General features: G+C 34.6%; 1 protein-coding gene across 1 annotated transcript; it reads left to right on the top strand.

The window, feature by feature from the left end:
- Window positions 1–19,776: 19,776 nt before the first annotated feature.
- On the top strand, window positions 19,777–51,165 carry LOC144453082 (neuronal acetylcholine receptor subunit beta-3-like). Its single transcript, XM_078144358.1, has 6 exons — window positions 19,777–19,861; window positions 28,341–28,483; window positions 41,838–41,882; window positions 42,466–42,575; window positions 43,372–44,455; window positions 50,994–51,165. The coding sequence occupies exons 1-6, from the start codon at window positions 19,777–19,779 to the stop codon at window positions 51,102–51,104; spliced, it is 1,578 nt and encodes a 525-aa protein (XP_078000484.1). The 3' UTR covers window positions 51,105–51,165.
- Window positions 51,166–52,932: the final 1,767 nt, after the last annotated feature.

The raw sequence follows: 52,932 nt of genomic DNA, 5'->3' as shown, positions 1-52,932 counted from the left end.
TGTGCGGTTCTATCAAGCAGAGACCAGTGAACATTAACATGAAACCCACTGTACTATACCGTACTCTGCTGTACTGTACTGCACTGCACTGTACTGTACTGTGCTGTGCTGTGCTGTGCTGTACTGTACTGTACTGTACTGTACTGTACTGTACTGTACTGTAGACGTACATTTGAATTTTCCCACTATACGATCACTTTAATTTATTATCAATAGCTACCCCACCGTAACCACATCTGTGATCCACCTGAACAGTATTAGTCTCCTGGGTAGAACGAAACAAACTATCACTCATCAATTTCTACATCCCGCGGGAAGACATTGTAATTTATAAATGTATGTCAAAGATGGGAATTTTGTCTGCATCTAAGTCTCATATACTTAAACAACTTATGCATATGTTTAACGCCGGTAGAAATATGTAGTCGAATGTGATGTTTTGCAATGTATAATAATCGGTCAAATGGTAATATTTATGTTTCTGTTTCTCACTGAATTGTCTTTGTTTACAACAGTTCAACCGGTGTGTAATATTCGAAATATAAGCTCACATTTTAGCGTTGAGTGGTAATCAATTTTCAAGTAGAAGCGAAAATAATGATCTATTGGGTTCCTAATACACAATAAACTGATGGATTTTTTAGTATTGACAGGCAGGTGTAAAGTTGACAAAGGGCATACAGATATAAGCTTTTTAATGTCATCGACCTCAAATACGTCCAGCTTAAAAAGCTGCACTAAGCAGCTTCTTCTTTTTTTTCTCTTTTTTAAAAAACTTTTGATAGCTATACTGACTTACTACTAACATTGTACACCCTACACAGTACTGAATCACCTATGGGTAAATGTGTAGTGCAAATATATCCAATCAAATTATTGTGGGGGTTTGGGGTCATCATACCAATGGAACACAAATTCAACGTATACTACTTATAGATAAAGTCTACTACTTATAGATGAAATATACCTCTAACTGACATGCACTATGTCTACGTATTGGTATGTTAAAATTATCAGTGAATATAGTGTTGCACTACATGAAAAGTCCAATTTACACACCTTTACCCAACCTGTGACCCACCTAACCACCATCTCTGTCCAGGGCTAGTACGTGACGCCGTACCACTTTTGACTGTCTACAGCCCCAAGGGGAAAGATCAAGGCGGGTAAATTAAGTCAAAGGTGGAACTTCGTCTCATACTCACCACATTTACACTTTCTCTGCTCAAGATTTACCCCGGTCGAAAGACATGGTCAAATATGATGTTTCGTACTTGTCGAAAAAAGTACATGACATTGTAATATCGCAGTTACAGCTAGTCAGCTTAAAAGGACATATGTTACAGTTTACTCATGTTTTATCGTCACAAGCCATACATGCAGTTAAAAACATAATGCGTTATGTTTTACGATTTTAATATAACAATATACTAGCATTAGTACAACACACATGTTAACCTTGCAACCTTATTTGCTATAACACCCTAAGGGCTTTTAATCAATATGGCACGATAACACATCCTTATAGTTTGTACCTAGTAGAAGCAAAGTATTGTATCGATTGTTTTCTGGAGAAATATTCATTGATTCTGTTTGAATTGGACGATGATTGCGCTGATGATGCGATAGTGAAAGTATACGTTTAAAGGAAAACGCCACTTCAGGACATAAAAGTACTTTGATAAACATTGGGTTCTTGAAAGTCATTTCATGATTTCATATCAGGTAAGTTTTGTGCGATTCCCAAGAAATACCAGACTGTTTTTTTCTATACCCCTAATGTTGTAGACTGGTGCATATGGATCTTAGTGGACTTGCATTTTATTAGCTATACACTGAGTATTCGTGACTTCTAAATGTTTCTTACCTTTAGAAATATACTCATGAATACTCAGTGTGCATCTAATATGTATGTATGTTAAGTCCCATGAGTCAAAGTTGCGTCATCACGAGAACAATAGAGATACATGCAAAACTAACATCACAAACTGCTTGCATCTTTGCGACAATGTATCACTGATTTACGACAGGTTGATGACCGATTCGTTAATGATGAATAACCAGTCAATTTCACAGAGCCTCCTGATCTTCAAGATAAAAAATGACATCAATTCAAATCAGAGTTTGACGCAAAATCAGATTTACCTGCATGTCGTCATTCTTCAGTGACCTCTGGAAAGCAAATTACCTAACACCATATTGGCGTCGAGGTCTTACGTCAAGAATATCCAAAAAAACATAGATTCAAAGTTATCGCACAACATCTTTTTTTGGCTTCGCGCTTTTGATACAGATTTTTACAAAGATTGAATGAAAATAGTTTCCGGCGTTTTCATTAAAAAGAAGCATTGCAATAACAAATTCATATAAATCATTCCGTTATCTTTTACCTGACATATCTTGTCTTAACGATGTTTACATAGTCATATTAAAAATCCAAAGGAAAGGGCAGCGTCCTCAAGCTTTCATAGATCGTTTTGGTAATTAGCTATTTTAGCATGGCATACAGTTTTCAGCCACCGGCTAGTATTTAGCGTACAGAATATAGGCATATACAATATGCATTCAACAATATTGGGTTTTGTTGACTCGCGAGGCTTTTTACTTGTTTATATCAGAGAAGATAAAATTTGTATATATGGCGCGAAAAATAATGATCTAGCTAGAGCGTGAATAATGTTAATTATATTATTATTCTAGCGACGAGTGTTTTGATGCTGTCTACTGTAATTCAAAGATTTGCTACAGCTCAACAAATACTAAAACCAAAATGGTTGTTATTGGATGTGTATGTGTTAATTATGCAAGTTTATTCAAATTATATGTTAATTTCAATGACCTATATAAGAACAGAAACCATTATATTAGCAGTTATTATTAAATATGTACCTGTATTTAATTACACTTGTCAATGTGCGCACGCATACTAATGGTAGAAGTGCAATACCAAAAGATTATTGCATACCTGTACCTGCGTAGGTACTGATGGGTTACCGGTTACTTGCACACATACTTGAGATGTTTTCTGCTTCGCTTTCGCTCGGTACGCTCGCGAAAGTACGTCCGCGGAGAACACTGCAAGCATAAGTGCAAATACCGTGCACACCACAATTGTATTAAGGCACCATGGCGTTCTGTCAGAATATGCGTTAAATTCAAACCTCGTTTTCAAAATGGAATCATACTTGATCCTCTTCCTCTACAAGAACATAATTTCTGAATAATTAAGTGAAATCTACATTAGCTACACTAGATGTAATCTTAAACTAATGGTTATTTTATCTTACAGATAACAATATATGAATCACTGAGTTCTATCAAATGGATGATAATTAGACACTTTCTACGTCATTTAGAGGTCTATTTTATCCACATGTAGCATAGATATAAGTTGAAATCGTGATTTATCTGGATGCTATTTTTTTTATGCGGAAACAAAAGTTAATTAGATTAGATGTATCGCACCATACCATGTGTACTGCGTTTAAATATGTTATACCCATGTGATTCAATACTGTTCAAGTTGCACGGTATTAAGATTAAGTCATTATGCCTACCAATACAGTTGTTGTTTTTTTTTAAAAAGAAACGTTTCAGTTGCAGAATTCTCACACTAAACGAAGGCTTGTAGCTGTTATATAAGGAATAAGATATACTATTCTGCTATTCACACTGAGTTAGTCTGCTCAATACACATGCTACCACAGTAATATACACTGTTATTACATCTGTTACTAATTCATACATTCCTTGATTTCATATTTTGATGCTTAATAATATTCATAAATACGAACTGCTTAACCATATACATATGTTTTGTATGAAGTAAGCTATCATGTAGTATACAAACATTGCAATAACATGACTAATTTTCTTCATATGAGGGAAACAAATATTCCTTACATCTGGAAACATTGTGACTTGAGTTCTTTAGGGGTGAATGATTATTGTGAGCAGATGAACCCAAGTGTGTAATCACTCAATCACCATGTCGGACATTGTGAAGTAACTTGGTTCGCATATGATAAGCTACTTTACATCTGTATATATTTGATATTGATATACAATATCAGGGCTATACAATAATTGACTGTATAAACAGGTGGAAAGAAAATTTTGGACGCAGACTAATCAATACTAGCTGCTGTTACTGATATACTAGAATGTAATATAACGGAGTTAGTGCCACAGGAGTTTAACCAAAACAGTTGTATTTTGAGCAAGAGCAAACACGAATTTTTGGCTGTAAACCCTTATGCCCCTATATGAAATTTATATCGCGTTGTATCCCTCTGTATCTGCCTTTTTCCAGATTATTGTTTGGTGCAATGAGAAAAGAAACAGTAAACTATCCCAAACTGACATCAGAACCTTTGAAGAAAATTTCATTTTTAGAAGATGAAAAACACACATTTTCTTACATCCATTTTGACTCCGAGTAAACTTTAATTCACGTTTCTGTCGTTTAGTTGTCTGTCAGAATAAAGGGTGGATAACGGTTGGCCTTTTCTGAGATCGGAAATCATACTGAAAAAAAAATTAACAGTGAAAAATCACAAAAAATGGCGTTAGACTATGATATACGCAGAAGTCTAGACAGTAACAGTTTGTAATAATATAGTCCTTAAAATTAGTAGAATCATCAACATTAAGATAAGAGAGCAATAAGAAAGCAATAAGAACATTAAGATAAGAAAGCAAAGTACGATCTGCAGAAGAGTATCACATTTGCTAAAAGAAGATATCGTAAGAAGTTGGAAAGTGACCTCACGGCGAACAATTCCAATAACATCTGGCAAGGACTTCAAAAAATAACCAACTATAAAAAAAGATCTCGTGCAGCCGATGCAAGTGACTTGGACTTGCCCAACAAACTTAACACGTTTTACGGTCGGTTTGACGAAAGGAACACCAAACCAGTGCCAACTGTTGACACCTGTCCAGATAGTCCGCCCTTTGTTGTGCAAGAATCAGATGTCAAAAGTCAGTTTAAGCATTTAAATGCTAAAAAGGCTCCAGGACCAGACGGCATTTCACCTCGTCTACTAAAGAACTGCGCGGATCAACTGTCGGGTGTCTGCACAAACATATTCAATTTGTCTCTTGAACTAGGTAAAGTTCCTGAATGCTTCAAAAAATCAGTCGTCATTCCTGTTCGTAAGAAATCGTCCATATCGTGCTTAAATGACTATAGACCTGTAGCATTAACATCTGTTGTTATGAAATCATTCGAACGTTTAATTCTAGCATTTCTGAAAACCATTCTAAGTCCTAGGTTTGATGCACTTCAATTTGCATACCCCCAAAATCGATCTGTTGAAGACGCAGTCTCGCTTGGTCTCCATTTTGCTCTTGAGCACCTTGAAAAGTCAAATAAATATGTTAGGATCCTTTTTGTTGACTATAGTTCAGCTTTTAATACAATTCTCCCATTCAAATTACTAGAGAAACTTCAAGAAATAGGTTTTCCCCAATCCATTAATTTGTGGATTCTCAATTTTCTATTGAGGAATAGATTGAAAAAATCGGCAATAACGTGTCGTCGTCAATTGTCCTTAATACAGGTGCACCGCAAGGGTGTGTTCTGTCCCCACTTCTATATTCATTGTACACATACGATTGTGTTTCCAGTCAACCAAGTACATCAATAATTAAGTTCGCGGATGATACTACTGTGGAAGGTCTTATTGAGAACTCAGACGAAAGTGCGTATCGCTCAGAAAATAACCTTGATCTCCATGTTTCAAAAACAAAAGAAATGATCATTGACTTCCGGAAAAACAAATCCCAGCTAGAACCACTTGCAATGAATGGCAACCCCATAGAAATTGTGAACAGCTTCAAGTTCCTAGGATCTATCATTTCGGACGATTTAAAGTTGGATAAGAATACTGATAACATCCTGAAAAGGGCACAGCAACGTCTTGACTTTCTGAGGCGATTAAAAATGTTCGGAATCAACAAAAGTATAATGGTTCAATTCTATAGAGCAGTTATTGAAAGTTTACTAACTTTTTCGATAACAGTTTGGTTTGGAGCCGCATCCAAAAGTGATAAATTGAAGCTGAACAAGATCGTGGCCACTGCATCGAAAATAATTGGCACAGATTTGCCATGTCTTGAAAATCTCTACCACCAACGAATTGTCCGCAGAGCCTCTCTTATTGCTACTGACAGTACGCATCCCGCAAATAACCGTTTTCAGTTGTTCCCTTCTGGCCGCCGCTATCGATCCTTAAAAGTCAGGTCGGTACGTTTTAGCAACAATTTCTTCCCAAGCGCAGTTCAGTCACTATCATGATAATCTTTTAATTAATTTGCATAGTTTTAACAGTTTTAACAGTTTTACTCTTGTGTCATGTCGGTAGTTTTGGTGTTGTCTTGTATGGATTGTAAATTGTTTGTTCTGAGCGACATCGCAACATTTTCCTAGTGTATTCTTTTTAAATGATGCACAATGGCAATAAATATATTATTATTATTATTATTATTATTATTATTATTATTATTATTATTATTATTATTATTAAGAATATTTCTTTACCAAGCTAAGGTACATACATACATACATACGTACGTACGTACGTACATACGTACATACATACATACGTACGTACGTACGTACGTACATACATACATACATACATACATACATACATACATACATACATACATACATACATACAGACAGACAGACAGGCAGATAGACAGACATACCTACATACACACACATACATACCTACCCACGACGTACGTACGTACGTACGTACATACATACATACATACATACATACATACATACATACATACATACATACATACTTATATGAACACTGTTCTAAAGATTATTTGTAAAAGAGTCAAATGTACATATACATAGTCACTTTAATTTACACATAGCGGAATCAGATTCAATGTATTCCGAGCGAAGGATGAACGGCATCAAGAGTAACGGTTAGGAAGACTTCTCCACTAAATACTTCGCTTACAACTATCACAGCTGTGTCAGCATGCATAACTGTAAATAATAATCAAACGAACAAGGATTACACAGTGCTAGAGTACAAAGTACGTATCATTAGGTCATAGTCGTACGGGACGCTTCCTACACTAATATAAGTCGTTACAACCAATAACACTTTTAAGGTCCATTAATATATACAATAATACCATAATTCTATATAATTCCATGGTTCGGCTTAAAGTATTACATCGTGCTAGGTCCACCGTGTCCTGCTGACATACGAACATGACGGGAATTCTCAAGTAAGTATGCAACGAATCCATATCATTTAATCTGCAACGTTACTACAGTAACTATATCCTGAAAAATTGCCATACTATTGTAAGGTAGCCGTGATGCTCAATATTTCTAAATGAACAAAGATTTTCTGTGGTTAGTGAGCATGACCGTCGTTGTGTTTATTTTACGACTGAATAGAAACTATATATTGCAAATGTGTTACGCACATGTCTTGCGGCATCAAACACATTCGGCATCTTCCGGTTGCCTTCGGGGAATATTGTAAGTGTTGAATATAGTGAAGTCGTGATGTTTATTTCGCGATCGTTCTTTGAAGTCGTACAAGAACAGTTTCTTCCTCAGTGACGTGCTATTAAATAATGTTTGGCATTCAATAGGACTCTACTTGTAATGATGTGTATACTGTTTTATATTTGCAGCTGTCACATTTATTAGTCTCACACGTATTCGAATAAAGTAGCCATATATTGACCAATAGGCATTTAGGTTGGTTGTTAACAAATTATGATTTACAAAAAGGCAAACATGTACATGTACACACACACACACACACACACACATACATACATACATCCATATATTGTATCCACTTGGACAGACTAGACTTGTTTACCAAATTATTTACAAAACATTTATTGTTTATTTAATAACAACAATTGTTGTTGTTAAATTAGAAAAAATAGTGAAGTTGTTGTAATCTTTAAAAATCCATACATAATACCATTTCTCATCCATATGGCAACTTTAATAATGAGTTTATTTCAGTAGCTTAAAAAAGGAATAGTGGGGATAACTTGTCTCACCTTATTACACATTGTTGCCTTGGCCAATACTTTGTAATGTGACACCCATTACTTCTAATAATACTGCAGGCATTCCACGTCTTGTGAAAAGCTAACATTGGTTTGATGAGTTGACTCAATCTACTATAGGTCAAGGGAAAATGTGAATTTGCCAAGTCCTGATCAAATTTAGCCCTGAACATTATTTAAATCTGGTCATCTCCCATTCGTTTTGTGTCGCTTCAGAGTCTAGAATGACGCAATGTGACTATATGCCTACAGCATGGACGTGGAAAATCCCGTGATTAGTTAGTTATTGATCTTGAAACCTGTTTTGTTAGTATTTGACAAGTTTTTATAACTTCAAGGAAGATTAATCAAGGTTTAGTTGTACGCATGTCTTTGATCAAACGAAGTGATATAATGTCATAGTATGTGTTATACCCGGGGCATAGATATTTTATATCAAACACAGAAGGTAGGCAATTTCGTCGTTTATCCATCGAAAACGAAGGTCAACCTAATCAGCTGAGTTGTACCTCCAGTTTCCTTTTGTAAAACGAGTGACACTGATTATAGTAGTACAGGTCGACTCAAAATGAGTACATGGAGTGACGGTTTATAAGTCTTTCCATTCTAGCCGCTGGTGGAGTTTATAACATTTTGGCAACGGAGGGTAATGAATAATGTCATTTGTTTTAGAGTCACGATGTATTTTTCCTGAATATATTAATCAAAATGTAACTGAAAATCATCACTCGGGCTCGGGCATCACTGCTTAGAATTGAGCATATTGAGCCCGTCCATTTGTCAAGTTGCAATATGCAATATTACCCCGCTAAATATGTTTTGTATATATATGGCACAATTTGCTTATCCGGTTTAAAATTGTATACAGCAGAATAGTTAACAACCAAAGTGATATAGTGATATCGGGCACGTTCTGACTGTAATTTTAATTTAATTACTGTCAGAATGGAAACAAAACACGAGTAAGCTTGACGGGAATGTGTAAAACATTATATAATTACCCCGCAACATTTCCATCCATGCTTTTACACCAGATTGTATGACTTTTAGGATGTGTGACATTACTCGTAAATCTGACATTTAGTGAATAGTATTAGCACATCAAAAGATTTGTCCTTATCGACCAACATCACAATGTCAAAGATAAAATGCACGTGTGACACACTTAAATTCATTGACACCCGATGAAATATGGATTAAAATAAATTCACAATTTATCTATTTTTTAAATAACAATGTAAACATAGCAAAACAATCAGTTACAGTATAAACATTGAGCTCAGTATTCCAATGGTGTAACAATTGTAGCACGGGTTCAGAGTATAAATAAAATATTATGACAGATTGATTATCGCTTACACAATACCACCACAGATCAACAGATGTTGCAAACTATTTTTATGCAAATTTGCAATCGATTACATATATTTTTTGGACAAAGGGTTGTACACTTATAATGTAATAGTCTGTATAATGGAAATTTCACTGGCCAGAAAGAGACTAAATAGCCTTGTCGTAAACAACAATAAATCAATCTAACCAATACATTAACATGGTTGGGTTAGACAAATATATCTAAAAATGAAATGTGGACAATAGTGAATGCAAGGATGTATCTATATTGTACATGCATAGTGTGTGTGTGTGTATATATATATATATATATATATATATATATATATATATATATATATATATATATATATTATATATATATATATATATGTGTGTGTGTGTCTGTCTGTGTGTGTGTGTGTGTGTGTGTGTGTGTGTGTGTAACAGTATCAAACAAGATTACACAGGAGCCGTTACAGTGTTTCATTCTGTTGCGATAATCACACGATGATGATCGCAATAGCGTGAACCATTGTGCAACGGCTCTTGTGTATCTTGCTTCATATTGTGCTATTTACACCGTTCTACATACACATCTATCGGGCACTACATACATGTGTGTAACATGTATGTATGTATGTATGTATACATACATACATACATACATACATACATACATACATACATACAGACAGACAGAGACTGACAGACAGGCAGGCAGACAGTCAGTTAGAGAGACACAGAGACGGCAGACAGACAGACAAACAAGCAAACAAACAGACACACCGACAGAAAAAAACAGTATGAATAGACAGAAAGACAAACGGACGATCGACCAGCAGCAAGACAGACATACAGACAAAGAAACAAACAAAGAAACAAACAAACAAACAAACAAACAAACAAACGGACGATGAACAAAACTATAACATCACCCTTTATCGAAGGTAGGATACGAATAACATGTAGATCTTGTACAGGGATAACCAGAAATTACCCAGACAATAGTTTGAATTATGTGAAAAGATCAGATGTTAGTCTTTTCTTTCCATAAAAGCATTTTAAATGCACACATGTCAAGTCAGACGATAAAGATGACAGTGATAAATGATTAGATTTCTACATTTGGTTTAAACACTGGGGGGGGGGGATACATTAATGTAGGTAATTCAATCTACGACTAGTGCTGAAATAGGATGAAATGGCATCATTATTTTAGATTTGTCGGTAATCAGTTATACATTGCATTGCTATATAGCACTTTCGTCGGATAGTTGTTTGATCAAAGCCAAATGTGAGACATTAGTCGACATAAACACGTTACTAAGGTATATATATATAATCGTTGTAAGTGATTCGTACCTTTCAGGTTAAGAATTTAGTATGTATGTATGTATGTATGTATGTATGTATGTATGTATGTATGTATGTATGTATGTATGTATGTATGCATGCATGCTTGCCAGCCTGCCTGCCTGTCTGTAGGCAGGCAGGTAGGTAGATACGTGGTGTACTTTAACCAGCTATTCCAGTACAAATACTATAATTATTTCATCAGAAATATTTAAAGCTCTTTGTTTTTTTAAGCTAATTATGCGATATACATCATCAATGAACAGTATAATTCAATCGAAGAAAAACTAATTAATTCACGATACTTGTTTTGTTCACAATCTCTCCGGAAATAATTAGAATTGTGTACGTTTGTACACTATTAAAGATAAGGTTATTTTTTTCAATTATGCAGGATTTTCACTCAATCTCCTTGTTTTAGACAATGTCCTTGTCAACATCCTCTGTTTGTCAGGCTGCCCGTACGTCTATCTGTCTGCTTCATGCATTACCACTTGTCGGTCTGGCCGCGTTCCTACATGCACATCTTTCGATTTGCCTGCCTTCATGTATTCCCGTCTGTCTGTCTGTCTGTCTGTCTGTCTGTCTGTCTGTCTGTCTGTCTGTCTGTGTGTGTGTCTGTTTGTCTGTCTGTCTGTCTGTCTGTCTGTCTGTCTGTCTGTCTGTCTGTCTGTCTGTCTGTCTGTCTGTCTGTCTGCCTGCTTGTCTGTTTGATATGTCCAAGTGTAAAAACAATCTAAGCCTGAAAATTGTTCACTTACTCCTTTGACATTCATTTTGTTGATGGTGACATTTCGAGGGACCCACTGTAATCATTTAAACCTATCCCCATTTTAGTGTTAACACATCCTCGTTGAGGAAAACATATTCTGTGTAAAATGTATTAATCACATCCACAACGTACGAATTATATGCCAGGCAGGCGATTTTCCCTTTGAAAATCACGATTTAAGTACACCATGCCAGACGTTTGGCGCCATTTGCTGATATTGGTTACCATACAAGACGCTTTGTACACACATGTCAGGATGAAAATGATGAAATGGCGGCATTTATAGCATGTAAGCCGTCTCTAAAATCAAACCAATTACACTTCTTTTATATGGAGAAAAACTGATGAATAACTGAAACTGTTCAGACCATAGGGGTATCGACTTGTGTTACCTAAGACGTACGAAGAATATGCTAATACATGTAAAATTGACGTTATGAGGTCGACTTCTGGGCGATTCTTAGCCTGGCAGTGTGTGTATCTCGTTTGAAACATATTTATCTCACGTTTGCCAAGCAAATATAAAATAGTAATATAGGCATACAAGGTATTTTTCAGAGTGAAATCATACATACATACATACATGCATACATACATGCATACAAACATGCATACATACATACATACATACATACATACATACATACATACATACATACATACATATATACATACATACATACATACATACATACATACATAACATAACATAACATAACATAACATAACATAACATAACATAACATAATATACTATAATATAATATAATATAATATAATATAATATAATATATATATGTATGTATATTTGTGCTAGTGCGTGACTGTGTCTGAGTATTTCTTCAAATATGACAAATGCTTTAAATAGATCATCTGGGAAATTCTAAACTTGTTGTTGTAGTCGGATGGTGTTTGGAACAGGAAGGTTAGCATTAAAGATCATATAATATAATATGGCCGACATCAATAACTTTCAATCATACAGACCGAACAACCAAACGAGTCAGAACCCAATAAATAGGCAAAATGTTCGTAAATAATATTAAATCAGTTTACATCAACTACTACAGAAAGGGCCACTCCACTGACCTCGTCTGACATTTTATTGATTGGTAGCTTATTACTTTTCGTTGGTAAATTCATCAAATCTCGTCAGGTCAATTGCGGTCAATAGTTCCAAAGTAGAAATACGTTTTACTTTGCTATAAAAATATGTGGTTATTCCCACGTTCGCAAATTGAATTTGTGCTTGGTTTGAATGAAGAAAAAATGCCATAAATTGAGTCTAAGATGTATTTATACATTCTTATGTTTCAAATCATGAAGCGGATTTAGGATGACACAGTAATTACCAATTTGTATGTACAATGATACACTTTCACACATCTTCATATTCTTTGTAATTTATTGGGTTACTTGTTTTATTTATGAAACTCCACAAAGTTAAATTAACATAAGTATAACTATCAGGAAAAGTATATTGCAGTCATCAGATGGAGAGGTGCGTGACACTACGCTCAACAGAATAATGCGGAAGGGATTTTATTGTGAAATGAAATAACATTATTAGACATTCAAAAATGAATTCGAAGTCGCAAGTGACGTATAAGTATGTTATTTGCCAAGTACTGTTCCATATCTTGATACTTGGGTCATTTTTCCGGTATAACAGAAAAATGACCTCTCGCAGCAAGATATGGGGCAAATAACATATATACTTTTTTTCTGGAACTATTCTTAAAAAGTACGTTTATTATATACTAAAACATGGTTCTACATGGTTACTTTGCTCTAAGCTTCACTGAATCGTGACTAATTAATTCACCGTGTCTCGTTAGAGGTTTCAGACTACGGGAAAGAGCTCGAGGGTGAACAACCTACAATTACGTCAGGCGCAAAAACCTGCGGTATTCCTATGATCACACAAGGTTACACGTATATATACCATCGACTGCAGCAGGTTACACCCCGGTGTGCTGGTAAATATGTACAATTTATATCCAATCCCGGCGTGATATTATCAAAGAATCTGTTGTAATTTTAACCTATTATTCAAAATACATACACACGATATGTTTTCCTTAATATTACTACCGTAGTCCTGATGGCTATACATTTTTTTCCTAAGGAATCGAGTGTGTTATTTTCTTAAACCCGATAATTCGATAATATCTTAGGGTTGTTTATACTAATATTTTTTATACGCGAATACTTAGAGGATACGGTTACTTCTTTTATTTGTGTTAAGGTAATTGCCGACTAAAATAAATGATTATTAAGAAATCTGACAGAGAAAAAAATACAACGGACAAATGAGATTTGACTTATTAAAACATATATGCTGAAGTTATTATTTTTTCGAGTGAGACCATGCCATATATCATTACATTTTTCATAGACATACGCAATGGAATATTAAATTGGAAATCGCTAAAAGGCTTTCATAAGTAGTTACTTGATATGATCTTAATTTTACCAGACAATTTTGCCTGCGTCATAGTAAAAATTCATATTTTCTGGCTGCTTGTTTCCCTGATAAATTTTATAACTTCAAGGAAGATTAAGAAACTCGCAAGATTTTTACTACTTTTCAAAACAAATGTACCTTGGAAGATCCGGAAAATTACGCACCAGTCTCTACTTTACCTGCAATAGGTAAAGAGTTTGGAAAACAACGTGAATTGATTTTTTAGACAATCATAATATCCCTTTCCACATAATTTTGTACATTTCGAAAGCAAAATCCCGACCCTTAACATTCAGGGCACTCATGATTGCTAATAGTCCATCCATCAATCTAATAGCTAATTGTAGCCACCCATTCTTTTTGATGTTCCATATGTTTCTTGTTTTTGGGTTTCGATATTTTTCTGTATTTTTTGCATACGTATCGTGTATATGTTATGTATTTGTTATATTTTATTAGACTTGCACAAAAAACCATTAAGTGGATGGATGCATTGTCACTAATAGATAAATAAATAAATAAATAAATAAATACATACATACATACATACATACATACATACATACATACATACATACATACATACATAAATGAATAAATAAATAAATAGATAAATAAATGAATAAATACAATAAATAAATACAAGTACTATTATATATCACCATTGCATTCATTAGGGGTTTTTCACCAAAGCAAACGGAGATCTGCTCAAGTGAAACTCTCCATTCCTTGTACTTTTTATATTATAAACACAAATTGGATGTCACTGTCTTTTTTTTCAAGTAAAGGCAATAATCTGTTTATTTTTCCATATATTTAGCGTAGTATTTGCATCCATATTGCATCTGATATGAGTAAACTTGCTATAATTTTAACCACTAAGAGAATTGTATGCTGACCCCCAACCCCTATTTTTCCAAGAACAAAAGCAGCAGCAAATTTTAAAAGATTATTATCACATGACACACACTACTGTAAGCTAAAATTTCCAACGAACATGGCACATTAGAGAACTCAGCTGTATGTTCCCTTGTCTTATAATTGAAGTGACATACACATTTATTAAATCATTTACTTCTGCACGAACAGCCCAACAGGCAGTTCCCCTAGAGCCTAATTACATATATTATGATCATTTGACAAAAATACATATTTCGTAGCCTATGGGCTTGTTGTTATTAGTATTAAATGGTTAAAATGTCTTGTAAATGAAGAAGTAGTTTAATCTTCGATAACCGATCGTTCAGATATTGCCCAAGGACATCAACGGGGTGAGATAGGCCAAATGGAAGAAATAATGTGTTTCCGATAACTCGACTGATCATAGTCTAAGCCTTTGACCCTAAAACATTTTGTTTGCATACCAAAAGATAAAATGCATGGTAGCAACTTACCTATATTTCCCTGTACACCTTCAAGCCTTCGCCTCTAAAGTCATATTCTAGCGAGAAACCATGTCTTTATAGATTACAACTGTCCTCATTTACTACTTTTACACTTCATCAAATTCTCTCGGAAGTATTGTGACCGCCGAGTATCTTATCTTAGGGTCGAAGTAACTCCTTAAGCATTACAGTAAAATAATATAAAATTCCGACCTACCCACCCTATTTTCTTAAGTCATGTTATCGGTAACAAACATAATATTTTATGTTGCCTAATTAAATGTTAAATTGCTGCAAGCTTAATATCGCATCGCCATCACTACGGCATATAATTCACAGCCCTTATTAATTAGTCACTGCCATGACGACATAATTCTCCATAAAAGGATTTCCCTCCTGTATAACTTTAGCTCTGCAATTCAAGGTCGTGTTTCTTCCTGTTGTTATCAAATTTGTGTTTGTAGTCGTGACATTTTACGGCTGAGATGTGACCGTATTACAGAATCAAGTACGTAAATATAACTCATCTTCTTGGCATATTGCCTTTGGGGTTTTAGTGATCTTTTATCAATCTCTTCCATTGAAACATGTACACAGTCTTTAGCTGGCACCTAAACAACTACAAATTTGGAGCATTTCATGTTGAAGATTTGTTGTAAAATGCAGGGAATTGGCCGGTATACTGCTTTACACCTGCACTATCTGTAACCAGGGTAGTATGTTAAATCAAGCAATTCACCAACAATATATTCACTGAAAATTATTAAAATACAAATAAAAATACATTTTACATGTTAAGGGATCTATTTTATCTAAAAGTAGTATTATAGTAATTAAGGTTGAAATCCTGATTCACTGGGGTGCTGACTTGTGGGTGCGGACGTAAAAATCAATTTGATTGGATATATTGCACCATACTTTGCGTACGTACCACTAGAAATATATGTTTACTCACATTTGCAATACAGTACTGGGTCTACAATATTACGATTAAGTTATTATATCTCACAAAAAAGTTTGTTTCAATGGTATTTTCACTTGCAGGTATTACTGCTTTGATAAATAAACACAATACACCATTATTACATATGTAAGGGGGGTATTTGCATAGTTGCGCGCGCATGCTAGTGGAATTTGCACTGCAGTGCAATACAGCAATTGAAAACATTATGACATCAAACCCTTTCAAAATATTCTATAACTGACTTCCAATGTTTTTCTGTATTAGCTTTCAAATTTTAAATTTATCAAAACCCTTTATATGTATTCTACAATCACAATATCCCAATTTTGTATGGTACATTTGTCAGATGAGGACATCTACTTATACATTGATCCAGGGAGATTCATCAACTTGGTTCCATGATATATATAAATGTTACCTCGTCCAAATATTTCGTCTAGACACGATTGATTTCTTAAGTAGAATGAATGTTTTCATCAGGTGTTAATAGCGTCACGTGATTATTGGCCAATCTATAAAGAGACTAGGGATCTGCACAGGAAGTGGTGAGAGGCAATCTATATCCGAAAGGAGAAACCTAGAATGAACCGAAATGTGAAGGGGGGGGGGGGTTGCAGCTGTCACACTCATCATACGATCAGGTCCTTCTTTGCACCATTCAGTTGTGGATTCACTCATTTACATGAACAACGTTTATGAATTTTCATTTAGCTAGACGGGGTACAGAGAGATCTTGAGGTTCGATGTCATTTACACTGAAAGTCTATTCATCCGAAATAGTTAAAGAATATATTATGGAAAACAATAACATTCAGCTTATGTCAATATGTATTATTTCCAATCATACAGAAAATGATATAGTTCATAAAATATATTCAAAAGAAATATAACACTTTGAAATTATTTCCAGAAACAATAACTCAATGCTGCCGACGTCTAGATGTGTTTCACGGCTGACTAAAATATGAGAGGTCGACGCACATAATAACAGATTACACAATCTACGATTACTCCCTTGTGTGTAAGTGATATTTCAAAAGAGTCTTAGTTCTTTTAGTGCAGATTAATTTTTAGTGGAATAAAAACAAAGCTCATTATTCACTCACTGTACTCATGTCATTAGTTCATGAACTTGTTCATTTATAATGACATTGAATCAAGTGTATGATAAATCACCTTTCATCAATGCTTAATTCTTGTGCTCATTCATCACACGGATAATAGGAACAGATGGGAAAATAGAATATAAAGGAGATCCAAATACAACAACATTGTATGCAAGGGATACGACAGTATAAGCTCAAATATTCCATGTGTCACGTGACTGTAACCTTATTCCACAACTCTCACAGTAGTAAGAACAAGAACAACATAATTAAATAAATAAATAATAGCAACTTTTTCTCCATCATCATCATCATCGACTCAAAAATAAAAACAGCAGCAACATCAACATCATCGTCATAATCATGAATATCAACAACAGCAACATGAACATAAACATTATAACATCATCATTATCATCATCATCACCACCACCACCACCACCGTCATCATCATCATCATCATCATCATCATCATCATCATCATCAACAGCAACAACAACAACAACAACAACAACGACGACGACGACGACGACAATAACAACAAAACCAATAAAAACAACATTTTTCACATAATCGATATCCATGATGTAACATTATTTTATACATAAATGCAAGTAATTGGAAAGAAAAGGCATTAATCAAAATTTCATTAGTAACACTAGTATACACCTAAAAAGTGTATACACATTTATAAAACAACACACACACCTAATAACAAGTTATTGCTTTTGAATAATATGTTTGCGTTATTTGATAGTATATTCGTCCAAATCCAGCGGGGTTATTTCCCAAATGTTCAAACATGAATGTGGGGTCCACGTTCAAAACATCTGCCTATGTTTAATTCAAAAACACTCTCACCCTTAGGGATATCGAGTAGCAATCATCTTGTCCATTCCCTTTATTTAGATGGTGTGGAGGTATTCCAATGTTTTCGAATCAGTGGTTACATTTTTCGTGAGAAGGTAACCTATCTGGGCTGAACATACCCGTATACATTTCTATAGGAGTACACCCCTGATCCAAATGCAGACAACGCAATTCCAAGACATACAAAATAGATAATATCTAGATGAAAAATATTGATAATTTATTCATGTAGATGTTAAATCAAAGTAAAGCCTTCTTTCTACGGTTGATGGTTAGAATATTGCACTATGCTCTATTGATTTTACATGAGCACTTTGATCCCCATATTAGACAAACCCAACCTTTAATGTGCTTTGAGCAATAATTTTAGATGAAGCATCTTTCATTTGATATTATCTAACGTATAATATGTTGACCGATTTAACATATGATTGACTGTTTGGCGCCATAAAGATTCCCGTCTATATAAAACATAGGGATATCAGTGTTATATATACTCGTATGTTCTTGATGAGATGTATTAATTACACTCAAATCTACAGAGATATGCATTATAATCTGTTTTTCTTTCATTAATACTTGGTGTTTGACACAAAATACAAACACACACACACACACACGCACACATATACACACACTTGTGCTCGACCACACTCATGTTGATCTCACATTCTTTCATGGGATCGAATTTGATTAGCTATATATGCTGTTGAAACTTTACACAAATACCTACCAATTACCGATCAATATAAACCTTAGCTCATCACCATAGCAACTAGTATGACAGCTGTCGTTTCCATTGAAACACTGACACATAGGTCCATGATTTTTTCTATTTTTTAATTCTTGTTTTTATTTCAAACAAGAACAGCATAAACATTTAGCTAAATAGAATATTGAGTTATTTTTTGTAATAGTTGGAAATAGACGATATAATCAGTCTGTATTGAATAAATGTCATCAGGTACGAAATGAAAATCACTGAAATTTTGCCATGACGTGAGACGTTCTGTGCTAGTATGGATTTTTTCCATAAGGTTGGGTTTCTCTCGGAGGTTCCTTGTTAACGTTGTTTTTTGCTTAATAAGTTACGTTCTACCTTGAATTTACCGCAGCACGTGTACATATCGTTCAGAATACAGTATGAAAACAGAAACCATTTTTTGTTTTTCATTAATGAACACCATTTTGGTGTAATTAGGCACTGGAATGTATGCATTAATTGCCTTAAAAAAACAATCACAGATATCTCCATCGGATACACATGCAATCTGCTCATTCTCCCTTTTGTTTGCTCCACAGGTGCGGTCAAAGTTCATGGCAATGTGTCTATCGTGTGTACGCGTCACTGTAGCTGCACTGCGTTCGTGTCGTATATGCTCCCCTCTTTGATACAAACAACCGTTCTCATGCCGAAATTCTGCCATATTTCGAACCGAAAGAGACAACATGGACTTCCACTTGACAAGTGAAATGATCTGGTTGGCCATCATGACAATTTTCGTCGCTTTTGAACAGCTTATTGCCGGCAATGGTAAGTACAGTTTCCGTTCGTTTAGTTTCGTTCGGCTGCATGGCGTCCTCGTCCGGCGTATGGTCTCCCACGTAACTCGCACGACTTGCTGTATCAATCGATCTCTCATTGTTCAAAACTCACCGTCACTTAAAATACAACGAGCATAGCCAAGGCATTCGCAATGTGAAATATTTTTTTTTAAAATTTCCATTTCTGTAAATTTTGAACGGTATAAACATAACAGTACAGTTTAGGTTCATCAAAATAGCACGGTTCGTTCAACAAGCAAATGTATAACAGCTTGTCTGTAACAATATGGTAAGATGTGTTACAAATGACAATTAATCCAAAAATTGAATTTATCTTCGGTGACATTTTACGAGTTTGGATTCATAAGCAATCAGTTGACAAAATCATAATAACAGCAAATAACCGACTGCCGGAAATGTGGTATTCCATATCCGATGCAAAGTTGCTATTCAGGCTGTCACAGTTAGTCATATAAATCTAAGATCGTGAAAAGTTACTGAATAAAGTAGAATTTTATTAGTTGTACATGACACGTAGACTTGTGTTATCCGTCTGCTGACATTTCCCGCTGCATAAATTATGGCCGCCATCAATGCCATCTCGCGCGTTGTGTGCAGTTTGTATCCACTATGCCTGATTTTGCACCAGATTTCAATTAACACAGCAAACCATTTACACGTAATTTCTAACCCGTTCTCTCCATACACTGTATTCAGCGATTGATATAACCCACAATTTGTAGCTTCTATCAGAACTGCAAATTTTCATCAAAATAAGGGGTTGAAAATAAGGGGATGAAAAAAATATCATGCCTGTTTCTGCCGTATAACCGGAATGTATTATATAGAATTGCAATTAGCTGTGTTCAGACAAATTTGGTCGTTTCAGACAGAGTAATGGAACCTAATGGTATTCTTTGAACAAAATATATCGTTCTTAATGGCGTCTAAATGTGATCTTTAAGACGATCCATCAAGTCACTTAGCTTGAGTCGTATATACCAACACTAACACTGACCCCAAACATTTAAAATGAGATGTCATTAATTTGGAACCTTGGGATAAAACTGATCATGTTTAGCTCAAAAATGTCACATTGTCCTTGTAATTTTATTAAACATTCTTATCTTTAATTCGAATGTTATACTTACCGCGATTAAGAGAAATCACTAAGATCAAAGTATGAACTTCATGTGATTTCTATTAATTTAAACCCATTTCCAATGTCATAATGGTGATATATATCCCGATTTATATCGGAACGGGGCCAATCTACGGCTAATGAACTTGTAGAGACGGATGGAGAACACTCGAGATGTTCACCAGATACTACCTTCATTAGATTACCGTCAAACGGTGATCATGTATATAATATACTTACACGATGCCATGATCTCATTAAATCTATAGTTTGCGTTGCCACATGAAATAGGAAGAAAAAAAACGAATACAAATAATTTTATTCATTTAAAAAACCCAGCAAGGGTAGTGAGATAAGGAGAAGCGTACGGTATCTCCTTGATATTCGATACCTATGTCACTGCCGAAGTCAAGGAAGGACACGTAATTGATCAGGACTATTTAGTCCATAAGTAGAAGGCAGTGCCAAAGTACACACTCAAATGAAGGTCAGAGTCAAATTCATGACGTATGTATATATATTAGTAACACGTTTTCCACTAGCAAAGTTGAGAGTTGAACGTTATTATCAATAACGTAAGCAATGCAGTACACGATGAAAGGTGTAGATAGATAAAAATACATTAAAGCTATGCTCCAGAGAATAATATAGATTAAATCTGTCTAAACGTGGGACGGCGATGCTTGTAATGTAATGTAATCTAATATCTTGTCTTTGAAAAATGGACTAGTACCTATCATGAACCAAAATGTCAGAAAGAATCATGGTCCGTATAGACTTGACCATTTTTTCGCTGTCATTATCTGTAATTTCCCATGGGTAATTTCATCTGATTTTTCTATACGATTATAGACGTCAAATTTCTTGTAGGCCAGTTTGTAATTTACTTTTATAAATTGAAAGGGATTTGTGTATGAGTGTTACTCTATATATCATCCCAACACATGATGTCACACATAACGAGGACTTACAGCTAAAATGAAGTAGGCTTGGTGTTTCACTCGTGGGACATTACGTTTTTTGATATAAAGCTAGATATATTTCAACTGCTGATTAATAACAGAAACACAATAAGCATAGTAGTATCCATTGTCCAACCACATTTAACAGTGATAAGCATTGTTATTCGTTCACAGTGCAGTAAAAACAGGCTGCTAATGAAAACATCACATGGATTTGATTTTAATGGCTGTAATTGTTTATTTTCTAACTGTTTATCAATATTTAGACATGTCTACTTCTACATCCCCACTGAACACGGCAGCTGTGTAATGGTGTGTAATAAATGTCATGTTTTACACGAGTAAAACACCAAGCCGACATCATTTTAGCTGTAAATGGTTAGCATAGTTGTGTTTAGCTATTAAATAAACTCATATTACACAGGATAAATCTGCAGATATTAAAAGTACACGTGAATGACAAATACGACATCTTGTATATGGTTCATTAAAATATACATTAGTGTACAAGCAGAATTAAATTAAAGTTTCGACTATATATATGAACATTTCTATTTACCATGGTAACCAAATCTGAAAATAACTCTTACGTAGTACATTTGTAAAGGTTTTCTGAGTTTCATCAAATGTATTTGTGCACATTTCAAGTTGACCATTCTAAGTATACAACCCTCATGTGATCCACACATCGTTTTCGACCCATACATACTACTACAACAGTTATATTCAGATATGGGTAGCAAAACAAGTTCCATACAAGCACTATGACAAATTCGAAAACTGGTTTCAGAGATTTTTATTTGCAGATTTTTTCCCTAAATCTATTGTATGTCACTGGAAGTCGTCGTTATAGAATCATCTCTATAGCATCATCAACCCTAAAAATTGTACTGTTTACAAAATATATGTGTATGAAAGGTTTCTTTATGGACTACATTTTGCATAATTTTAATCTTTCACTTCACCACTACATAATAAATAATGGAAAGAAAATATATTTTTAGGGATACAATGTTTAAATATACAGGTATCAGAATTCTAAAACGTTATGTTTATGTTATATGTTGTATATAGACAGTTTGAATTCTGACGTAAAAGGAAAAAAAAGCAAGACACCGACAGACGTTAAATTTTCCATTTGGCATTTTGCTTTACATTCACAATAGTAATTTCTGACTTGTCAGATGAGGTAAATCACAGAGCCGTTTCAATTTATTTCCACAGTACATGCATTGAATCCAAAATGGCTGCTAAGTTGAGGTCACCACGGTGTCATGTGTAATAGTCAGTGACTTCATTCTTCATCTAAAGCGTTCAACACTTGTCGGAAGTTTCATTGCTTCGAGAAAATGATTTATATTGTAGAGTATATATACGCGTGCTTTTTCAAGCCAGAAAATTATGAAAATAGCGATATTTTGCTCTCCAGGCATATTTTGTTTGTTGTACGTGGGCTCAAATTCCGTGTTAGTGTATTTGCATTTTGTTTATTTCATTCCTTGTAAAATAACCACGTTTATATCAAATTAAAAGAGTTTCCCGAAAATTCGCCTTGAAAGGTGCAATGAGTTGTAAACCGCACTGCGATTAAAATATGCGATTAAAATAGCTAGTTGTCATTCCAATAGATTGAGTTTTGCAATGGAGGCGGCCGTTCGAAGAGCTTAACAGTGCAGTTTTTACGTTAACTTGTTAAAATTGACGACAACAGAACATATATATGTAGCAAACACTCGAGAATTGACGGCATGAAATGCGTTGGTGAAAATAGCTCTGCACGCTATATGTGTTCCCGAGTTTTCCATTGCAGGGCTTATTTGCATAATGCATTGAGTGTATGAACACTTCTCTCCAAATCTATTCACTCGCGATTTGAATAAGGTTCCAGGCTGACGTTTTGTCATAGCAAATTCATTACGCAAGTCATTATTCACACAGGTTAGTCTCACCTCTTGAGAGTCCCATCGATGTTATATTTTCTAGATTGACATCAAGATATATCACACGTTTAAATATAGTAACCACTCAAGGAGAATCGAACCCACCATTTATGAATACATAGCACTCCATGCAATTGAATAAATGCATTATATCAATTATTTATTCTTTGCTTTGGATTAAAAGTATAAGGAGGAATATATTTTGAGACATTCAGATTTTATATCAAACTGATGAAAAAGGGATACGAGGTTGTGTCATTTCTTAGGAGCGTTTCTGTTGTTGATTTTTTTTTTGAAACCAATATTATTCCCAGCATCGGGTAACATGAATATACACTTTCAGATGAAAAATAGACCACTCTATATCTGTGTGTAATATGTGTTTTGCTACTTGACAACTAGAAGCCTTCCTCACACGAAAATTATAATTAATTGGTAAATATATAAGACCTCTACTGACTTGATTGCCTCCTATTGGAACTGTCTCTATTATATACACAGTATACAGACATCCAGGGACATCACGCAATCAACCAGTCATGCGTGCGATCATTTGTTCAATTATTCCGCTTCTGTATCCCGTTGCAATTATGCCGAAAAGTAAATTCAACGTGCCAGTTATTGCGTGTGTTGAATTCCGCTAATCCTAATTTGATGGTATATCGTTGCTTGATACAACCAAGGTACTCGGTTCAGTGTCTGTAGTATGTAATATGCAATTGGTATACTGTTATCACTGCCAGTGGTCATGTACGTTTTTATTATGTATATTTTCCCTGAGGTTGACTACGGGCTCGTTTGCTTTCTATATTACGGAGAATGTGTATATCCCTTTTAACCTGAAATTGAAATGAGCTTGATTTGCTATGCAATTCATAAGGTATCACCTATAAACTGTTCGTTAAAACGTGTGTATTTTATTTCTTCGTTTTGCTTATCTTAAAGCAGATACAATCTGAATACTACTTGTAAGATTTAGAAAATTGTTGGCCTTTTCGATAACTATACTCTTGAAATGTACATTCAAGTTACTGTGATATATTTACTACATAAAATAAGTTTGGCTGTTTGATTGTGAAGATGGAATTCAAAGTACAAGTGCTAATATCATGGAAGATATACTTTGACAACATGGATGTGGGCATTTGAACCGAGTCTCTCTTTAATAGAGGTCATGAGTTGTGAAGCAAAAAGTAAACAGTATGGCAAATATGAGTTTGAGACAGTCATGGAACAAAGTAACGTACTATTGTGCCCAACAGCACATGGCATTTGTGTCGGGCTTATGGTTGCAATTGACTCATGCAAGGAAGAGATCTAGATAATGCAGTACACAGGCCAAATTTGGCCAATTGATATTTAAGATGAAAGTCAAAGTCGACTTCTCAACTGTGAGTTATTTATATAACAAGATAGCAAAGTATATATATATATATATATATATATATATATATATATATATATATATATATATATATATATATATATTGACTTTCATCTTCGAGGTCACGTGGTCAAACTCTTTATATGAAATATACTCTTAGTGTTCTGCCTGCACCAATGACTTGAATTGTGTGCCTTTTTGAACGGAATGTCACTAATATTCTTGTAAATAATGAAGCTGCTTTGGAGTGTAAAAATGCATAGAAAACTATATTATTTGAAACAGAATGCCTGTTGCCGTTCAGTGAATATAACGGTTGTAAAAGTTAATATTTCTAAGCATGTGTTGATTTTGATTGATACATAAATAGCGGCATCGATCAAGTCAAATTGCATACTGTCCTATTGGTATCTAAGTTGCTACTATGTCAGCATTGTAAAGAGTAATCCGAATGCATTAACACGTATATAATGCACAAAATTGGAATCCTATATTAACGTCTTTATCCTTACAAAACGCCACCGTGCCGGCGATCAATAGCCGTGCTATGTCATCATAAATGCATCCAGCGTATCTATTCAGTAATATTTGCCAATGGAACACAGAGTGTATATCCCTGATAATTAGTTTGTTACTGAATGCTGGGTATTGTATGTTCGATTTTATCACGTGTAAGTGGTTGGAACAGGTAGATTTGATTCGGTCGCTGTGATACAGTTACACCGCACGACTTGGTCGCTGTGATACAGTTACTCCGCACTACTTTTTTAGACTCCCAGTTCTCAATTTTATCAACATTAAAAAATATACTTCATCAATTTAAGGATTGAAGTTCTGAACTAAGTGTTAATAATGAAATATCAACTATACTACTTTTTCATCAATGTCTTTTAGACATTTTGTGATATTGACTTTTTCTTCCACGAAAAGGTATCTTAAATAATTATCTAATTATCAGAAATTGAAAGAAAATCGGCCAAACCATTAGTCAAGAAAAAGCACTTTGTGGATTCGGTCATCGCCTCTTCACAGACAAAATGTGTTTACACGACGTGCATAGAAACCACACACACCCAAACATGCTGCCTCAACATATCAGATTCCTGCAATATTCTTGAATTAGAGTCATATTTACCGTTTCTCAAGAAACACTATCGTATATGCCTGATTACCTTCAATTACTTTGGATAAATAACCACATATGGTCAATATTAAAATATACTAAAATTAGATTCAAAATCGTGTAATCAATCGATCATTATTAACTTTCCAGTAAATATCTGTCTCTGAGTCACTTGATTTTATGTTAAACAGAGAAGGAATCATGTTTTTTAAACATTAAAGTATACTGAAATTGTATTTTTTAGATAATACACCATTCGAAAATAAATCCCATCAAATAGGAAGTTAGAAGTAACTTCATTAGTCTAGTAGTAAGTAAGGTCACGACGTTATTGTGACTAACGTACAGCCGACCTTGCTTAACTTTACCTTAACATTGAATATGTTCCCTTAACTGACAACTGAAGCACGACCACTACAAAAACTGACTTTTAGATGTTATCATGATTTAAGAGATATAATAGGGTATCAGTGAGTCATCTGTTTGAACTATTACATGTTGTATACATCGACTGGTCGACCAGCAGCAGGAATTTAAATAAAAAATTACAATCATGTTCCTTGGAAAAGCCCACTGATGTGCATAACTACAGTCGAAAATGACTGATTATTGTTCTTGTTAATATGTTGATGTTTCAAATAGAACATTCATACGAAAGGAAATATGTATGCTATTCAACGGACACAGGCCAGATCGGGACATTTTTCTGAGATTTTCTCTCCATGTTAAGAATTACACGTTATCATGTTTACCATTATATGTAGTAATCGGGAGACACGTAGCATGACAGTCTGCACAAAGCACAACGCGAATAAATGAGACGAAGATGTGATATGGGTTTTGGGTGCATCCAAAATAGGGAAGTGACCCCATGATCGTAGAAAAATACACATGGATAAACATGTTAATATTTAACTCTTAGTGGATACAACTCGTGCAAAATATGATACAATGTAAGCTGTATGTCAGTATTTAAAATTTATATATAAAGAATTGTGTGAAATTTCCTTTTACCTTCTGAAACAATCGGTTAGTTCAAACTGTCATAATAAAATGACCAAAAGCATAACGACCATTTTGATTCCAAACCCATAATTTCTGTGATTTTTATTGTAAATTACTAAAGGCGAACCACTCTGTGCCAAGGTAGTACAGACTAGCAGTTATTAGAATTCGGAACAACTAAATTATCTTTGAAATGTCGGTCAATAAACCGTTTAAAATGCAGTAATAGGCCCTTTAATCGATATATTTCGCATAATTTTGTTAGTCTTGTCATTCTGAAGAAAGGTTACCTTTTAGTGAGGTGATAGAAGAATCAATCAGTGATCCAAGATTTCAGTTCAAAATGGCAAACTATGACATTAGCTAATATGTCAATAACCCTACAAATATATTCAAACCAAGAAATTTACTATTATCAAAAATTAACCAAACACATATTTTTCACCGTACTTTATGTTTATATCATTCTACAAATGTATCACACATTAAAGTGACCATATGGATAAGGATTGGGTATTTATTTTGGATTTTTAATAAATAAAACTATTTTATCATAGCTTTCTACTTGTGAAATCAACGTGAAACAACAAATTTGTTCACCTTTGCCAAAGTATTCATTACAAATACATACTTAGTCAATGTTGTTTCACATTATTTTTTCAAGTAGGAAGCCATGTTAAACTCTTTTAAGTATACAACAAAATAAATACAAATCCTTATCCATATGGCCCACTTTAACTATCAATTCAACCTGAACCTTTAAATTTCATTATTTTATATTTTCACTTACATCACGACACTATTTAGTCACATATCATTTAGAAACTGTAGTGTTCGCCTAAAGGGCGTTATTATTTTGCTATTTTCTATAAATGCAATACTCATCATAGATCCGCTATTATTTTCCCTGCAGATTTTGTACAGCGAGTGTCGCCTGAGGAGAAATTACACGAAGAATTATTTGCCAATTACTCAAAGGCTGCAAGGCCTGTTGTCAATAGCAACGAGTCGGTGGCGGTTTTCCTTTATTTGACCATAAATCAACTGATTGATGTGGTATGTTTATTTCTTTGTATATTGCCCGGTGCGTTTGGAAGAGACGATGAGGCGAACAAATTTGCTTTAACCGTCAAGTGAAGCATAACAAGAACATGGATTACCAGACTCGTGAACATTTATTTGTGGGAAATAGTGTTTGCACGTCTTACAGGGCATCTCGTCTACAGCAGTTTTACTTTCATGTTACCCTAGATTCAAGGATTTACTAGGATAAATTGACTACGATAAAACTAACCAAACACATATGCATTATTTCCATAAACCCCTAATAGATTTTGAAAACATATATCGTAGGGTTAGGGATATTGCAAGCTAATGCTAAAGGTATTTTTTTTAGAACGTAGGAGGACATGTGATTAATGTTTATGTCAACGCATTAAACTCTTACTCTGATTAACTAACTTTGGTTAAGTCACCATTGGATTGACTTAATATTCATATTTGGGATTAATTATGTTTATACGTAGCACTTCATTATTAGCCCCTTGAACGTGGTACTAATACAATGGGTTTCGCAGACGCAGGCACTTCATTGTAGTACCTATGTAATATCATCAAATACGATTTTTCTGTTAGTATAAATTTGTATTTGCTCTAATATATTTATATATTATTTATATTTGTGTTCTTGTTAACAACATAAACACTTTCATTCCTTAGTCATTGAGGGTATGTACTGTGTCATCTATAAGTCAATGTGTTATTTTAATGCTATTTCCGAGATAATCATTTCTAAAAGTACGAAAGTATGGGATGGACAGAATAATTTCAGTGGATCATCAAGTCAGATAATCCAATAACCCTTAATCATACCCCATACAGTTTTTGAGTTATTATTATTGATTAGTTTTCAACCTTTTATATTTATATCCAGGTTTACAAAACTGATAATGAAAGAAATAAAAGCCAAACAAAACAATATTTATAGAAAAAAATTGCCCATAGAATATTTTTTTCTAAAAGCTGCACAATAGGTAAACAGAATAAAACCTCTTTTTGTTCTGTACGCCGCACCCATATCTATTGCATTGAAAACAACACATAATCACTTAAATTTTCATTCGTTTACCTAGATTTCCAGGGCACAAAAAAACCAGGCCATCATTATTATCATCATGTCGTGCAACTTTTAAAGTAAACAGGCTTCAAATTGTTTCCAGAACGGCCTTGCCCCTTTCCAGTCAATAAATACATGGGAATGATAGTTTTCAACATTGTGGATATCTCACGCTACGTGATGTTCAAGCCAGGGGACGGTTTTACTTTCTATTCAAAACTCAGTCTCCCATGATTATCTAGAGAATTCGAACCTTTTCACGCTTAATACCTCATCTGTCTTCTTTCCTCTTAAATGTCTACCTGTTTTCTATATTTCGACATGTGAGGGAAAGATTCAACTGCAATCGACCGGTAACTTCTCCCATTACGATACACGTTAATTGTCTAAACCACATATCTGCGTATTCGAAATTAGATGAACAAGACTTGATTACACGAGAGTATCCAAAAAACGCAACATGGTTCATTATCAATTACCCAAAGGTTTGTCATGAAAGAAATGAGTTCTATATAGACTTCTGTATATTCAATGTGTACTTTTCTTTTCGAATTGAGATAGATGAACAACCACGTAATCATCAAGAACATATATCGTATTATTTTGCAATGTTCTATCTATCATTGCCATTACAATACTTGGACTATTGTAGATAGATAGATTGAGCGGGGATTAACACTTTACTCTCTGGATCCGCAGAGGATGACCCTTATGACTGTTTCGGATTAGGCTCACACAATCACTTTTTAAAGAGAGGGATTAGCTTAATGCAGATTTTGTGATGGATTTTACAGAGAATTGTATATTGATTATTTCGACCGCTGCTGCATCGATTACAGGTGTGTAATACATCTTTATGTACACCCTAGTCTCAACAATATGGTTAATGAGTCGCTATTCATTCCACGTGTAAAACGTAGTGTCTTTGTAGACACGCATATATACACGGAAGCTTCGAGATTTAGTAAAGGAAATACAATGAGACGTGAAAGCATTTCCTACTGATATGAAGGCTCCCATTGTGGGGGATGAATTGATGGCAGTTATTATATATCTGCATATTCATATCTTATTTTCACCAAAACCTAAACCCCAAATTCACATTTGAATCAGGTCAAAGTGGCCATAACCTACCCCAGTACTTTCTTTATTCAAGGGACACTAAACATAACCTTTCCACAAATTTAAGTGTCAGTCGAGCTTGTAGGTAAATAAAATATAGGATAATGTTTTTTTTCTGATAAGATCTAATTGCCCAACTAAAATAGCAAACATCCATTTCAACAGATTTACAAGAATCTACGACGGATCACTCATGCACCTCCTTTTTTGTTTAATGGCTTATCTCAATATGATGCACAATGAATGTCTACTGGAAAGAGATTCATGTATCGCCAAACGTAATTTTTCCTAGACTGTGAAGTCGTTGAGTAAGATCAAATTGTAAGAGGCATCAATTATTAAAACCGGATCTCATCGCCACACATATCTGCAACATATTTTTCCAAAAGAAATTATGTTATCAGAGAATGTATATATCATTTAAATATACACAGTCCTGAAAAGAATCACGAAAACATTCAACTGTCAGCTCGTCTCGCTTCAGAACACATATACTTATACAGTAAGTGTAAGGAAACCATTACGGTTGATTGATGTCTTTGTTTAAAATGTAGGCTTTTTAAAACCATGGCAACGTCAGGAGATAACAATAATGACATAACACAGCATAACAAATTGTCAAAACTTAAAAAAAAAATTGCAATGATCAATTTGTAGATAATTTGATTTTATGATTCACAGGTATGCCAAACGACAAATGTTATCGTGGATGTAAACAAAACAGATAAAATGGTCCATACTTTTGAAAATTCATAGCCAAGCCAAAAATCACAAAATGTAAAGTTCCTCCATTTCAATCATTTATTCATAAAAAAAGTTCAAAAGGAAAATATGATACATAAGACCTATACTTTACTGTTTTCATTTTAAAAAGTAATGATTTTGCCATTTTGCTTAAATATCAGAGACTCGTTTCTGATTACTTACTGCTGAAATTGACAGTCATGAGATCCAGTTCACAATATAACATTTTGTCTCAGTAGTATCCCATATGCTAAAAAGAAAGACTTTGTTTCGTAAAGTTTCATGTAGTTCGCTAATTCTACCTATAACCTAGCAAAACTCTAATAACTCTCTTAGGTAGTACAAATGTGTTTATATCCATGGAGCTAGGGACACCATTTAAAAACAGAAAAATGCATTTGTTAGCGGTACTTTACAACAAAAAGGAAACATGGCGACCACAGCATTCAGTCACCAGATAAAAGTCACACACGGTTGTTAGGTTTACATAGCACAGGTATCCCTAATTTGCACATTGGATGCAATATCTGGCAACTTTTTCGATTTGAAAATTTTCAGTTGCCCCAAAAGATACCATTTCTACAATGAAGAACTAGTTATTTGCATAGGAAATGTAATGTGATACGTTTCACATATCTACAGGCCAGAAAACGATATTGGATTTGATTATTTTGGTACTTGTTAATATTTAAGTTGTAAAGGTAAAATTAGGATATTTGAATATATATCAAAATATCATGTGTAACATGTCGGTTAATTTCAATATTTCTAATTAAACTAAAAGAAACTTAATGCAATTCGTTATCACGACATTCACATTTGAATTAGCCTGTAATATTACAAAAATGAAGACTATAATAAAAGCTCTTATTATGCATGTTGATATTCAGGTATACGGAACCTGCTAGGTAAATTTGAGCTGAATGACAACCAGTTAGTCATTGTGTTGGTCACGAAACACAAATTAGGACATCCTAGGAAAGTAAATCAAAGAACACATGGCATTTTAACAACATGCATGTATTCAAACATTTGTTCTCGATGAATAGTAGCTAAAATTCACTGAAAGAAATTCTGAGCCTAAAAAATGGAAACCAAGTCTTTGGTAATTTGAATACCATCGGTCAATATTTGAATTAGATGAATGGCTAACTAACCCAATTTTATCTTTAGTATTAAAGTGTTATTTTGCTGTATTTGTTTTCCCTGATACAAAGGCTTTCACTAATTACCAGTATTATCTATTCCTGTCAGCATATTGGCAAATGACGATGTTCCGGGACATGTGACGCTTCTCCAATTATAAAGCTACAGATTACTATCACGGAAACACATGAGTACATATACGCAAAAGTAATTACTTCATGTAAAATGTTGTATTGTAAACAACGCCGGTTGAATGTATTTAAACAAGCAGTGAATAGACTGAAAAAAATGAATAAAACTACCCATGTAGTGCCTCGAACGCCGACACTTTTGAACACCAGAAGCCGATCACAACAAGGTGCAATACAATACTTTGATAGGTAGTCTATACATTTCATGCATGCAATGTTTCTGCAAGTATGCAATTCGAGGGTCTAACAACGAACTTGATGAGTATTTTCTTCAACGATTCATCAAATAGTGATTTAGTTGAAGTAGTGGAACGGATATTGATACCGTTTCTATCTCTTGGAACGAATTGGCGGGACTTCCTCAATTAAAGGTATTGCTGCAAAATTATAAATTCCATTATTATCGGATGAAATGGTATGTTGAATGTAGTCTAGATGCTATTCGTGCCTTCAAGTGTATCACGATATCTCTTTAACCATTCTAGCTCAATGAGAAATCACGAACCAATAGTTGTTCATGCTAATTAGTAAATCCGCATCTATTAGCATGATGTAAACAATGTATAAGTAGCATCCTGAGCAGACAAATATACCATATTTGGACATTATGTAACTGCCCCGATAAACACTAACATTGGATGGAATTCTTTAAGTGATTAACACAGACAGGATGTTGAATACTTAGTGGATGGCTTCGTTTAGCATTTGCAATTTCGCCCCAGGACTTCATTGAACCAGACGTGGGAATTGATTCGAAGCCACGGTTCGACTCTAGACTACGTTGAACATGACAAATGGTGATCCATACGTTGACCTATACAATAAATGACCAAATATAATCACAAGGATAATGTCAGAGTCGTCATGATATATACATGGATAGTATCCACGGATGCTCATGTATACAAGCACATCCGTTATTTCCAAACAATCTCGACCCTATGGGTATAACCTAATTAGGTGCATTCTTTCAATAATTCAAACAAAGCATCACTGTATACAGGTTGAAAGTACCTTGATAAACTTGATGTAACTGGGTAATGAAAGCAAAGCAAGCAACCATCTATTAATTCGGTTGTTACTGCTGAAAAAAGTAATACAATTTACAGTTGTAGTGTTTTTTTTCAAATGACACGCACGGTGATACATACACTGATAAATGATTTCACAAACAATTAATCTTCATCTTTGGAAGACTCGTGTCAAAGGTCAAAGGTCAGCTGAACTTGCAACAATTCCAAGCGAGAACAATGATGAACGATGCGAATAGTACAATCCCTGTTTCAACTAAAACTCGAGAAAGTTGGCAAGTAATCAAAGAATCGGTGCAGGAACTTATTTAGGCGAATATGTTTGTTTAGTTAAAACATTCCTATGTAGTGTAAGATATTTGTTTTTATAAAAGGACATGAAAAGGGCATGATGTTCAAAACCTTGACTGACGGTACAATTACACTAACCTCGCTCCCTAAATGTTTACGGAATGTTAGTGGCCATCTCCATAACCAAATAGTTATAGGCAATCCGCAAAACAAAATCTACTTTTAGAGTAGTTATTTTTTTATACAAAACCTTGGAAAGAGCATGTTGATCAAAACTTCGCCTGATGGTAGAATGTTAATACTAACCGTATCCTTGGTAACTCTAAACGTTTATGGAAAGTCCATTAAAATGTGATGATTTTCAACATACTTAGTGACTTTCGCTGCAACAATGAGTTTTAGGAAATCCAGAAAAAAATATCAACATTTCAACTGTTTCTAGTGAGATTTACATTGTTAGAAATCAATTGCGAACTCGTCTCATAAGACGTGAATGGGTTAAATGTATTGAAAATCAAATATCTGGAACTATTTGAAATTATACAATATACTACAAAATGCATGATTTATGCCACTAATTTCAAAAGGAAAGCTTACAAGGGAAGAAAAAGAGAGCAACGGACGTTCCTTAACTAGAACTTAAATATCGTATATACCGCAGGCGCACTAGTCTAAGCAATACATTTACGAGAACTGAACTCCCATGTGATCAAAACATTGTGACCCACTTTAAACGTAACGAGTATTAGATGTTAAGAATTGAATTTGGGTTTATTTGCTATATTAAAATAACAATTTTAACACCATCTGGATAAAGAAATTCCATCATAGTTGGCTATAAATTCTCAGATGTAACATTTTACTACCGAAATATTCATGTACATTTACATATTGAAAAAAGCCTTTGCCATAGGTTTACTTATATGTCTTACCTCAGGCGCTTCTCAAGTTGTAAAAGTTATGCACTTTCTTTAGTTTTAAAGAATTACTTAAGATGTTCCTATCAAATTTTTATGTCGCTTGGTTCGCTGGGACTTGGGCTTCAAGATGTGTTGTTATCTGAATAGACATGCTCTGTAGTATAAACAGTACGATGTTTGCAAGAAACGCCATGGTTGTATACATAACGCAACATTAATATTGCCACTCAATCAATCAATCAATCAATCAGTGGGACGCGGTTTTAGTGTGAATGTGGGTGTATCTGTGTACATAAGAGATGGGGACGCAGTTGGATACTGAATTTGATCTCATCGTCACAACATAAGAAGTCGTGGTACTAGAAGGATATACCACACGGGTCTCACGCGATTAGCGTTTAACATGACAAATGGTGAAATATGTTGACACCAAAGTTCAGTTCTACCTCACACAAAATCTTCTCAAATACGTGAATAGACGTTTTTGTAAGTGTAAAGTTTCCCCAGGCGAGGCCTGGACATGTTATTTTAGCCTTGTTCGGTGAATGGCTTTTGACCTAGAGCATGTAGTATTCGCACATACCACCCACATACACAGAACAGTGAGACATTCCTTTGACCTGTGACAGGGTTATGTGTCAGTTCATGTTCTTAGTTTACATCTAACCCGACTGTGTTTTATAAGCTATATGAATGTCAACTGGTTCCTCGAAACCACTTGGGATTCAAAATACGTGAGTCACAGTTATTCTCAAGCTGTAAGAATGCCTGTCTTACAGTTATATCTCCTCCAACTTTTTCACGACACACTTTATCACTCCCACCGCCACTAACAAAAATATCATCATCAATCGTCATCATCATCATCATCATCATCATCATCATCATCATCATCATCATCATCATCATCATCATCATCATCATCATCATCATCATCATCATCATTTGTATGGACCCCACTGGAAACAAGTCTTTGACTTTGTGGGTTATCCAAGTAATTCGACAATTTGTACCAGTTTTTATATGTATATCTGTACTTTCGATATTGTTGTTTTACTGAAATAAACTAAACGAAACGAAACTAAATCACCATCATCATCATCATCATCATCATCATCATCATCATCATCATCATCATCATCATCATCATAATTATCGTCGTCGTCGTCGTCGCCGTCGCCGTCAGCAACAGCACCGTTACTACTACTACAACTACTACTACTACTACTACCACCACCACCACCACCTTCATCGTCGCCGTCGTCGTTATTGTCTTCATAAAATATATAGTATCATCCTATTTATATTGGAGTTTGTAGTTATTTGTTATAATCATCCTTAAATTTAATATCACCCAACATTCTTAACACATATGAAGCAATAAATACACATAAATACAAAGATGTAACAAATGGCGCCTACGTCTATTTACGAAGGATCTATGTGTACGACTGGCTCCGAAGTTAAAACATCACATTCATTTATCAAAAAATACAATGTTATAATTAGTCGACCAAGCCACTTAAAAAATAACTATATCCAAATACACAGAAAGTTAACTCCATTCTCTATCACTAGCGTCAAATAGCACAAGTGTAGTTAACATGAATTGACCTGCATGCACTTTTTGCTAGTAAACGAATTTCCGATTTAGAAATTCCTTAAACGTAGCATTTCAATATCAAATCAGGCCTAATGCAATTATAAGTTCAAGGCTAAAGTCTTGGTTCTAAACATATACGATTATAGCTATTTCTATTGATCGGTATAATCTTCTTGTGCACTTATATTGCACATAGGGCATTAAATTCTAGACAATAGCGTCCCTCGTGGGACACAGTCGTCGATAAAAGCACGGATTGTAGTTTTTATTGGATTTTGCAAGAGAACCAGTGGTTACGCTCTCTATGAATTCGAATGTAACGCGATTGTGTGTCCTTGCTTTCATATTGCTTCGTCGTCCGTTTAATCATAATTAAATTACTTCCCGACCGTTTTCAACGTGAATGGTCACCAAAGCATCATCACACTTGCACGCACCATTCGTAAATATATATATAGTCGATTTTTTCAGATTATCAAAGCTGAATTTATTTGCATAAAATAAATGAAGTTGATATTAGAAGATTATTCTACTGGTCCCCCAGTGAATTGCTTTTCATCGTATCTGATAAACCTGGTTTTAACGAAAACGTCTTTTCCACTTAAATTTGACAGGCGAAAACACTTTGCTCATGTCTGACGATAATAAGAACGTAATTCTTTATAAGGAAGAGAATCTGATGAAATAGCCAAGGCCGCCATTCCATACACGTAGTGAATACTAAGGTTTGATGGGGTTTAAATGACCCATTTCTTATGCAGCCACATGTTAAGACTACAACAAATGTACACACAAAACCGTCAGACATGTTATAAAACGCAAATATTAGCGAAAGGTTCTGGATGGTGTTTCATTTTAGAAGATACTTAAGTAAACACACGCAGTATCAAAATCACTATATCACTTTGTGGATGTATTGATATAGTGAGGGTTTCCTTTTGAAATTAATATATGTAAGAGAACTTTGCATATATATTCTAATTTGTAATGTGCTCAGATTCTGTGGCATGTTAATGAGAAGTACTGCAATATGTAAAGTTTTATAAGTCATGCCAATTTCACCAAACTGCAAAAAACATTCATCATGGAAGCTTTGTAATGATGAGTTGAAAACATTGGGTTCGGTATACTTGTTTCCATGGCAACAATTTGTGTAAAGCGTCACCAAAAACTTGAATGTTAAATTGTGCTTACTAAAGCAATGCTAATTAAAGTCATGGCATCGTAAATTCATATCTTGTCGATATGAAAATGCAGAAAAAGAATCCAACTTCTGAATGCCTTCAAGTTAAGCAAATTTTATAAACTTTAAATTTGACGTTTGGTGGGGTTTTATATGGGGACTTTGAAAATAAAGGATACGTCTCCATACACAGTTGCATATTACAGCATAGAGAATGTTTAAGTGGAGGACTGACCGAATACATGTACTTTATTTGTATGAATTTATTTGTTTACTTAGGGAGTTCAAAACATTTCATAGTAAAAATGGAATTAATTAATCTGCTAATTCTCGGAAAGGCAAAAATACATCTTAAGCTATGAAACTCGGAACAGAATGACGTGTGACGAAACAAGAACTTGCTAAAACTGCGCATACAACATTGTATCGTCTGGCTACACACAATTCTTACAAACAGTGCTGAATGTTATCATTTACAATTGGCTCAAGAAAAAATGTTACAACAGAGATATTTGTCAAGCGAGACAAGTATTATACCAGAGAGTCGTGACTGCTAATCGTATTCAACAATCTAATGGCCATGTGTAATGGTTGAAGCGGGGATAATTGAGCCATTGATCAATCTTACCCTGATCGACAGCGTATTCCCGGATGTAATGCTAAAAGTACAGTGACCTGTGGTGTGTGGTACTGTATTGCACAGCAACACCCAATTTACTTTCTAGTAATATTGATGATGTTCACAAAAGATAGACTGAACATTATTTCTGGAGCCACAAACTCGGTAGTAACTCAAATAAAATGTAATCAATTCCGATTTTCAGAGATACGTGTCTTGAATTTGAAATGTATATGTGTTGACTCACAGGAACGGAATATAATCCATTAGGGAAAAGGTATAAGCATTGTTTTCCCCTCCTCTAACTCTCAGCTGGTCATAACTATAATTAGTCCAGTCATTTGCTATAATCCGGGTGGTAAAAGGTGAAATATATAGTTGCAGTCGACGTGTCTCGAAACTTTATGGTGCCTGCGTTGATTGTTGAAAATAGTATAACATAACTCAGTAGAAAACAAGTTACGAGAATAGTTTTCTAATTTTGACAGTTTTCAAATATTTAAAATTTAAACATTAATTTCTTTTATTTTAATCAGTGTCGTAAGTGATAGATTGGATGTAAGGTCAAGGTGCTTATCGAATCCTTAAATTATCGGTGTTGATTGTCAAAACAGTATACTATAATAAACTGGAAAACATATATGAATTACTTTATCATTGGTATAGGATTCAACTGATCATAAGAGTAATCACAATCAGTCATTTGCTTTAATCAGTACGTTAGCATTTGTGTGTAACAGCGTCTATTGAGTCCACACGGATCTGTGTTGATTAACAAACACGGTATACCATAATTTGTAAGGAAAAATATGAGAATCGTTTTCTCGTTGCTACAACCCTCAAATGACCGTAAATGTAATCAGTCCAGTCATTTGCTATAATCAGTGCATTTAAAGATGGAATTTATAGCGGCAATCAAGCGAGAATAGCATGATAAATGACTTGACACGACCCTTTAAATGGCAATTTAAACTCCTAAATTGGCCACTTGCACCTTTAAGTACATGACTATTAAATCGATCGATAATTCATCTAAGCCATCTATTATAAGTGATGAAGCGATTTTTTTCTGATCAATAAATCATGAATATCAATCACTTAATTGGAACTTTAATAATAGTTAAGTGAAGTATTTCTTGAGTGATGACGGAAATATAGATAACATTAATTTTATATTAAATTCACAAATACGAAATAAGTTATTAATTATGAATATTTGGATTGGTGCAAAATTATCTGTATTAAACATTAATTCATTTTTTAGATTTCATAACATATTGATGCTGGTAAGTGTCTAGAAAAGTATCATCAGTAGAACCCCCCTCCCCCATTCCCATTTGTTGAACACTCGTGTACTATAATTTGCAATCTAACACAATATGTGTGCACAATATAAATATATTATTTTACCTAGATTCTACAATCTTTCGCACTTTTTTGTTAATTCTGTCGTAATGGCCTGAAGCTTTAACTTTACTGGAATATTAAGGCTAACAATACCAAGAAATTGATAAAGGAGTTGTTTCATTTTATTAATACTACAGATTCTAGGTCGTCAACCTTTTCAAAATCACATATGAATACGTGCCAACTAACACTGAACACATTATATAGCTAAGTAGAGTCAGACAGTTATAGCCATCGTGAACAACACTTGTTCGTTTCATCATATACCCTTAATAACGTTCATCTGGTCGCCTTGTAGACCGTGACGTAAACGGATTGCAATGCATTGTGGACTTACAGAAATATATAATATCGACAACTTCCCTAGGCTAAATAAAGAAAAAAAAATGGTTAGTATCCGATAACCCTAGTTTAAGCCACCGACCCTAAACATTTTTTACATGCAAAAAGTTAAAATTATGGCAATTTATTTTTATCTCCCTGTAGATTTAGTTTTTCTTTAAATTCACTTTCCAGAGAGCAGCGATGTCAATCAACCTATAGCAGCACAGTTTGCATATTGAGTTTGTCTACTTTCATATTCACATAGTTGTCTTAATTTACTTCTTTTAAACCTCATCAACTGTTACAGAAGTATTGTGACCACGGAGTATTTTGTCATTGGAAGAAGTAATTAAGAACATAAAATTATAAATAAAATAAAATCACGACCTACCTAACCTATTCACTGAGGCCATTCAATAGGGAACAATTTGTTTGGGCTTCTGGAAAGTCTTCTTTACTCCACTCAGAGTAAATTTCACAAACCTTTGGTAGGTACTAAGACCCCCTTCTTTTATGGATCAAACACTCTCACTGAATTGTCTTTTGTGTATGTCCAGGATGTGTTGATGACGTACCGGGTTCTATAACAGTTATGGAATATTTTTGACTGGGATGAAATGGCTGACAGCTTGACATCTATGTTAAGATTCTATTGCTTTCACTCTTCCATGAAATAGTTGATACTTTAGTAAATGACACCCCCTACCAACAAATAAGACCAGTCGTTAAGTTTTAATTGTTTCAAGCTGTTTAATTCTTTGAGTAAATTTCTAGAACGAAAACATAGTACATCTACCACTTTTTCCTCATTTCGAAGGAAACAACAACTTTCAAGGTACACTCGGTCAAAATACGTTACACGTTACAATTAAAACAGAATATAGTATTATAATTTTGTTGACCGTGTTGATGAATGTGATACCGTATGATGCTTGAAAAGCGATACATTATGCAAATGAACATCTTGAGGCAATTGCATATACATTCAATTGGGCATAATCCTGTATCCTTATATTATTGTGTATTTGAATCCCCTCGTTTTGAAGTCCTTTAAATATCACTGTTCTACATTGCTCACGTCTTACACTGTCAATAAATGTCACATTGTAATATGAGGGATAAAGTTCTTGATTCCTTCAAGGGGTATGGTAATATGCGTGGTTGTGTAAGAGAATGTCGCTGTAATGAAATTGGAACGTGTGCTCTTTAGTCCATTGTTAGTGGGGGCACTAGAGCCATAACCTATACACCTTATTAGAATGTCAAAAGAATTTGACTCATTACGTAGAAAAAAGGTTGTAGTCGTTAATTACCATACCACTTACGGTCACTGACATTACTTAATAATTGTATGTATGCTAAATGCCAAGAGCAAATTTGAAAGAAATTGCAATCTCTCATTACATTAATATAATTCGATCTACGTTTGTATGGATGTGGATATCAGTAGATAGATGAACGGTTACATAAATGAATGAGTTGATAGATGGTTGGTTGCTGGAATTGGATGCGGATGAACGGACGAGAGAACGTCAGAGAGAGAGAAAGAGGGAGAGAGAGAGAGAGAGAGAGAGAGAGAGAGAGAGAGACAGACAGACAGACAGACAGACAGACAGACAGACAGACAGACAGACAGACAGAGACAGACAGGGGGGAGAGACAGAGACAGAGGGAGAGTGCATCGTTAATATAATTAATCTTGTCAATTCACAGGATGAAAAGTACCAGATTATTACAACAAGGGTCTGGTTACATCAGGTAGGTTAAATTTCAAAATATACACATATCAGTTTTCGTGATCGTACATATCAGGACATAACTATAAGGTAATTCCAAAAACATCATTTTTTGAAATGAACAAATTTTGTCTATTCTTCGTGATTTGATTGTTAGGCATTTTATCACTGCTTGAAGCAATAACTTGAATTCACTAAGAAGCATATGTTGAACAACGTGTGTATCGTTGGTGGCGCCGAAGATGTTATATCTCTGCTTAAAGAACATCATCTTTGTAACGGTTATGTTTCTATACGTGGTAGTTTTAACAAAATTGTCCCAGTTGACATATTTCATCACCAACAGTAGCATCACAGTCGTAGAATTTATACAGTGTAGTTGTACCCTATGGCAAACACATCGTATATGTTTGATGTGACCTGATATTATAAATTATGTCTGAACTTCTTGGGGAGCTTTCAATCTACGATCAAAGGAAAGGTGGTGGTGGGGGGGGGGGGCACGGCATAACACACATAAAAAAAACCCACCTGCCCACCACCAACCATATAAACTGAAGGATTTCTAAATACATTCAACTAATAATTGTGTAACATTTTGTTAGGAATGGAATGACACTAGATTACAGTGGAACCCGGAGGATTATGATGGATTGAGAAAGATTGTGATTTCAATGGATCAAATATGGACGCCGGATACCGCTTTGTTAAACAGGTAAGATAAAGAATGATTTCTCTCCAATCGCAATGTTGTAATTTGTAACATGTTTAGCTCCACTAACATTGCTAACACAATCATCATCATCATCATCATCATCATCATCATCGTCGTCGTCGTCGTCGTCGTCATCACCATCACCATCATCATCATCATCATCAACATCATCACTACCACCATCACCACCATCACCACTATCATCACCACCGCCAATAACAATATCTTGATTATCATGCCATCATCACATCAACAACAACAGTAGAATCAAAGTCGTAACATTTATGCAACATAGTTCTACCGGAACAAGCACACCGTGTATATTGGATGTGACCTCCCCAGCTTTACTGCTACCGATCCTATATATGGCGATACCAGTAATATCAAACATAGCTTTAAATGCATCATGTTCTCCTTATTAATCTGAAGACAAAAATCCAAACATATCAATATTAACTTAATAGTTGCTCACTTTATTGTAGTCAAATGCCACCGGCACAATATACAAAAGCACTTGATAATTTGCTTCTGTTCTGATTGTTAATGAGTGATAAATAAAGGTGACAAGTCTGTATAATTCATCCGCCTGATCAAATGATAACAGTTGTGTAACTTGTTTTCAAAAGATGGCGAATCATAGAAATAAGTCAGTGCGGGTTGCTATCATAAACAAATGCAGCAAGTATAGAAACGAAGTAGGTAAATTATAACACTTTGCTGCCTTTGTTTATGATAGCAACCCCTACTCACTTTTTTATTTTAGGGTTTCTTTGTTTCTTTCTTTGTTATTTTCCAGCGCTGATAATGACTTTGATGGTTTCCCAAGGATGTACATTCCATCGTTGACTGCTGAAATAGGTTACCGCGGAAGGATTATCCAATCTATTCCTGGAATACTGCGAACTCCTTGCACTATGGATATAACATACTTCCCCGTCGATACCCAAAGTTGTCAAATACGGTTTGGCCTGTGGATGTACGTTAATAGGCAGGTACAGCTCATCCTTAGAAGGAAAGACGTCCCAAAAGAAAATTTTGTGCGGAATTCTGAGTGGGACATCATTGGCACTAGAGGGCGTAGCCGAGTTTCCAGTTTTTTGTTTACAACAGATGAACCCTACACTGCCATGGTGTTTGACATTGATATTAGAAGGAAACCTCTTTATTATGCAGCGAACTTGATCATTCCATGTGTGTTAGTGAACTTTCTGACTGTTGTTGTGTTTTCCCTGCCTACGGATTCTTCAGAGAAAGTTAATTTAAGTATCTCTCTTCTCCTAACGCTTTATGTATTTAGCCTTCTTGTAGCAGAGTTACTACCTCCCACATCAAACATGGTGCCTATGCTTACTGCCTACTTGATATTCAGTATGATGCTAATTGCTGTGTCAGTTTCCATGACAACACTCGTCGCCATGTTGTGTGAAAACACGGACGGCGTCAGGCAAGTTCCGAGATGGGTTAAATGTGTTTTCTTCAAAGGGATAGCCAAGTTTATTTTTGTTGAAATTGACAAACAGTTTCTAGTCACCAGGAAGGTATCCTCCAAATCAAAGCATCGCTGCCGAAGATTTCATCATATATACGATGCGTTTGACGGTGAAACATCATTCATTTACGGCCCGGAAAGTCACAAAATGGCTCGGACCATCGATTTAGTTCAAAACCAAATCAGAACTATTCGGTCTCACTGCAGACATTACCATGGACAATCTGCACAGTATTTGCCTCCGTCATCAAAACAGGGAAGATTTCTGAGTAAACAATTGAGACGCATGCGCAGTGGATATACAAGAGAGCTAGAAATAAAAACCACAAAGATTGCAAGGGCACTGAAATTATTTTTACGGCATACAGTTCCAAGTGAAGAAAAAATTCAGGTAAGGCATGCCACACATCAAACTTAATTAAATGATACTCTTTTAAAAATAAACTCTCAAAGAGCATAATTTAAAGAAAAAAACGTAATTATTAAACAGTACTCGCTGCAGCTGAAACATAATTTTGAAATTCGTTTGTTACTTTATCGTAATACCATAACTCTGCACGGTATTGAATCACATGTACATATTTGTGTAGCAGTAGTAATAGTATGCTGCAATATAACCAGTCAAATTGATTTTTGATTGACATCAAAATCACCATTACCCCCCCACACACACACACACACCCCACCCTTCCAAAGAATCACGATTTCAACATATTACTATACTACTTATAGTTAAAATAGACCTCTAATTCATGTTTATAGTATCTACTTATTATCTTCATAATAAAAGTGAATATAATGGTTTTTATCTGGTAAAAAATAATATTCTAGTTACACCTAGTGCAGCTTTACAGATAACACTATCGTTTCATTTCGTCTGCTTTTCCCTCGATGTCCCATCCATCAATAGTTTCCATTTATAGAATTCATTGATGAAAACATATATCTACAACCCCCTAGTAACTATACTTCAGCTAAATGGCAATATTGTAGTGGACGTGCACAAGTATGATGAAATATTCTCGTTCTATTCCTTTGAATTGACAAATGATCATTGCCAATTGCTACACTCACTCAAGTGATGATATATATATATGCAAAGATGACACTTTTTACGTCATCGTTTGGAATATTTTACACATAAAAGCTGTTCAAAGTTACTAATGTCAACTACAATAGACAGCATGTCATTACGACTATTTCATGTCGAGTGCTTCAATCTAGTTTTAGAACATGATAAATGATAAAGATTATAATGCTTACATTTACTTTAGCTAAAACTTGAATATGTCATGGCATTTTCTATGCTCTCAACAATGTATGGTTGCTACCCATTAGGGGTGATGCATGGGAAACTTAACTGAGTGACCCGAACTAATTCAAGGGAATCACCATCCAGAGTTCTGGAGAGTGTACATATTTGTTTTGTGCAAAACTTAGATACATTTGCATCAAGGACTTTTTTGTATATTTCAAAATGTGTTCTTATCACCCACTAGGGTTGTGTTGCATAGGGGTTACACATAGTAACCTTACCTAGTTCACGAGGGTCCTTGAAACTTCTAGTGCAAACATTTCAATATGGTAAAACTTTAAGTAAGTTAGGGACGTCTTGAAAGTTTTCAAACGTGTATATCTGTTATCCATGTAGGGTGTTGGATGTGGCCGCAATTCAATTCAAGAGTGTGATAAAGCCCCCTAGAGTGCAAATTTGCTTTCGGGTAAAACATATACATACTTCAGGGTCCTTAATGATCAGTTGTCAAACGTGTGGCAACTACCCATTGTGATATAAAAAAACTCTTTTAAATTGGTAAATATTTATTGTACGTATCAACCGACAAATATTCAAACCCCTGACCGCTCATGTACCCACATCTAAATATAAATTAATTTTAATTACTACCTGATATGTATATTTGTAAGTAGTTGTCTACCATAAAATCTATTGTCTTGAAAAACACTTGGAAATATTAAAATTATGCTAATTCAGATAAGTGATATGCACATATTTTAAGCACGAAGTAATCATCTAATTGTGTAGATATATAAATTCTCTAGCAAAACTCTTCTAAAATAGTACAAAATTATTATGCTAATTAGTCTTATTGGAACTAACATTTCTTCATATTGTTGAACAAAATTGCATCATTATACCAACCTTCACTTTAAAGTTAAAGCCTAAATATCTTAAAGCCCACATAAAAACTCTACAATTTCCAAATATATACTAATAGATTATTTAATATGCATACATTTCCACAAAATTTATCAGATATGGTTCTAAAGACTGAAGTTCCCTGTAACAAATTTTCTATGTGATTGCTTGTTTTGCTTATGATATGCATAAACATAATCCATAATAACCAATAGTTTAATAAGTATGCATGTTGTTTAACTCATAATTTATCAGACATTGTTTAACCAAATCATAGATATGTAACACAATTTTTACGCCATTGAAGTGAGGGCCTATCGTAATACATGCGAAAAACAGCAAGAATCTATAAGAACTAGGGCAATAACGATACTTGATATGCACGAAAAATCTAATCAATTTTAGCCACACCCTTATAGTATAATTCTTCATTTGAATTCCATCCAGTATTTTTTAGATAGTCTGTATATATACAAACACACAAACAGACAGAAAGACAGATAAACATATAAAACATACAAACAAACAAACAAACAAACAAACAAACCGACCGACAAATATTCAAACAGGCGAACTTTCAAACATTGGTATAACATTATATTCCCTATTGGAGGTAAGGAATGAGAGCTATACATTTGTTTAACTTATGTATTCATAACGACATATTCACGTTGTCAAAACCAAAAAGTCTGATCTCATGTCAGTTAGATGGTATTGCCACACATTTAATAAATACATTTTAATTTCAAGATGTCACATACTCTTTCACATGTCGATTATCTTTTCATGAGGGATGTCAATGGCCCCTATCACATTCACCGTGATGAATTGTAGCTCGTGTACTTGTGACTGGAGCTTATCATGAATATTTCAGTGTCAACAAATGAAGTCTGGATCCCTCGAGATTCAAACTTCAATATCTTGGGATTGCCGTCCAGATTATTAGATTTGCGGATATCGCCTGATCCCATGACATTACCCGTGATATATCAATGCCAAGCTAAAGGTTGTACGATCAACGATCCCTGCATACTACATTGGGAATGATATATGGTGGAAGTCAAAATAACTCAAATGCATAAAAGACACTATAGAATTGTCTGCCAAACATTGTGCGTTGGTTTAATGTTGGTAATATTTTCAAGGGTTGAAATTTCATTTAAGAAAAGGGAAGATCAGTTATTTAAAATAACTAATCCAACATGGAAGAGATAAAGCTTCAGTGAGCAAATCTATACGAAATGTTGTTTTTTCATTATATTGCCAAGTTAATGTATTTCATATACAACCCATTGCAAGTTAGTGTTCAATAACCTTTCTTGATTCAACTACGTGGAGACCAGTGATAGGCTGCATATGCTACCACAGAGAGAGAGAGAGAGAGAGAGAGAGAGAGAGAGAGAGAGAGAGAGAGAGAGAGAGAGAGAGAGAGAGAGAGAGAGAGAGAGAGAGGGGGGGGGGAGACGCGCTGTAGCTCTATGACATCTACCATACATCCCACCTACTTGTAACTGATATATATTTAGCTTTGTGTAGTTAATACGCAGCTGAGGTACATAAACATACCCCATGTTAAATTTAATCATTCCCATGCCCACCTTGTTTGTCTTCAAATTACACAATATTAAAACTAACAATGTTTGAGCCAGTTTGCGCACGTGTTCCACGTCTATTTATCCACATACATCACCAACATGAAATTAAACATGTCCTTAATCAATTCTGTACATCTTCGTTAAATATCTCCACAAGATCTTTTGAAAGATAAACTTATTAAATTTGAAAATGTTGTTCGAAATTCTGTCGTTAACACTGAATATTTCGACGCGCTTGTTGACACCAGTCAAGTTTTTTTTCTTTAAGATCGTCAAATTATAATGATTAAACCCGAGTGTTTTTTTCCCGTCTCATGTCATTCTATCTCGACAGGTCACATCCTGTCCAGTCTTTAACAAACCAATTAGCTGTGTATCTCACACGCCATCAATATTTTCAGAACATGTGGGTGTTGACGTTTCAAAAGCGATGACATTTCTTATATGTTCACACTCTCCTGGCTTGTTTATACTGTAATGTCAGAGACCCCTGGTTGGCGGTCAGTCTCATCAGTCATCGTTGTCAGCGGAATTAATATCGCCAATGCTTTGATACAATTAGAAGTGTTGTTCTTGTACATGTACATAACAAGACACGTTAAGTTTTCATCGTCAGCGGCATTCATAGAAAACAAAAAGTCCAATCATACACAAGTTCTCTTCTTCCACGTTTAATTGTAGAATAAACATGTTTCAAACAAGTCACTTATATTTTTGCAGTGTCTAAACTGGATCTGACAGAAGGATCCAAATTTGCTGGGTAGTGAGCAAACTAGAGGGCTGGCGTGAAAAGGTTAGCTTCAATAAACCTGGGGTGAAAGTACTTCCCAGTTTTATGCATCAAACTGTCCACTGTTATGATAATGTCATTTCTTTATTGTAAAGATTTAACATTTCAAACCTGCCATCAGAGTTATAGACAGGAACAAAGACTTTGATAAACTAGTTCTCGCATAAAGGGGTAGGGTTATTGGCTTATTTGACAAGTATATGCCCTGTCAGTCATGGCATATGCATTGACGTGTTGCTCTCAAACAGACCTTCATGCCAGACTGGAATGATATACTAGTGAACACGTAGTAGCTTACCCATGAATGATTAACTGAACCGTAAAAAGTTATTGGTCGTGTAATGAAGGTATAATATTTTGTACCTTGCCTTGTGTTTATGTGTCTTTTAACTGGGGATGAATACAAGGTAGTTGCTATAAACACCCTACGGCGTAAGTAATACCATCTAACACACACTCTTCTCTTAGATTGTAATCGCCAAGCTGGTACATGTGCGTTATAAAATCTAGGTTGCAGTCAAACCAGTACATTACTCTGAAAAAAGTGCAAATCCCATATCTTTACAGTAAAGATTAAAGCGTCTACCCAGTAATTGACGAGGTTTCTGGGCAGGTTTAATATTACATGAAGAAACAAGATACCCTACTAACGAAAGCAAAAATAAAGCGTATTTTTGTAGGTTGTCAACTTCATGTATTTCAATATCTTAACTTAGTTTGTATTTTGACCTTTTTTTTATTTAAACCTGTACAAGCTGCAATTGTGGCATTACTTTGTTGATCAGACCGCCGACAATATATTCACTGAATACCAATAGTTAGATATTGCATGTCAATTAGAGGTCTATTCGATCTATAAGTAATATAAGCGATAACTCAATTCGAAATCGTGATTCATTGGCGGTTGAATTTAGATTTAGTCTATTTATGGTGCTTACGGTATATACCCTTCAATCTCTCATACCTAAGCTTGTAACTAGATTTGGCAAAATGCTGTTACTACGGTTTGACAAATCTCAATGCAGAATTGCTTGTCGTCACCATGGTGTACTCAAATGAAGAGATATTACTACTCTTTGCAACTTCTTTTGATAGGGTAAAAGGCCTGAGAAGAGTTAATGTATTGTGTTGTAGTTATTGTAATTATGTTCACGTACCGTTAGACGAACAGTATGATTCAAAGTTATTCATTGCTGCCTGCGTTGATTCATATTTAATGTAATTGCAATTTTACCTTTACAAAGGTATGACACCTTTAGAGATTAGAATTTCAATTAATTTTGCCACCACACTACATCGATCGTGTGCTTTCACGCAGAATGCTATACGTTACTCTGTCAAGCGTCAAATGGGGGATTTTGTGTTAAGCTTATATCTGGTGTACGGTAAAACAGTAAAGTTTGTTGTACAGCTTAGCAATAAAAAAGCGACGTGTGTTGATTGTGAATTTCCCCTGCGAGTCAATAAATTAGGTTGCTCGTCCTTAATTCTCGGTACGATTCACTTACTTCCAACGAGAAATCAATATTCAGTTTAGATGAAATAGTGTTTATGGCCAAATTGCACAGTTAGAGGTTCGATTAATTTCATGTTTTAGAACATTTAGTACCCACTAAAATCAAATATTCGGAAAGCCAATTATGCAAATTGCAAATTAAATCCAGTTATTGCATAGTTTAGAACATAAAGCTCCCATTAATACCGAACATTAAGAATTTCAGTTATACAAATTACAAGCGTAGACTAGCAAAGTAGTTGTTGATGTTGAGCTACTTGTCGGAAGTTAAGAACAAAATGTAGCATATTGTTGGTCAAAATTTAAAACCAGGTCAACTAGCTGTAACATAATTCAAACCTTTGATACCAATTACAACAGTGGAAACCGGGCATTCAGATAACTGACATAGACACACTAAAACTATTACATAGTGATATATGCTATTGAATGGATGATGATATAATTGTACTCACAGTAGGGTGGCATTTCTGATGACTTCCACAATTTTGCAGTGTACGTTTTTGGGGACTTCCAGTGTTTACAATATATTCATTACAGGTGATTGTATCCGTACAAGAAAGACACAGTTATCACCTTCTTGTATATAAGATAGAATAGGATAGAGTACAATACAATACAATACAATACAATACAATACAATACAATACAATACAATACAATACAATACAATACAATACAATACAATACAATATCATACAATTATACAATACAATACAATGCAATACAATACAATACAATGTAATATAATACAATACAATACAATACAAAACAATACAATTTGTTAGTTGCGTATACATGTGCACATATTCAATATACATACATGTGGCTATTCTTTGTTAAATGATATTATTCCTCCTTTTATTTCAGTTGCAAGAAGAATGGAAACTGCTGGTCACAGTCATCGATAGGTTCCTTCTAATGTTCTTTGCCTTATCAAGTGCGTTGGGTGCAAGCATCATGCTGTCAAAAATTACATAAAAATGGGAATGAGAAGAAAACCCGTCCTCTGGAAGTTGATATCGAGAATGAACAAATTTCCTAGAAAGGGGCTACGAATTTGTGATATAGATAGGATAGTTACAGTCTATATCTAAACCATATTGAAACGTGTACATATTTAAAGGACATTATGCAAATCTTTTCATGAATATTCAATAGAATAACGTCGTGAATATTCAATATCATTGTATTTTTATGATACAATGTGTGACATTTGAACACAATTTCGTGTGTGAACATTATTTATTATATGTATGATAATTGAATAATTTTTTAGTTCTGTAACTTATTTAGACTAGAATAGCAATTAAGTTGTCAGTTGACAATCAGGTGATTGGTATACAACACACCAACACATAAGTGTGATTGGCAGCAAATAAAGAATTATGTCGACTGAAAATACACCAAACTAAACCAAGTGTCTCATGTACATTGTTTAGATTTTGGAAACAACACTTTGCAATTTACTTAGATGATTATTCCCTGTTAAAATCAAGAAAATAATTCAGTAGTAATCATGAACAGATTTGAAATCTAGGTAAATTGGATGAAAGTCCACCCATGTTTCAATCCAAAATGGCCACTAAATGATATACTACAGGATAAGTTCACTAAAAGAACAAGTTCACTAATAATGATTGATGAGGTGACTATTGATTTGCACTTCTTTTTACATTTAGTTATCATCGGTATAAATTTTAAGCAAAATCTTAATGTCTGGTTTTTCAAGTTCATGTTTATCGCCATATTGCCCATTTTGAACTACCCTATAGTGGTCATTCTGAGAATGTGTGACGTCGTACCCTATATATACTATGGCAAGATTAAAGGTAATTGATTTCCAAGAAAACAAGATCTTAACTCTCAAATTTCCTTGATATTTCAAAAGCACCAAGAACACTCTTTCACTGGGAAATTGGCTCCAGCGACACTTCCTAAAGCTTCCTTAATAAGATTGTGGAATACTGACCTTGAACGAATTTGTGTCGCACAAAAAACTCACACTACCATTTGATTAATTGACAGACAAATGCAAATTCGTGACATTACACGACAGACGATTTATATAATGAAATAAGCTAATTCAATCTGTTGTCTGCAGTCACGTAAAGCTTTATTCAATTATTTTATTACTTCAAGTTACTGAACAGACCGGTAGCCTTAGTAATAGTAATGATAAAGACATTCTGACATTTATTTTGACCCAGTTGCAACCAAAGTTGTTTTCGCTGTACACTTTGTAAAATTAACAGTTGACATTCCCTGGAGGAATACATACACATTTCTATGGTCTGGTTTATATACTTACACGTTATCTTTTTGAAGTATTAATACCCCAATTTAATAGAAAGAAATACAATCCTAGAAATGCTGCGAATCAGTTCGTCGTTTTATCTGTAGACTAGTAGACGTCGAAAACAGGTTTTGTAGAAAGGTCTTCTCCTCGTCATACTATCAATCATACTATCAACTGGCATACGTTGATACAACAACAAAAAATAATCTCGAGTGCCTCTAAGTGTAGGTTTATGCCATTCTTTTATTAGTTTCTTTATGTACAAGAAAGTTATTCATACTGCATTATACAATACAGATATAAATAAACATGATAAAAGAATAAGCATCATGTGAATCTTCACCTGATTCACCCACTATTGTTTTTGCATCAATGTATGTCAATTTGATAGGGATAGACTTGATGGCACCTTCAAGCCAGTTCTGATCAGCTGCATTTCCAAACAATTGTTGGTAGGGTTGTATTTTCCTCATTTTAGTAGACAATGTGTCATAAAAGGAAAACAAGACT

The sequence above is a fragment of the Glandiceps talaboti genome, chromosome 23 (genome assembly GCF_964340395.1).
Source record: "Glandiceps talaboti chromosome 23, keGlaTala1.1, whole genome shotgun sequence".
NCBI lineage: Eukaryota > Metazoa > Hemichordata > Enteropneusta > Spengelidae > Glandiceps > Glandiceps talaboti.
Note: the sequence above shows the minus strand (reverse complement) of the source record. Positions and strands in the feature narration are given on the sequence as shown.

Bases quoted from the DNA above. Each gene is read 5' to 3' on its own strand.
- LOC144453082 (XM_078144358.1), top strand. From the start codon at position 19,777: ATGGACTTCCACTTGACAAGTGAAATGATCTGGTTGGCCATCATGACA. The intron at 41,883-42,465 runs GTAGGTTAAATT...ACATTTTGTTAG, and splicing joins CAAGGGTCTGGTTACATCAG to GAATGGAATGACACTAGATT. The intron at 42,576-43,371 runs GTAAGATAAAGA...GTTATTTTCCAG, and splicing joins GATACCGCTTTGTTAAACAG to CGCTGATAATGACTTTGATG.